This window comes from Stegostoma tigrinum, chromosome 35 (genome assembly GCF_030684315.1).
Source record: "Stegostoma tigrinum isolate sSteTig4 chromosome 35, sSteTig4.hap1, whole genome shotgun sequence".
Lineage (NCBI taxonomy): Eukaryota > Metazoa > Chordata > Chondrichthyes > Orectolobiformes > Stegostomatidae > Stegostoma > Stegostoma tigrinum.
Window position 1 is genome coordinate 2,577,711 of NC_081388.1, and position 71,116 is coordinate 2,648,826.

At 48.5% G+C, this 71,116-nt stretch overlaps 2 protein-coding genes across 2 annotated transcripts; both read left to right on the plus strand.

Annotated features, from left to right (window-relative positions):
- Positions 1-21,321: 21,321 nt before the first annotated feature.
- Positions 21,322-23,851, plus strand: LOC132206310 (zona pellucida sperm-binding protein 3-like). Its single transcript, XM_059639902.1, has 8 exons — positions 21,322-21,507; positions 22,283-22,398; positions 22,493-22,596; positions 22,688-22,865; positions 22,949-23,075; positions 23,155-23,243; positions 23,327-23,448; positions 23,730-23,851. The coding sequence occupies exons 1-8, from the start codon at positions 21,322-21,324 to the stop codon at positions 23,849-23,851; spliced, it is 1,044 nt and encodes a 347-aa protein (XP_059495885.1).
- Positions 23,852-30,043: 6,192 nt separating this feature from the next.
- LOC132206311 (zona pellucida sperm-binding protein 3-like) lies at positions 30,044-48,951 on the plus strand. Its single transcript, XM_059639903.1, has 11 exons — positions 30,044-30,093; positions 32,512-32,608; positions 45,899-46,090; positions 47,358-47,473; positions 47,563-47,666; positions 47,760-47,937; positions 48,021-48,147; positions 48,228-48,316; positions 48,404-48,525; positions 48,597-48,731; positions 48,818-48,951. The coding sequence occupies exons 1-11, from the start codon at positions 30,044-30,046 to the stop codon at positions 48,949-48,951; spliced, it is 1,344 nt and encodes a 447-aa protein (XP_059495886.1).
- Positions 48,952-71,116: the final 22,165 nt, after the last annotated feature.

Genomic DNA, 71,116 nt, shown 5'->3' on the forward strand with positions numbered 1-71,116 from the left:
CCGTTGATGGGGGCGTCCAGAACCAGAGGACACTGTTTAAAAATAATGGGTAGGCCAATTAGAACAGAGTTCAGGAAAAACCTCTTCACCCAGAGAGTGGTGGATATATGGAATGCTCTGCCCCAGAAGGCAGTGGAGGCCAAGTCTCTGGATAGTTTCAAGAAAGAGACAGATCGAGCACTTAAAGATAGCGGAACCGAGGGTTACGGGGATAAGGCAGGAACAGGTAACTGATTGTGGATGATCAGCCATGATCATAATGAATGGTGGTGCTGGCTTGAAGGGCTGAATGGCCTACTCCTGCACCTATTGTCTATTGTCTATTGTTGCCTGATCTTTAACAGGTGTCATCCTGTACCCCAGAGGCCTTGAAAAGTTCTGTCCTTTCTTTTTCCCATGCTCGAACAATCTTCCTCATGACCCAGGCCTCAGTGTGCAGTTCCTCAGTCGGATCAAACTGCACCAATGCCTTCCTGGTCTCCTCAGTGCCATGTAACACCAACATTCACTCCCTCAGATTCCCACCCACTGCCTCGAGATTGTTCCTATCCAAGGCTGTACCATATACCCGCTGAAACACTGCCCAAAGGCGTGCAGTAAATGCAGTGGGCTGTTCGCCTTTCCTTTGCTAACTGTTTGTCAGCGTCTCCACTGGGTCCCCTCTGTTAGTGCCTGTGATATTTAACTCCTGGTCTTTTAAAGCCTGAGTTGTGCCTCGACTAACTTTCTGCTCTTATGGTAAGACAGAGTGTAGATGTGGGTGCCGGCATATTATTCATGATATCCTTTCCTCAGTGTTATCCTGACCGTTCGGAACAGATCCCTAAGACTGCCCGAGGCGCTCACTTCCAAATATCGTTCACAATGTCCCTCAACTGCTGCACCCCCAATGGGGTATAATAAACAGCCCTCCTACCTCTGCCACCTGACCATCGTCCTCCAATCCCCTTCTAGTGGTTTCTGGGCTGGTCGGGGGGGCGGTGGGGTGGCCCATTACGACGGGAACCAATGGAATCTCTCAAACTGGGTCATAAGCTGGCAGTGGATGCTCTGGAGGAGGTTCCCCTTCATCATGACCATGTCCAGCAGCTCCGTCTGTTAAATCATCCCAACCCACATCCCCTTCACTGCCTCCCCCACTTCTCACAGACACAAGGACACACATTATGTCTCTGTGTGCAGCGAGCTGACCCTGCAGCCTTTCTCTCTGTCTCTGACACTTAGTGTGATCTGCAGCACTTCTCATTTCCTGAACATCTCTCTGGACCAAGTTCATTGCAGCTTTTAAATCATTATGTTTTCTTTCCATTTTTCCATTTCAGCTTTAACTGTTTGAGCCTTTTCCCTCTCACTTATTCTTCTTGTGAGCAGTTTCTCACACTGCACCTGGTCGTGGTTCGTCCGTACCAAGTCCCATGTTCTTCTGTCCCTGCAGCTTGGTTACTCTGTCACTGAGGCAGTCCCCCTCCTCACAATCTTTCCCTCTCTACCTTCTCTGCCTTAACTTCTTGTCAGCATTCCAATCATTCAGCGTTGTGTTAACATCAGAAATCTAGTCTTAGTGACTGGTACCCCCCCGTCTCCACATTTCTGCAGATTATGGCCAGCATCTCCCAGGCAGCAATGTCAGCAGCTTGTCCCCTTGACCCTTCCCTTTCTCTCCTGCCCTTGGCTGACAGTTTTAAGAGGAGGATTCCCACCTTCTCAAGGAAAGCTGGGAGATGGCTATTAAAATGTTGGCCTTTCCAGGACTCCACATAACCACACCGTAGCCAATAAAACTAAACAGGCAAGTAACAGAACAACAGTGCAGCTTTGAGCGGAGTGAATGGAGTGACGAGGAGCACATTCCATCCAAAATTTTAACCAAAAGGAAACTACATTTGAAGGATTCACAACATCTAAAGAGTGTGCCAAATCACTTGATTTTATCCCAATCAAATCCACAGAGAAAGCTGAGATTTAGCTGCAGAGTCATGCTCGTTCTACACTCTCCATGGAAAATAGTCTTAGGGCATGTACAGTGAGTGATTATATACAGAGTAATGTTCCCTTGTGCTGTGTCAAACCCTCCCTGAACAACGTGGGGTTAAATAAAATGTAAAGTGCCTTCCACAGTATCTTCACCAAACACTCCCAGGACAAGTACAACTCCGCTTCTTTAAATTAAGAGTACAGCTCCCGCTTCACTGTCCCTGTCAAATATTCCCAGGACAGGTACAATCCTAGATAATAAAATGTGAGGCTGGATGAACACAGCAGGCCCAGCAGCATCTCAGGAGCACAAAAGCTGACGTTTCGGGCCTAGACTCTTCATCAGATTCAGTTGTCCAGTCGAAGTCTCTTCCAGAGACGATCTCTCTGTATGGCTCACTGTCAGACTCACCAATCACCCTCCTGAATCAATGATCCATGTTTGATGATTGTCCTCAGGAGCACATTCACTGTGAGAACATGTGGAGCTGAATGTAGTCAGGTGACAGCATAGCAACTCACGGCCATTCCTAATGGTCCAAATGGAACAGGCCCTCCTGGTAAGAAGCCCATGAGCAGTTATTGGTGAAAATTGTAGAGACTGGGTCTGGTTCATTGGCTTAACGTTTCTGCTTCTGGTCTGATTGGTGTCAGGTGAGTGCAGGTTGTGTGTATAAAAGGAGCTGGGTGGGGGCTGGAAGGGATGCTTGTGTTGTTTGTGATCATGGGGGATTTTGTAGTGAGGGGTTTGTTTCCTGTGCTAGTGTTAGTTGGAGCTGTTTGTCACTTTGAAACTTGGCAGGAGTTTCTGAGCCAGAGGTAACCATGGAGAATAGTGAGAGCCACCCCTGTACCTGAGAGAGTCCCTCCTCATGGGGGTCCCATTGGTTCCAGTTTCAGAATGTCTGAGGGCGGGTGTGTGTTTCCACTGCAGACTGTGATGGTGCAGTGTGGAGAGCACAAGCTGCTGGTCAGGGCCCAGTTGGATTTATTTGGAACCAGGCACCTGATTAAAGCTGCTGACCCGACCCTCGGGGCAGCAGGTTGTCGGCCAACCTGGATCTACCCTGAGAACTACACTGTTCTCTTTGACTGTGGGCTGTATGAGTGTGGCAGCAGGCTGCAGATAGAGTCCTCCATAACTGCTGGAAGCTTGGGCTGTGCACTGTTTCTATCTAATGCTGTCTGAGATATCATTGATATTAGGAATGCTCTCTGGCTTTACCTACCCACGAGCTAGTCCTAGATAATGATTGAGGCTTTAGTTTTACGGCTGTCTACACCAAATGTTTTAGAGCCTTCTCTGATTCCTGTTATGTCTGCTTTGAGCTCATTCCCCTTGCTCAGATGTTTTTGAATGTGGCGTTCTCTTTCATTCTGGTCCTCAACCGTCCTTTCCAGCACCTGATAGTGGATCAACTTGTTGATTATTGGTTTGTTTCATAGTGTGGACTGTCCCTGTTTTGGGTATTCCTGCCCTACTTGTGAAATGGAAACTGTTTGCATTCACTATTCTAAACTACCACTGTTCACTTCAACTGCTGCATTTCTTACTGTCACTGGGAACCCGATGCCCGTGTCTCCATGATCTCTTTCATTCTTATCCTCATTCCTCTCTTGAATGGACACTTTCCTATCTCTCAACTTGAGCTCTCTAACCATTTGGTGTTTGACCCATTGTGTTTAGTGTTTCCAACTCCATTCCAATGAGTTGGAGTTCCTTGTTACATTCATCCTCTGTGAGTGACCCTTGACCTGTGACCTAAGTTATCCCAGCATTGCAGGGAGGAAACAATATCTTGGCTATGACACTGTCAGTGTCACAAAAGAATGTGTCCAATGTGATGAAGTTATTGTGAGCCCTTTGTTGACCCTTCTAACTTCAGATCAATTCCTCATTTGTTTGATATGGTGTCTTTCCGATAACTGGAGATTTCCTAATCTACACCACCCACCTCATGCACATCCCAAGATATCCTGGGTCTGTCATTGAGAACCAATGGAGCTGTTATTCCCATTGCGTGTTGTTATTTCAAGTGAGTCTTCATTTGATTTTGTCAAAATTATTCCCTGACCACAGCTGTTATGACATTGTCCTGAAATGATTGCCCTGTCTCTCCCCAGGAAGGGCAATGTGAGCAGTAACCCCATCAAGCCGATCTGGATCACATTCAGCTCCACCAGGTCTGCAGAAGGGCATCTGTCATTCTCCCTGCGTCGAATGAATGGTATGTGATGGCTGGCTGGGGAGGGATATCTTGGTGTCACTCACCGGGGGTTGCACCCCCTGTCTCCAACCCTTGTCCTCTTGTGCTTCAGGTGGCTGGGTTTGAGTTAACTTCCATTGTCTAGTCACTGGGAGACCTCATTCACATTGAGGCATCTGTTTCAATGGACAACCACGTGCCCCTGAAGCTGTGCATTGACCGCTGTGTAGCTACACTGAGCCCAGACAAGGACTCCAGCCCCAGATACAGCATCATTGACTACCATGGGTAAGGAGATCTCTGCTTTCTCCAGCTGCTCCCATCTCAATGGATTCACTTCATGGCCCTTTGTTCACTTGGGGTTGCCTCGTGGACAGCCAAGCTGAAGACTCCTTTTCAATCTTTGTAATGCCGAGAGACCAGCGGGAGCCGGATAAGCTCAGTTTTGACCTGGATGCCTTCCGCTTCTATGGAGCTGAGTGTTCCGTGGTAAGAGGAAGCTGCTGATTGGCTTCTCCCCACAGGGTGGGAGTGACTAAACACTGACTTGTGCTGAATGTGTCCCTCAGATTTTCATCACCTGTCACCTGAAAGTTGCTGCAGTGGATCAAGCAGATTCCAGGAACAAAGCTTGTACTTTCCAGAAGCTTCACAAGATCTGTGTGTTTTTCCACCCCCACTCCCTGTCCCTTGGTAATGTTGTTGGGGAACAGGTGATGCACCATGTTGTTAATGGGCTGTTTCTCCTGTTTAGCTGGACCCCACGGGAGGAATCAACAGTGACACCTGTGCCTGTTGCCATGTGGGGAACTGTGGTCACACAGGGGAGATCATCTTTCCCTCCAGAGGAAGGAGGGACCTGGGACCTGAAGCTGGTAGGTCACTGACCCTATCTGCTGGGGCTGTATTTTTTTTTCTGGACCCTGACCAGAATGCTTGATCCTACAGAGTGAAGTGGGAGGGTGAGGCCTCACTTGGCCCCCTGCTCATTCTGGATCCTGAGCTGACCAGCCTGGCAACTGAGCCCCTGACTGAGGGTGAGCAAAGGATGCAGGATATGTCTCCAGGCGGTGAGTTGCCTGACTGCTAGTTCTTCTCTTTGTCCCAGTTTCTCTCAGTAACCATTGGTTTCTCCTCGTTGTGTAGGTGTGCAGTCTGAGCTGGTCCTGATGGTGTCCCTGACAGTGACGGCTGTCTCCCTGATCTCTGCTTCCTTGATGGCCTTGTTCCTGTACAGGAAACACAAGCAAACTCCAGTCAACTAACAAAATGACCAGTCAAGCATTAATGCTTTGAATCGTCTGTTCAGACCTGGTTTTTGTTTTTGTCTTTCAGTCTTCATGGAATTTATTAGTGTCTATCATTATGGATGATTTTCAATTTCTGATTTTGGCTTTGTGTTGACTCCCACAGTTAAGTCTAATATATCCACTGGTGATCATGCTTTCTTTCACCTTTGTGTGAAGCTTCAAGTTTTATATCCAACTGCAAACAAATTTGTCAACCACCTGTTATTTGCACCAGTTCAGTATTTTGGGAAAGCTTGTGTTAACCGTTGTGACTGGTGTGCCCAAATATGAGAAGGGCACATGGCACTAGCCCCCATAATTACATGAATAAACACTTCCATAAGGAATGCCAATCTGTCAATGTTAACTCCTGAAATACTTGGTGAACCGTGAGTTTGCCATGAGGCTTCCTAATCCCAAGACTTGTTGAGCAGGGCCTGACCGGCTCCCTTGCTGCTTCTCCATTCCACCGTGACGTTGAAAATGGGATGTGGTTGAGAGGTCCCTGCCACATCTGTGTTGTGCTTGTCTGGAACTGTCTGCAATGCATCTTGTGGTAACGAAGGGTGTAGTTGACTTGGCCAACATGAGTTGGAATTCCATGACATGAATGATCCTAACTTTATTAGGAAATGCTGAGAGTCAGTTAGTTCTCATGAATGCCATCGTGTAATGTGTAATTGAGCATACAGATATCTGATGCTCTTCAAACCAACAGGTGCATCAGTGGAAAATGCCTTCTGGCCAAATGCATATTCCTCCCATTTTGAGGGCTGTGTATGGTCACTGGAGTGAAAGCTTGTCCTCACTGCGTGACTGAATGGTTTTTGCCATGTGTCCCTGTGTCCATGACATTGGGTGCTAGCTTTAGCACCTCAAATGGTCCTTAATTATCCAGTTAATCAAGGGTCAAAAAGCCATGCTGCTCAATATAACTGTGTTGACTGAGCCACCTTTTTAGTGCCAATATACTCCCTTTGGAAAAGGGAGTTGACATTTGGTGGGTTTTGTCCATATCAGATTCCCCTTTTGTTTTTTGCACAACTTGTTGGGTTGGATAATGCTTTGTCTTCAATCCCTTGAGTTAAATGTCTGCAATCATCTCAATAGTGTTATCAGTGCAGGACATCAGCTGTACAGCCTGATGCCTGAGACAGGGGCCGAGCTGAGTGTGGTCAGGGCATGTGGGAGGGAAGTGTTTGTCCCATGTTGCTGACGGTGGTTGTGCAGTTCGTGGTTCAGGGAGACAAATCTGACAAAGCAGTTCAAATTCCAGGGAAAGAGGTTCCCAATTCCATTGTCTTGATGAAACATTTCACTGCTGTGGAAAGGTAGTTAGGAGGGAAGGATCACGAGTTGAATTGGAGGCTCAGGCTTGATGGTGTTGGGGACATTGGAGAACAATATCTGAGATGAGAGAAAATGTAATGAATGCGGAAGCCAGGAAGGGAAGGTGTGCGGCCAGCTGTTTAGTGCCCACAAGATGAAGGGAGAGTGGGTGCAAGGCTTGGGCGAAATAAGCTGGGAGCAGGCCTGGGATGGAGCGGGTGATGGAAGTTCATGGGATATCAGGGATCTTTTTAATTAGAACCACACTAAAAATGATGTAAGCACGAAGACAGCGCTGTTAGCTCCAGAGTTATCCTCCCTCTAATTCTTCAAACTGATTGTAAAGCTACATTGTTAACTTCCCAGCAGTTTTCAGCAGCAGCGTGAGCCAGAGCACTGATGGGAAGGTAAGTTTTGTTTTTGCATGTTTTTCCCCCACTCTGGAGTATGAAAACTTACCTTGTGCAACAGCAGCCCTCTTGTTTTCAGCGGTGGGTGTGTGGAGAAACTGCGAGCCAGGAACAAACCGATATATTCGGGCTTATTATCTTGGATTCGCCAGCATCTGCAGTTCCCATTATCTGTGATTATATTCGGGCATTGGCTAAACCCAAAACACCACATGTAGTGTCTCCTACCCAACCTCCTCGAACCAAAAGTGTCTGTGTGGAGGGTGGGTAAGGTTAGGCTTTTTTAAAATTCTTCTGGAAATCTAGAGTAGAGGGAATGGAAGCTAGGGAAATTGCATACTCCTCTTGCAGGATGTGGGAGGTAAGGGTGTCTGCTCGTGTCCGCTCTGACCTCACCTGCGAGAGGTGCACTCAACTCCAGCTCCTCATAACCAGTGTTAGTGTTCTGGAGCCGGATGAACTCTGGATGATTTGGGAGTCTGAGGGGGTGATACAGAGGAGTTATAAGGAGGTGGTCACACCCGAGGTACAGGGAAAAGGTAGCTGGGTGCCTGTCAGGAAGGGGAAGGGGGATAGGCAGACAGTGCAGGCATCCCCTGTGGCTGTTCACTTCAATAATAAGTAAACAGTTTTGGATACTGTTTGGGGGTGGGGGCTATCCCCTAACAGGGGAAGCCTGCAGCGGACTGGTCTCTGGCACTGAGGCTGGCCTGTGGCACGGAAGGGAAGGGGGAGAATAGGAGAGCAGTTGTAGTGGGGGATGCGACCGTAAGAGGCACAGACAGATGTTCCATGGATGGGAATGAGATGAGTGGATGGTATAGAACATAGAACATAGAACATAGAACAGTACAGCACAGAACAGGCCCTTCAGCCCACAATGTTGTGCCGACCATTGATCCTCATGGATGCACCCTCAAATTTCTGTGACCATATGCATGTCCAGCAGTCTCTTAAATGACCCCAATGACCTTGCTTCCACAACTGCTGCTGGCAACGCATTCCATGCTCTCACAACTCTCTGCGTAAACTCTCTGCGTATGTTGCCTGCCAGGGCCAATGATGAAGGCACAATCTGAGACAAGATCCTGAAGGGGGAAGGTGAGCAACCAGCAGTCATGGTACACATCGGTACCAATGACGTAGGTAGAAAAAGGACTGATTGTGAAAAACGAGGACAGGGAGTTAGGTTGGAAGCTGAAGTCCAGGACAAACAGGGTAGTTATCTCTGGATTACTACCAGTGCCAAGTGATAGTCTTGTAAGAAAGAGGGAGAGAGTGCAGCTAAACACGTGACTACAGGGCTGGTGTAGGACGGAGGACTTCCATTATGTGGATAATTAGAGCATATTCTGGGGAAGGTGTGACCTGTACAGTCAGGAGGGGTTGCACCTTAACCAGAAGGGCACAAATATCCTGGGAGGGAAGTTTGCTCGAGCTGTATGGGATGGTTCAAACTAAATTGGCAGGGAGTAGGTAACTGGATTTGTAATTGAGGATGAGGTATTCAGCCTTCCAACAGACACAACCGGGCGTGAGGTTGTTGATAAAGACATGTGGCTGATGGAGCGTAATTGTGGCCACAGATGGTTTGAGGTGTGCATACTTCAATGCAAGAAGTATCAGAAATACGGCAGATGAACTTCAAGCAAGGGTCACGACTTGGAACGATGATATTGTGGCCACTACAGAAACTTGGGAATCTCGGAGAGGAATGGCTGTTGGAATTTCTGGGGTTTAGATGCTTTAAAAGAAAGAGGGAGGGTGGTGAAAGGGGAATGGCATTGCTAGTCAGGGCGAGTGTATAGCGGCTACTGCAAGGTAGTTTGAGAGTATATCGACAGAGTCAGTTTGGGTTGAGGTCAGAAACAAGAAAGGAGCAGTCAGTTAGGTTTTTTTTTTCAGACCCCCTAATAGTTGCAGAGAACTGGAGGGGCGGATTGGGACGCAGATACTGGAAAGGTGCAGAAGTCACAGGATCGTAGTCATGGGAAGCTTCAACTTTCCAAATATTGGTTGTAAACATTGTAGTTCTAATAGTTTAGACGGAGTGAGTTTTGTCCAGTGCGTTCAGGAAGGATTCCTGACAGAGTACGTGGATAGACCAACATGAGGAGAGATCACTTTTTGGATCTGCTGCTTGGCAATGAACTGGGCCAAGTGTTAGACCTGTTGGTCGGAGAGCATTTTGGCGGTAGCGAGCACAACTCTATTACTTCTCCAATAGTCATGGAAAAGGATCTGTCCATAGCAGGGTAAGGTTATAATCGGGGGAAGGGTAATTATAATTCTGTTTGGCAAGAACTGGGTCTCAAACTGGGATCAGATGCTTCAGAGTAGTAGGAACTGCAGATGCTGAAGACTCTGAGATAAGGTATAGAGCTGGATGAACACAGCTGGTCAAGCAGCATCATCGGATCAGGAATGCTGACGTTTTGAGCTTGGAGGTCGAGGCCCGGAACATCAGCGTTGCTGCTTGGCCTGCTGTGTTCATCCAGCTCTACACCTTGTCTGGGAACAGATGCTGTCAGGAAAGAGCACGACTGAAATGTGGAGATTGTTGAAGGAATGCATACTGCATGTGCTCGATATGTTTGTCGCTGGCAAAAAAAAACCTTACCCTGGCAAGGGAAGATGCGGTCAAGTGAGGGAGCCTCGGTTCTCGAGAGGTCGATCGACTGGTCAAGAGGAAGGAGGAGGCTTCCCTAAGGTTTAAGAAACCAGGAATGGAAAAGGCTCTAGCGGGATACAGTTTATCCAGAAAGGAGCTGAAGAAAGGGCTTAGGAGAGCTGCAAGGGTCATGAGAAAACCTCGGCAGACAAGTTCAAGGAAAACTCCAAGGTTTTCTACACACGATATGAGGAATAAGAGAATGACGAGAGAAAGGGTAGGGCCGATCAAGGATTGTAAAGGGAATTTGTGCATGGAGCCTAGAGATATAGGAGAGGCCCTTTTAATGAATACTTTGCTTCAATGCTCACAACTGAGGGACCCAGTTGCAGAGGAGGACAGTGCCTGAAGGGATTTATCCAAGGATTGCAGTATGAAGTGAGGGAAGAGATCACTGGGCCTTTGGTGATCTTCTCGTGCTCACTGCCCATAAGTATAGTGCTGGGACTTTGGAGAGAGGCAAACGTCATTCCCTTTTTTCAAAAAAGGGAATAGGGATAACCCTGGAAATTACAGACTAGTTAGTCTTACATCAGTGGTGGGCAAATTATTGGAAAGGGCTTTATGATCACTTGGAAAGGTGCAGTTTGATTTGTGGTAGTCAGCATGGATTTGAGGGGTAGATCATGCCTCACAAACCTTTATTGACCTCTTTGAAGCGGTGACCAAACACATGGATGAAGATGGAGCAGTGGATGTTGTATGCATGGATTTAAGTAAGGCGTTTTGATAAGGTTCCCCATGGTAGGGTCTGCAGAAGTAAGGAGGCATGGGATAGGGGGAAATGTGGCAGATTGGGCTGACCCTGGGGAGACATTCTGAATGCCAAGTGTGGTAGTGAAAGGAAAATATTCAACATGGTGCTCAATTACAGGTGGTGTACCACAAGGTTCTGTTGTGGGTCTTCTTCTATTTGTAATTTTTTGCAAATGATTTTGACAATGAAGTAGAAGGGTGGATTAGAAAGTTCATGGATGATACGAAGGTGGGTTGCGTGGTGATCAGTGTGGAGGGATATTTGAGTTTGCAAAGGGACATTGATAGGATGCAGAGGTGGGCTGAGAATTGGCAGATGGAGTTTAACCCTGAAAAGTGAGGTGATTCATTTTGGAAGGGCAAACTTGAAAGCAGAATACAGGGTTAACAGAAAGATTCTTGGTTGTGTGGAGGAGCAGAAGGATCTTGGGGTTCATGTTCACAATTCCCTGAAAGCTGCCACCCTGGTGGATAGAGTTGTTAAGGAGGTGTATGGTATTAGCTTTCATTAACAGAGGGTTTGAATTCAATCGCCATGAAGTTACGCTCCAGCTGTACAAAAGCCTGGTTTGGCCACATCTGGAATGTTGTTCCGGTCACCTCATTACAGGAAAGATGTGGAAGCATTGGAAAAGGTACAGAGGAGATTTAGCAGGATGTTGCCTGGAATGGAGGGAAGGACTTGTGTGGAAAAGTTGGGAGCTAGGGCTTCTCTCCTCTCTCATTCTAAAGAGAAGTGACTTGATAGAGGTGTACAAAATGATCAGAGGTAGAGAGAATAGGTAGCCAAAGACACCCTCCTCAGTTGGAGGTAGCTATTAGGAGGGGGCAGTTTTAAAGTGAGTGGAGGTAGAAAGAGGGGAGACGTTAGAGGAAGGCTCTTTACTCAGTGGTCGGAGCGTGGAATGCATTGCCAGAGAGGGCAGTGGAGTGGGCCTCATTAGGGTCACTTGAGCAGCTATTAGTTAGGTATATGGATGACAGTATGTACTGTATGGCCTGTACTGTGCTGTTCTATGATAATGCTCCATCTACAGTGTGCCATTCAAACATTCCCAGGCAATGCCAAGTTACAAGGTTAGGTACAGGGTAAAGTTCTCTGTGCACTGCAGATGACTGTTCCAAGAGCAGTTACTACATGTTAGATATGGTGTAATGCCCTTTTTAAATTCAATGCTCCCTAGATCTCCTCATTACCACTCCGAAACCTGGTACAGTTAAAGGGTGAGCAGCAGGGGAGCAGGAAAGCTGGTGTTTCAGTTCTCGACCCCCTCTTCAGAAAACATGAAATGGTGCTTGGTCTGCTGTGTTCATCCAGCTGTACACCTTGTTATCTCAGATTCTCCAGCATTGGGAGTTTGCACTTTCTCTGAATCACAGTTACAGAGGGTGCACTGTTGTGGAGGATAATTTTCTTTGTTGTGATTTGGACCAATTGAGTGAGTGGGTAAATAAACAGTAAAGGCAGTTCAAAAAGAACAAAGAAAATTACAGCACAGGAACAGGCCCTTCAGCCTTCGAAGCCTCTGCCGATCCAGGTCCTCTATCCAAACCTCTTCCCCATTTTGCAAGAATCTGTATCCCTCTGCTCCCTGCCCATTCATCAATCTGCTTAGATACATCTTAAATGACGTTAACGTGCCTGCTGCTACCACCTCCGCTGGCAACGTGTTCCAGGCACCCACCACCCTCTGCGTAAAGAACTTCCAAGGTATATCTCCCTTTAAACTTTTCCCCTTTCACCTTGAAATCGTGACCCTGAGTAACTGAGTCCCCACTCTGGAGGTGTGGGTAAGGGGGAAAGAAAGCTTCTTGCTGTCCATGCCTCATGATTTTGTGGACCTCCAATGAGGCTCCCCCAACTCAATCTCCATATTTCTAATGAAAATAATCCGACTCAAGCTTTCTGCATAGCTAGTGCCCTCCATACCAGTCAACATCCTGGTGAACCTCCTCTGCTCCCTTTCCAAAGCATCCACATTCTTTTGGTAATGTGGTGACCAGAAGTGTATGCACTTGCGCTGTACGATGTGGATCAAGATGAGGTTATCCCCTCTGGAAGCAAAAACAGGAAGGCAGGTTTCTATCTGAATAGAAATAGAATGGAGAACAAGGGCGGGTGTGATGAATCCTGGGTCTTTTGACATCAGTTGCTGAAAGTCTGCACGAAGATGCAGCAGATAGTGAAGACAATAAATGGTATGTTGTCCCTCAGTGTTAAAGGACAGAATTAGAGCTGCCTTGCTGCAAATATACAGGGCCTGAGAGCGGCCACACCTGGGATACTGTGCACTGGCAGTGTCTCCTTTCCTGAGGAAGGGTGTATTGGCTACGGAGGGAATGCAGCAAAAAGATTTACCAGACAGATTCCTAGCTTTGTAGCGTTGAGGAAAGAAGAGAACGAACCAGTTAAAACTACATTAATTGGTGCTGAGGTGCTAGAGTTGGAGTGGGGTTGACAAAGTCAGAGGTCACGAGGCACCAGGTTAAGGTCTAACAGGGTTTCCAGCGCCACAAAAGCTTGTGATTAGGGTTCTCCAGTGTACTTCCCCTGACAAAGGAGCAGTGCTCTGAACGCTTAAGATTTCAGTCCTGTTGGATTGTAACCTGGTGTCATGTGACTTCTCAAGTGAATATAGATAGTTTTGAAGAATAAAGGGGAAATCTCATAGAATATTGTAACAGGGCCGAGCAGAGTAAATGCAGGAAGGATATTTCCAATGACCATGGAGTCCAGAAACTGGCAATCTGTCTCAAACTGATTCCTATCAGACTGATTTCTCATCAGCCACTAAAATAATAAGAGTAAGTGACTTGGTTCCACCATTCACTGTGACTGTGGCTGATCTGATGACACTGACATCCACTTTGCTGGATTGTCGCTATGACCTTTCATTTCACCTCATAATCACTGCACTAACCTCTGGATCCAACGCATCATCCTCCGACACTTTCGCCATCTGCCATCCGACCCCACCGCCAAAGACATTTTTCCCTCCCCACCCATATCTGCTTCCCGGAGGGGCCACTCTCTTTGTGACTCCCTTGTTCGCTCCACACTCCCCTCCAACCCCACCAGACCTGCCACTTTTCCCTGCAACTGCAGGAAGTGCTATACCTGCCCCCAAACCTCCTCCCTCATCCCCACCCCAGGCCCCAAGAAGACTTTCCAGATTAAGCAGATGTTCACCTGCATATCTGCCAATGTGGTACACTGCATCCGCTGTAGCCATTGGGGCCGCCTCTATATTGGGGACCACTTTGCAGAGCACCTATGCTCGGTTCACATTAAACAACTGCACCTTCCAGTCACGAACAATTTCAATTACCCCTCCCATTCCTCAGATGACCTGTCCATCCTGGGCCTCCTGCAGCCCTGCAATGACGCCGCCCGAAGGTTGCAGGAACAGCAACTCATATTCCACTTGGGCACCTGCAGCCCAATGGTATCAACGTGGATTTCACAAGCTTCAAAATCTCCCCTCCCTCCACTGCATCTCAAAACCAGCCCAGCTTGTCCCAGCCTCCCTAACCTGTTCTTCCTCTCACCTATCCCCTCTTTCCACATCCAGCTGCACCCCCATCTCCTACCTTCGAACCTCATCCTGCCCCCTTGACCTGTCCATCCCTGAACTGACATAATTCGTCCCTAGCTCCCCACCTACACTCACCTCTACTGGTTCCACCCCCAGCTCTTTGACCTGTCTATCTCGTCTCCACCTATCTTCTCCTTTATACATCTTCTATCCGCCTCCCCTCCTACCTATTTATTTCAGAATCCCCTTTCCCCTCCCCCATTTCTGAAAAAGGGTCGAGGCCAGAAACGTCATCTTCGGCTGCTCTGATGCTGCTTGACCTGCTGTGTTCATCCAGCTCTACACCTTGGTATCTCAGAGACAAAGCAGGAAAGGGGATGAAGTGGATGATCAGCCACAATCATAGCGAATGGCAGAGCAGGTTCAAAGGTCCCAACAGGCTTATCCCTTCCAGTATTTGCTCAGCTTCTGTGTTTCTTTGTTACTGAGAGCATGTTCTCTGGTAATATGCTATTCCACAAGGGGAAACAATCTACCTGCATCGATCTTGAGAATCCCCCTTTATAATCTCTTATTTTTCACAAGATCTTCACTCATTCTTGAAATTCTAATGAGTAGAAGCCTGTTGAATTCAAGTCCTCATGAGAAAATACTTCCATCTTTATCAGCCTGATGAACCTTCTGTGGACAGCTTCCGATGCCAATATATTATCTCAGATAAGGTGACCAAAACTGTTCACAGTATTCTACATGTGGCCTCGTAATCATTTAGCAAGAGTTGCACATTTTTATTTCTTCTCAAATCAAGAATCACCTTCCCTTTGCCTTTCCTGTTAGTTGATGAATTTGTCGATAAGCTTTTTGAGATTCATGCAGGTGGACTCCCCAATCCCTCTGTGCTGTTGCTTTCTGCAGTCTTTCTCCACTTAAATAATGTTCAGATTATCTATTCGTTCTGCCAAAGTGTAACACCAGATTTTTGACCAATCACCAAAACTATCTATATTGCTCTACAAACTCCAAGTGTTATCCCTACTGATTGCCCTCTCACTTCTAGCCAGGTTTGCAACTGATGCTCTCTCACTTCCCTAAACAAAGTCAATAAAACAATTCAAATAATTGAGTCCTTCACTGGCCCATGTGACATGACATGAGAAACAGATTGCCATCCTCAAAGTTTCACCTTTAGTTCACCCCTTGTCTTCTATCAGTTCTCCAATCCTCTATCCATGCTGATATGCTATCCCCAACAGTATGGACTCTTATTAAGGTGCCTGACCTGTAGCCTGTCAAGAACATTTTAAAAATCCAAATATTCTATATCTACTGATTTCATTTTATCCAATCTGTCTGTGTCCTCTTCTCAAAATATGATAAATTTGAGCAGGAACAATGCCCCCTTCATGCAGCAAGGCTGATGCTGTTTGACCATGTAATGTATTCATGAAAGTTCTCCAATCGAAGGTAACATTATCATTGTCCCGAAGGACCACTTGGCTGCTGTCTCATTAGATAGAGGTGATTGGTGGGGAACTTAACGTGGAGGTCACCATGCTTCAGGTAAGAGGCCAGGATGAGAACGTGGAAACTTCACGGTAAAGTCATACAGCATGGGAATTGAATTTTCTCCATTTGTAATAGACTCTTTTGAAATGGAATTTTGACAAGTCTTCCCCTTTCTCACACCACCCATGACCTTGGCATGAAATGGTCGTTTTAAGATGTCCAAGGTCTTTCTTGATGCTTTCCCACAGGATGGACCCTTTGTAAAGACATTTCAGTTAATTTCCATGTCGCGGGATATGAAACACTGCCCCAATATAATACTTTCCTTTATCTCTGCCATGAGTACACAAAGCCTAATTGGTTAAGCTCAAACTTCTGAGGTGACAGAGGTTCATTTTGTCCGACCCACTTTATTAATTGTTTATCTGACACTGTCTGGGACCTGGTGATCATGCAGTTGTAGCACATCAGTCCCAAGCTTGGTCAACATCCAGTGGGTGTATATGGCACACCCCTCGACTTTGTGGGCCTCCTCAGAAGTATTGGCCATAGGCTCAATAATTCCTGTAAAAGATTTAGAAATTCAACCGAGACCAGCGTCACTTGTGACCCATCATGACCTCTCTGGCTGGTCTAAGTTACCTTCCCCAGTAATGAGCTGCATTTTCTTCTGAAGGGATTGTGTCTGACTTTCTAATTCTGCTGTGTCCAAGGTGTTGACAGTTGCCACTCCTGATGCATATCCTGCCCCCTGGCCAACTCCAACAGTCCTCTTTTCTTTCTATTCTAGTTGATCATAAGCTCACTCCCGCTCGATCGTTCATCAAGGAGGTGGGCACATAGTTGTTTTGTAGCGGATGGGCACTGTTGTGGAGCAGTCATTTCAGTCAAATTAACGACCACCTGCACATGCCGATAAACTGGTACCAAAGTGACAGATTCTCCCGCCTCCTCGTGTACCAGACCCACACCTTCCATCCTGTACTGACACTCACTGCATCTCGGTTCTGGTGTGTTTTTAATCTCTGAGAGACATGGGGTCATCGGCTTCCTACAGGTCATGAAAATGATGAAGGGCCTTGTCCTCATCTCTCAATGCCCTTTATCATCTATCTCGCTCCTGTATCCATTCTGCCCATTACAATTGATAGTGATCCAACCAATTTATTTGAATTGCTTTGAGTAACCACTCCAGCCGATATACCTTTGTCATTTCCCCAGTCGATATTCAGAGGTGAATCATAATTTTACCTCAATTGCCGTTAACCAATGGTTGCTTAATAAATGGTCCGATAAAATGATGTTGAAATTTTTCTTCTGGGATTAGAGCCATTGTCACCTCGAGAACCCTGTTGTATGAAAATAGCACCCCTGTTCCTTCAAGTATACCCAGTGTCATTCCCATCCATGCCAGCCTATCTGCTCCTGTATAATACAAATTTTAGTCCCCTCTGCTTCCTGACTTAGTTCGTATTATCTTGTGCTGCCGACCAAAGTCATTCTTGATCACTGAATATCCTTCCAGCCTTGACACTCCTTGAGGCAAATTCACTCGTCACCATGACTCTAATACCTGCTCAAACATCGTCCCAAACATGATCATTCCGATAGGAATGTGTCACTCCCCTCATCTGAGGTTAAAGCTGCAACGTACAAGTATAATTTCTGTTCTTAGTGACAATTGTTTTCTTCTTTCTAATGAGAAGCCCATGTTTTCTTTACTCTGTACCAGATCATCCCTCCCTGGCTCTGTTTTGGATTCTAATTGTATGTATTGTATTGCCCGCTGACCTTCTCCACCCTTTTTCATTTCCTTTTGTTGTTTTCCTCGGCCCTCCCCATCTCCCTGGGAATCTGTAACTGATCTTGTTCCTGCTCTCCCTGACCTTGGGAACTCAAAACATCGTTAACATCGAGCACCACGTGCCAAGTATGGCCATCCTGTTACCCCCACCTACTGGCTTCAGCACTAACCTGGCAACTGCTAATGCCTTGCATATGGATGTGATAGCTCTATCTGCTTGCTCACAGGGACGAGTGAGCTTTGGGCTGAAGAATGCACTGGGCTGGTATACTCTTATCATGACTCTTTATCCAAGCCTCAATTCTATCACGCTGGCTTTTGTGTCAAACTAGGCCTTACTTTGCTGCTTCTTCTTCCCTTGCTGGTGGGCTGCTACATCATTTGCTTCTTTTACCATTTCTACCAACTGTTGTACCTATTTGTCTGAAAAGTATTGTCTACCTCGAGTTCAATCGAGTCCAAACCGACCAACTTCTCCATTCCTCTCATGTCCCTTCCTGTCATTAGCTTGTAAGGAGTGAAGGATGTAGATGAAGCCACACTGTTCCTCAGTATCATTAACACATGAGGCAGAACAACCTGCCAGGGTGTCTTGTGCTGCTGCTGCTGCTGCTGCTGCTGCTGCACTATTTTGGCGATGATGGTTTTCAGTGTCCGATTCAGTCTTGACCACAATTCCACTCGACTGTGGTCTACAGGGCGTGCGGAATCTCTGTTTGATCCAAAAGTAAAGAGTTGTTACATTTTGCATGACTTGGGCGTAAAATTTGTCCCTGGTCTGATTCTATATTTTGGGGTATACCCAAATGAGTAAATAGACATTGCAACAAAATATTCACTGCATTCAACGCTGTGTTTTTTGTTGTCGGGAAAATTTCAACCCATTTAGTGAAGGTATCCACAATGACCAGGGCATATTTGTATCCTCCTGGAGTTTGGGTTTCGGGGTCCTGTATAGTCTATTTGTAGATTACTCCTTGGCCCTTCTATTGGTCCACTATGTCAGTGAGCCCCTTTCATAATGTTATGCTGTGTGCAGATCAGACAATTCGTAACATAGTGTTCACCATCACCTTTCATTCCAGGACACCCGGACACTTCCTACACCTCATCCAGTGTACTGTCTACCCTTTGTGTCCCCATAAATAGGAGAGGTTCTTAATGAATACTTTTCTTTGGTGTTCACAACTGAGAGGGAACTATTTGTAGGAGAGGACAGTGTGAAACAGGCTGGAAGGCTAGAGGAGGTGGATGTTCGTGAGGAAGATGACTTCTATGGGAAGTGAGGGAAGAGATCACAGACCCCTTGGTGATAATCTTTTTGTCCTCACTGTCCATGGGTTTAGTGCTGGCAGATTGGAGAGAGGCAAATGCCATTTCCATTTCAAAAAAGGGAATAGAGATAACCCCAGAATTTACAGGCCAGTTAGTCTGACTTCAGTGGTGGGCAACCTATTGGAAAGGGCTCTGAGAGATAGGATTTATGATCGCTTCTATAGACACAGATAGATTTATGATATTCAGCATGCCTCACAAACCTTACTCAAATCTTTGAAGAGGTGACCAAACGTGTAGAGAAGGCAGAGCAGTGGATGTGGTATACATGGATTTAAGTAAGGCATTTGATAAGGTTGCCCGTGGTAGGCACATGCAAAAAGTAAGGAGGCATGGGATGCGGGAAATTTGGAAGATTGGATTCAGAATTGGCTGAACCTGAGAAGATAAAAGATGGTAGTTGTCGTAAAATATTCAAAATGGTGCTCAGTTACAAGTGGCGTACCACAAGGGTCTGTTCTGGATCCGCTTCTGTTTGTGATTTTTGTAAATGATTTGGATGTCGGAGTGCAAGTGTGGATTAGTAAGTTTGTGGATGATATGAAGATCGGTCAAGTTGTGGATAGTGCGGTGGGCTGTTCTAGGTTACAAAGGGACATTGATAGGATGCAGAGCTGGGCTGAGAAGTGGCAGATGGAGATTTTCCCTGAAAAGTGTGGGGTAATTCGTTTTGGAAGGAGAAATTTGAAAGCAGAATACAGGGTAAACAGGAAGATTCTTGGCAGTGTGGAGGAGCTGAGAGATCTTGGGATTCATGTCCACAGTTCCCTGAAAGCTGCCACCCAGTTGGATAGAGTTGTTGAGAGGGCCTATGTTGTGTTAGCTTTCATTCATGGAGGGACTGAGTTCAAGAGCTGTGAAGTTATGCTCCAGCTACACAAAAGCCTGGTTTGCCCACATCTGGAGTATTGTGTCCAGTTCTGGTCACCTCATTACAGGGAAGAATGGGGGTGTTGGAAAAGGTGCAGAGGAGAATTACCAGGATGTTGCCTGGAATGGAGGGAAGGTCTTACAACGAAAGGATGAGAGAGGTAGGTTTTTTTTCTTTTGAACGACAAAGGATGAGAAGTGACTTGATAGAAGTGTACAAAATTATCAGAGGTTCAGATGGAGTGGACAGACAGAGTAGCGACTATGATGGGCATAGTTTTAAAGTGCGCGGAGGTAGATACAAAGGAGACGTCAGAGGTAGGTCCTTTCCTCAGGGAGTGGTAGAGACGTGGAGTGCATTGCCGGAGAGGGTAGTGGAGCCGGTCTCATTAGGGGCATTTAAGAGGCGGGTACAACTCAGGGCTTGATACAAGGTAAAGTTCCTTCCACAGTGCGCTATTTTAGCAGGCTGGAAGTAAATCTCCCTCTAACTTTTTAAACTGGAAGGAAAGCTACAGTACACGGTCCTGAGAAACAGTTCTTGGTCAGGGACTGCACATGATTAGTTAAAGATTGCAGCTCCTTCTACACCTATAAACTGAAAGTGAAAGTTTGTCTGCTCCTTTCATCTGAAAGTGCAGCTGCCACCACACTGTTCTGATCAAACATTCCCAGGACGTGTACCGCCCAGAGTTAGATGCAGGAAAATGTTCCCCCTACTGTTTCAAACAGAAAACAATGCTTCAAAACATTCTCTGTTATAGATAGTCAGGAACATTGCGGGATAAGATCCAGAGTAAAGCTGTCTCTACACTGTCCTCACTGACACTCCAAGGAAGAGGACAGCACAGGGTTAGATACAGATTAAAACTACCTCTACACCGTCAGCATCCAAATCGACCAAGGCAGGTAATAGCATGAGGTGCGATAGCCACTCTCTCTTTAAATTCAAAGTAAAGCTCCTCCATGCAGTCTCAAATAAACAGACACAGGGAGGCGCACAGCATGAGGAAAATATAAGGAATGTTCCTTTTGTTCTAGCCAAACCCAGTTTCCAAACACCATCCAGAGACAATCTTTCTGTATTTCTCACTGTCAGACACCTGAGATCAGAGAAATGTTGAAATGATCCATGTTTAATGATTTTACTCAGGGGGCCACACCATGAGGACTTGTGGAGCTGAATGCAGTCAGGTGACAGCACAGCAACTCCCAGGCATTCCTATTGGTCCAAATGGAACAGGCCCTCCTGGTCAGAAATCCATGAGTTTAGTCAGTGCTGGAAATTGTAGTGACTGGGGCTGGTTCATTGGTTCAATGTTGCTGCTTCTGGTCTGATTGGTGTCAGGTGAGTGCAGGTTGTGTGTATAAAAGGAGCTGGGTGGGGGCTGGAAGGGATGCTTGAGTTGTTTGGGATCATGGGGGATTTTGTAGTGAGGGGTTTTTTTCCAGTGCTGGTGTTAGTTGGAGCTGTTTGTTGCTCTGAAACTTGGCAACAGTTTCTGAGCCAGAGGTATCCATGGAGAATAGTGAGAGCCACTCCTGTACCTGAGAGAGTCCCTCCTCATGGGGATCCCACTGGTTCCAGTTTCAGAATGTCTGAGGGTGGGAGTGTGTCTCCACTGCAGACCGTGATGGTGCAGTGTGGAGAGCACAAGCTGTTGGTCAGGGCCCAGTTGGATTTATTTGGAACAAGGCACCTGATTAAAGCTGCTGACCTGACCCTGGGGACAGCAGGTTGTCGGCCGACCAGGATTTACCCTGAGAACCACACTGTTCTCTTTGACTATGGGCTGCATGAGTGTGGCAGCAGGCTGCAGGTAATGAGTCCTCCCATACTTGAAAGTTTGGGCTGGTTGCTGATGCTCACTGTAACCACTGCTTGGATATAATTGGTCTTGAGTGGTCTCCTACTTTAACAACCTGTAAGCTATCCTTATATTCTGACTGGAATTGGGTTTTTGCTGCTGTCCATTTTTGGTGTTCTGCCATCTTCTGTTTCCTCTTTGCTTCTAGCTCATTCCCCTCAGTAAGACACATGTGAATGTTGAGTTCTTTCAATACAGTTCCCAATAGTTCTTTCTTGAGTCTAAGATGGGTTGAAATAATGATCATGGAATTGAGTGCTGCACTGTTGACTGTCCCTGATGTTGGAATGAATGCACTGATTGGAATATGGACACAGAACAACTTCCATTTTTCCAGACGGCCAATGCGTGCCTTCACTTCCTTTTTTCTGTCCTAACTTGGTAGGACCCAAATGCCTGTCTCTTCATGATCTCTCTTTTAACTGCACCCCATTCATCCTGAATGCCCATGTTCCTGTCTCTCATCATGATTTCACTCCAGAATAAATCAGTGCTTTGACCAGAGTGTTCAGCCTCTGTTAGAGCATTCCAATGATTTGGAGTTCCTTGTTACATTGATCCTGTATGACTGACGACTGACTCCTGACCTGTGACTAGCACTCCAGCAGTGCTAGGAGGAAACTACATCTTGGCACTTGGGTCCCAAAAGAGATGATGTCATTGTGAGCCCTGTGTTGACCCTCCTCATTTCAGATCATTGCTCATTCCTTAACCTGGTGTCTTTCAGATGATGGGAGATTTTCTGATCTACACCACCCACTTGTCACACATCCCAAACTATCCTGGGTCTGTCATTGTGAGAACTAACGGAGCTGTCATTCCCATTGTGTGTCGGTATTTCAGGTGAGAATCTTTACTCGCTTGATCAATATTATTCCCAAGCACAGTTGTTACCTGACCTTGTCCTAAAATGGTTACCTTGTCGCCCTTCCCCCAGGAAGGGCAATGTGAGCAGTAACTCCATCAAGCCCACCTGGATCCCATTCAGCTCCACCAGGTCTGCAGAAGGGCACCTGTCCTTCTCCCTGCGTCTAATGAATGGTATGTGATGGCTGGCTGGGGAGGGATCTCCTGGTGTCACTCACTGGGGGTTGTACCCACTTTCTCCAACCCTTGTCCTCTTGTACTTCAGGTGACTGGCTTACAGAGCGCACTTCCACTGTCTACTCCCTGGGAGACCTCATTCACATTGAGGCATCTGTTTCAATGGACAACCACATGCCCATGAAGCTGTACATTGACCGCTGTGTAGCTACACTGAGCCCAGGCAAGGACTCCAGCCCCAGATACAGCATCATTGACTACAATGGGTAAGGAGCTCTCGGCTTTCTCCAGCTGCTTCCATCTCGATGACTTCACTCCATTCACTTCATGTACCTTTGTTCACCTGCAGTTGCCTCGTGGACAGCAAAGCTGAGGACTCCCTTTCAACCTTTGTGTTGCCGGGAGACCGGCGGGAGCCGGACAAGCTCAGGTTTGACCTGGATGCCTTCCGCTTCTATGGAGATGAGCGTTCCTTGGTAAGAGCAAGCTGCTGATTAGTCACTCAACTCAATGGGCAGAAGCCAAACACTGACTTGTGCTGAATGTGTCCCTCAGATTTTCATCACCTGTCACCTGAGAGTTGCTGCAGTGGGTCAGGGAGATTCCAGGAACAAAGCTTGTACTTTCCAGAAGCTGCACAAGATGTGAGTGTCACCCACTCCCTGTCCCTTCATGATGTTGCAGAGATGTGATGCACCATGTGGTTGATGGGCTGTTTCTCGTTTAGCTGGACCCCACTGGGGGAATCGACCAGTGACATTTGTGCCTGTTGCCATGTGGGGAACTGTGGTAGCACAAGGGAGATCGCGTTTCCCTCCAGAGGCAGGAGAGACCTTGGACTTGAAGCTGGTAGGTCACTGACCCACTGGGGGCTATATCCCATTTTCCCTGACCCTGACCGTACTGTTTGTTCCTGCAGAGAGTGAAGCTGGATTGAGGTGGGAGGGTGAGGCCTCAGTTGGCCCCCTGCTCATTCTGGATCCTGAGCTGACCAGCCTGGCAACTGAGCCCCTGACTGAGGTTGAGCAAAGGATGCAGGAGATGTCTCCAGGCGGTGAGTTGCCTGACTGCTAGTTTCCCTCTTTGTCCCAGTTTCCCTCAGTAACCATTGGTTTCTCCTTGTTGTGTAGGTCTGCAGTCTGAGCTGGTTGTGATGTTGTCCCTGACAGTGACGGCTGTCTCCCTGATCTCTGCTTCGTTGATGGCCTTGTTCATTTACAGGAAACACAAGCAAACTCCTTTCACCTCATGAAATGACCAATAAAGCAGTGATTCTTTGAATTGTCTGTTCAGACCTTGTTTTTTATTTTTCCATCCTCACGGAATTTTTTAGTATTCACAGAGGATTTCTAGTTCTGATTTTGGCATTGACTCCCACAGTTAGGTTTCTCTTGTATCCCCTGGAGATTGAGCTTTCTTTTAACCTCTTGTGTTAAGCTTTGGAGGAATTATTTTCAAGGCTTACATCAAACTGTAACTGCAAACAATAACTTGTAAACCACCTGGTATTTGGTCCCTTTTCAGTATTTAGGGAAAGCTTGTGTTAACTATGACTATGCCCAAATTTGAGGAGGGCACATGGCACTTGGCCCTTGAGTACATCAATAAACAATTGTCTGAGGGAAACATCTGTGTTTAACCCTGAAATAGGCTGAACTGTCAGGTTGCCCTGAGGGGCCCATCTTTCTTCCAAGATTTCCTGAGCAGAGCACAACCTGCTCGCACTTGCTTATTCTCAATCGAACCCTGATGTCACCTGGCAGGGCTGGTGGGTATGAAGGCTTTGTGACTATGCCACACTTCTCCCCTGGTGGTCATCTGAAACTGCCTGCTGTGCCTCTTGTGGTAAAGGAGGGTGTAGCTGACTGTGAACACAAGTTGGCATTCAGAGAAACGAATTCTCAACTTCGGTAGGAAATGCTGAGGAGGTCAGTTCTCATGAACGCAATGTGATGTGTAGCTGAGAATACAGGTATCTGATCTGCCCTGACTGGTGTCTGAAGACTCAGTGGAAAAAGCTTTCTGGCCAAATGCGTCTAACTCCCCTTTTGCTCAGGGCTCGATGTTAAATGGAATGACTGCTCATAGTCAGTGGGAGACTGAGCAAGTTGTCCTGTGTCACTGTAGCCATGACATGGAGTGCTATGTTTTGTACCTGAAATATTCAGCAACTAAGTAGATAAATTGTGGCCAAAACACCATTCTGTTAATATAACTGACCTAACCGCCCTCACCTGGTAGCCTCTCTTTTGGAAGAGGAAGTTTGACACTTGGTGGGTTTAATCCATGTTGCATTCTGACTCTTGGCAGCATGATCTGAGGGGTTGGGAAAGTGCATTTTACGGAAGGCACTGAAACAAGGTCTACAGGCCTCAATACTGTTGTTGTCTTTGTATTTCAGTTGTGCAGCCTGATGTCTGACCGGAGTATGCCAGCTGTGGTCAGGGCATGTGTTAAGCAAGTGTCTGTCTGATGTGGGTGAGGGCTGTTAGTGATTTGAGGGTTACAAATCTGTTTCCTTTAGGGAAGCGGTTCAAATTCCACGAAAGCCTGAGTACCAGATTCCATGGGTTTGAGCTGAGAGCTTTGATTCCTGTGGCAAGGTCCTCAGTAAGAGGGGAGGGTCTGGGGGCAAGGTGGCTCCACAGATCTGTTGTTGGGGGACATTGGAGAGCGATTTCCTGAGATGAGGGGAACATCAATGAACATGGAGATCAGGAAGGGGAAGTTGTGGCCAGCGGTTTTAATGAAGGGAGGATGGATGCAAGATGTGGGCCCAAAAAAGTTGCGGGTGCGGGGGGTGTGTAGGGAGATGATAAAATGGGGAGGACCTCTTTAACTGGCACCACACTGAGTCTTCTGCGTAGAGGGACTGCACTGTTAGCTCCAGAGTTATCCTTTGTCTAAGCTTTTTTTAAATGTGAAGGTACCTTTCTGTCCAGACTTGAGCTCCATCTACAGTACTGAATTCCAACATCCCCAGGAAATGCACCTAACTAGGTTAGGTACAGAGTGCAGTTCCACGTTCCCTGTTCAGACAAGGGTTCAAGAGCAGGTACTGCATGTGTTCATCTGGTATAATGCTGTTTCAAACTGCTCCCTTGACTGTCTCCCTATTAACTATATTGCTAGTTTGGGAAGCAGTTTAGCAAGGTGAACTATTAAGGAGGATAATAACACTCTTCCTTGTGATTTGGACAACTAGAATAAGTGGGTAAATAGTAAAGCGAGTACAACGTGGATAGAGATGAGGTTATCCACTTTGGAAGCAAAAACAGGAAGGCAGGTTTCTATCTGAATAGAAATAGAATGGAGAACAAGGGTGGGCGTGATGAATCCTGTGTCTTTTGACACCAGTTGCTGCAAGTCTGCATCAAGATTCAGCAGGTGAAGACAATCAATGGTATGTGGTCCCTCAGTGTTTAATGACAGAATTAGAGCTGCCTTGTTGCAAATATACAGGGCCTGCGTGGTCATCTGTGGAGTACTGTGCACAGGTATTGTCTCCTTTCCTGAGGAAAGGTGTACTGGCAATGGCGGGGAAGGCAGCCAAAAGATTTACCACAAGATTCCTAGCTCTGCAGAGTTGAGGAAAGAGAATGAACCAGCTAGAACTAGATTAATTGGTGCTGAGGTGCTCGTGTTGGAGTGGGGCTGACAAAGTCAGGTCACTAGGCACCAGGTTACGGTCCATCAAGCTTTTTTCAATGAACCACTTTGTGGTGCTGCGTTCTCCAGTGTACTTGCCCTGACAAAGGAGCAGCGCTCCAACAGCTGAAGCTTTGTGTCCTGTTGGACTGTAACCTGGTGTCATGTATCATGTGACTTCTCAAGTGATACAGATAGATGTGAAGAATAAAGGGGAAATCTCATAGAACCCTGCAATATTGTAATAGGACCAGGCAGAGTAAATGCAGCAAGGATATTCCCAATGACCTTGTAGCTGAATCTTTTAGGATCTTCAGATGCAAATCAGCAGCTCCAGGGGATAATTCAGCCATTAGTTTGTATAATACGACCTTCGTGATGGTGATGGGACTTAAGTCCTGTCCCACGTTCCTTAGTATTTGTGGAATGTGCAATGTACCTGCCACTAGAAACACTGATGCCAAATATCTGTATAACTATTCTGCCATCTCCTGGCTCCCCGTAACAGACCTGGAAGGTTCGTTATCAGTGGTGTATCTTCACTTGATTTTAAAAAAATTACGTGCAAAGAGAATTTTATTTTCTCTTTGAACTGCTTGCTAAATTCCTCCTTTGCAGGTTATTTTTCTGTTGTCTTTTTAATGTGCTTTTAGTCCTCCTTTACTCATTTGAATTTATCACTGATTTTTAATCTCCAAAATGCTTTTGCCCACAACTTGATACCTCACCCTTCCTCAACTTCCTTGGTTGATCAACTTTGGTTTCTCGACTACTGGTGAGGGGGAGATGCCATCCTTGAAAATCGAGGACGGCTGAGGTGTACGGGAGTGGAATGCCTCAACCTGAGAGCGGATATGGAAGATGGGGTGGCCATGGGTACCAGCATGGGCCCAAGCTATGCCTGTCTCTTTGTAGGTTATGTAGTACAATCCCTGTTCCGTAGCTAAACTGGCCCAAATCCCCACTTCTTCCTCTGTTACATGGACTGTGTTTCGGTACCGTCGCGTGCTCCCATGAGGAGCTCAAACAGTTCATCCACTTCACCACCAACACCTTCCACCCCAACCTTAAGTTCATCTGGACCATCTCTAATCCCTCTCTCTCCTTCCTGTACCTCTCTGCTTCCATCTCTGCAATCCACCAAGAAACCAATATCAATTTCAAGCGCATCGACTCCCACAGCTACCTAGAATAAACGTCCGTCCTCCCTCCAGCAAAAATGCTACTCCCTATTCCCAATTCATGGACCTGCAGCACAGGTATGGAGACCTGGTTCCCAGGATGAGGCATTCCACTCCCAGACATCTCAGACGTCCACATTTTTTAAGGACCACAACTTTGCCGACCCCCACCCCCGCTCAGTGGTGGAGAACACCCTCTACCGTGTCTCCCACACTTCCCTCACACCCCCTCCCCACAACAAGAACCAAAACAGAACCTCCCTCATCCTCACATACCACCCCACCAACCTTCAGATCCAACACATCATCCCCTGACACTTCTGCCATCTGCAATCCGACCCCACCACCAAAGACGCTTTTCCATCACCGCCCCGTCTACTTTCTAGAGGGACCACTCTCTCTGTGACACCCTTGTCGGCTCCGCGCTCCCTTGCCCCACCACCCTCAGCACTTCCTGCGGCTGCAGGGGAAAGTGCTACACCAGCCCCTTCACCTCCCCGCTCACCCCCATCCCAGGCCCCAAGAAGACTTTCCACATTGAGCAGATGTTGACTGCCCATCTGCAAATGTGGTATATTGCATCCGCTGTTCCTGATGTGGCCCCCTCTGTATGGGGAAACAAAGCAGCGGCTTGGGGAGCACTTTGCAGAACACCTACGCTCGGTTCGCACGAAACAACTGCGCCTCCAAGTCGCAAATCACTTCAACTCTCCCTCCCATTACCTCAGACAACATGTCCACCTTGGGCCTCCTGCAGTGCCAAAATGATGCCACCTGAAGGTTGCAGGAACAGCAACTCATATACCGCTTGGGAACAGTGCAGCCCAATGGTATCAAAGTTGACTTTACAAGCTTCAAAATCTCCCATTTCCCCCTACTGCATCCCAAAACCAGCCCAGCTTGTCTCGTCTCCCTCACCTATCCTTCCGCCCACCAAAACTCTCTTCCCACCTCAAGCTGCACCCCTATCTCCTCCCTACCAGCCTCATCCCACCCACTTGACCTGTCTATCCTGACCTATCCCTGCCCTAACTCACCACCTACGCTCTCCTTTCCTGGCTCCATTCCTGTCTCTTTGACCTGTCTGTCTCCCTCTACCTATCTTCTCCTCTGTCCATCTTCTCTTCATCCCTTCTCTCCCTATATATTTCAGAAACCCCTTCCCTTCCACCTTTTCTGAAGAAGGTTCTAAGCCTGAAAAGTCAGCCTTCCTCCTCCTCTGATGTTGCTTGGCCTGCTGTGTTCATCCAGTTCTACACCTTGTGATCACAGAATTTTTCCTCTTTACTGGGATGTAGTATTACTGCGGGCCATGAATTACATTCTGAAATCTCTGCCTCTGCTTTCTTACTGTCATTCCTGCTATTCTGTCAGACAAGTTCCACTTTCCTCAATCTGTCCCCATTTCACTGTAATTCCCTTTATTTCTGTTAAACGGTACAGAGAGAAAATGGGGACAGGGATGAATTGGATGATCAGCCACAATCATAGTGAATGGCAGAGCAAGTTCAAAGGTCCAAAAGGACTACCACTTTTCCTACTTGCTATGTTTCTGTGTTTCTTTGCTGCTGAGTGTGTTCTCTGCTATTAGGCTATGACATAAGGGTGAACAACCTTCCTGCAGCTATCTTGATAATTTTCCTAATAGTCTCTTATTTTTCATTAAGTTCTTCATTCTCTAAATTCAAATGAGTGGAAGCCTATTGAACTCAACTCTTCATGAGAAAATGCTTTCATATTTATCAGCCTGGTGAACTTTCTCTGGACAACTTCCAAAGCCAACATATCATTCCTCAGATAATGAGACCAAAACTGTTCAGTATTTTACGTGTGACTTCGTACTCTTTCAGCAAGAGTTGCAAATTTTTATCTGTTCAAACGAAGAATAACATTTCCTTTGCCTTTCCAGTTACTTGATGGCTGAAAGCTTTCTGTGATTCATGAAGGAGGTTTCCCAAATCCCTTGGTGTAGTAACTTTCTGCAGTCTTTCTCCACTCAAACAATATTCAGATTGTCTATTCCTTCTCCGAAAATATAACCGCAGGCTTTTGATCGCTCACCTAACGTATCTATATTGCTCGACGATTCCCATGCATGATCCCAACCGATTACCTTCCCACTTATTTCTGCGTCATCTCCAAACTGGGCTAAAATACTTTCACTTTCCAAAACCAGGTCAATAATGTCTAATTTAAATAATTGTGAACCCAGCACTGACCCATGTGACACGACACGAGAAACAGATTTCCATCCTGAAAGTTTCCCTTTAGTTCACCCCTTGTCTTCTATCAGTTCTCCGATCCTCTATCCATGCTGATGTGCTATCCCCAACAGTATAGACTCTTATTAAGTTGCCTGACATGTAGCTTGTCACAACCTTCTAAAAATCCCAATATATGCTATATCGACTGATTTCACTTCATCCAGTCTGACTGTATCCTCTTCTCAAAATACGATAAATTTGAGCAGGAACAATGCCCCCTTCACGCAGCCAGGCTGACCCTGTTTGCCCATATAATGTATTCCTGAAAGTTCTCCAATTGAAGGTGACATTGTCATTGTCCCAAAGAACTGCATGGCTGCTGTCTCATTAGATAGAGGTGATTGGTGAGGCATGGTGACCTCCAGGTTAAGAGGCCAGGATGAGAACGTGGAAACTTCATGGTAACCTCAGACAGTGCGCGAATTGAATTGACTCCCTTTGGCAGAGACTCGTAATATTTTTCTCATCGTAGAAATTATGCTAACCGATCTATAGTTAGCTGTGTTTGACTCCCTTCACTATTGCATGAATTCAAACAGGTTACTTTGTCCTGGATGGTGTCGATCCTCATAAGGCTTCATCGATCTAGGTAACTGAGGAGGAGTTTATCACTGCCCTGACTTGTACCTTTTTGATAGTGGGCAGGGTTTGAAGAGTCAGGAAGTGAGTAACTTGCCACGGTATTCCTGACCTTTGAGCTGCTCTTGTAATCAGAATATTTAAGGGGCTTGCCCAGTTCAGTTTCTGGTCACTGGTGAATCATAATCTCTCTACTTTTGAGATAAAATGTTTATTTTTTATTCTTTCTGCTAAAGAGGATAATATCACACTTTCTCACATTGTCGTCTATTCGCCTGATCTTTGCTCCCACTGCATGCATGTGAGCCTCTGTCGCCTCCTCATGAATTATTCACAACCTAATGACTTACCTTTGTGTCATCTACAAATTTGCTGACCGTACCTATCATCCCTCCATCTCAGTTACTTATATAAATTGTGAGCAGTTTACCCCAGATACTAATCTTAGGATCATTTTCTGCCCCTTTCTATGAATTGCTACTGGAACCGTCAGTGACTCCCCCATGGATTTTTCACATTGACATTATTATACCATTACAATAAGGTACAGAAATGAGAGTGCATATAAATGTTGATATATGAAAATATGAATAACATATTTTGGACAATGATGTTACAGAACAAACAAAATCTTAGGAGGAGCAACAACAAGCAAATAATTTAGTCACACTGCCGTTTTGCAGCACTTCTTGTGTAACATTATAGCCTCAATGTCCACTCTTGGCTTGATTTCCTCTCTCCACCTTCTAAGCTGGCATTTATTAAATATGGCAATTATTAACGCACCCAGGATCACCACAATAGCAATGTGTAATAGAATTCTGATCCATGGATGTATTTGGACATTGGATCCCCAATCCAGAAGCTGTCTTACAATCTGGGTTACAGATTTCCTTATCCACATGAGTTCTCATTATTTTAAGATGTTTCATCCACTGATGAATTATCTCTCTCGCCTCCCCTCACTATACGTGTCCAATCTGCTGTCAGGTGTGGAATGGGTTGTAATTCTGGGGGAACAAACCTCTGTCGGTCCTGCTCTGTATCTGTATGATGGAGCGTGAGGTTTTCCCTTATCACTGCACCAGTTAGTGGCTGGGGCAGCACCTGCTCACCAGTCTTCAAATCAGAGATCACATTATTAATAGCCACATTGTGCGCTTCCAAAGGGAATTGTCTCCGTCCCTGGGTATGATTCATTGTTGGTGTGGCTGTGCAGTCTGTTTACCCCACAAGGGCACATTGTAACAAGGACGGGTTATTCACCAGGAGAATAGACAATGAACAATATTCATAGGTGCTGCAAGCGCACTCTGGAGATCTTTGTCTCATTATCTCGTCAGGGCAGGCCCAGTGATCCTCTCGTCGGTGACATTTTGAGAAGTCTCACACTTTCTCAACACCATCCATTACCTTGGCTTGAAATGGTCGTTTATTTTAAAGATATCCAAGTACTTTGATGCTTTCCGAAATAATGGACTCTTTTTAAAGGACATTTCAGTTTATTTTCAAGTCGGGGCATATGAATCACTGCCCTAACATAATACGTCCCTTTATCTCTGTCACAAGTACACAACACCCTATTGGTAAGGGCCAAACTTCTGAGGTAACGCCGAGTTTCACTTTCCCCATCCCATTTTATTAATTGTTCATCTGTCTGGGATATTGTGACCATGTAGTTGTCGCACATCAGCCCCAAGCTTAGTCAATGTCCAGCTGGTGTATATGGCACACCCCTCGGGCTTGTGGGCCTCCTCAAAAGTATTCGCCATCGGCCGATGGGTGTAAAAGTTTTAGACATTCAACCGAGTCCAGGGTCACTTGTGACTGATCCTGACCTCTCTCGTTGGTCTGAATCTGGATGAAGTTACTTTCCCCGGTAATGAGCTGCATTTTCTGCTGAAGGGATTGTATCCGACTTTGTAATTCTGCTGTGTCCAAGGTGTTGACAGTTGCCTCTCCTGATGCATATCCTGCCCCTGGCCAACTCCAACAGTCTTTTTTTCCTTTCTATTCTCGTTGATCATAAGCTCACTCCTGCTCAATTGTTCATTCAGGAGGTGGGCACCATTCGGGAGTATTTGTTTCAGTCAAATTAAAGACTGCCTGCGCATGTCGATATCCAGGTACCAATGTGACAGATTCTCATGTCTCCCCTCGTATCGGGCCCACACCTTCCATCCTGTGCTGTAACTCACTGCATCTCGGTTCTGGTGTGGTTTAATCTCTGGGAGACACAGGGTCATTGGCTTCCTTCGGGCCCTGAAAATTATGAAGGGCCCCAGCCGTGAGCAGAAGCACCTGTCCACGTCTCTCAATGCCCTTTACCATCTGGATGTGAGTTTGCTCGTTGAGCTGGAAGGTTCATTTTCAGACGTTTCGTCACTTTTTTTTGTTTTGAAGAAATATACTTTATTCAGAGAATGTACAAAAAATAAAACATTTATACACCTAGCCAGTCATGCAAGCCGCTCCGGGTTACCCGGGGGTACATACACCAACGAAAGGAAAAAAAAACAAAACAGAGAAAAAAAAACAAAGCAAAGAAACCGCCCCAGCAGTCGTCACCCCGCACAGACCCAGTTGGCCCCCTGACCAGTTGGGGAAGGCGCCAGCTGGGCCCAGTTACCAGATAGGGTTCTTTTCCCTTTTCTGGACGAGGGGTTTCATACGGTGGTCTTTCCCCACCGCGCCTTGGCGGCGGCTGCCCCAAGCTTTAGCGCGTCCCTCAGCACGTAGTCCTGGACCTTGGAGTGCGCCAGTCTGCAACACTCGGTCGGGGTCAGTTCTTTCAGCTGGCAGACCAGCAAGTTGCGGGCAGACCAAAGAGCGTCTTTCACCGCATTGATAGTCCTCCAGGCGCAGTTGATGTTGGTCTCGGTGTGCGTCCCCGGAAACAGCCCGTAGAGCACAGAGTCCCGCGTCACGGAGCTGCTCGGGACGAACCTCGACAAATACCACTGCATCCCCCTCCAGACCTCCTGCGCATAGGCACACTCCAGAAGGAGGTGATCGACAGTCTCGTCCCCCCCGCAGCCACCTCGAGAGCGGCGTGCGGTGGTGCAGAGCTTGCGGGCATGCATAAAGGAGCTCACTAGCAGAGCCCCTATCACCGCCAACAAAGCAATGTCCTTGTGCTTGTTTGAAAGTTCTGGCGATGAGGCATTCTGCCAAATGACTTTGGCAGTCTGCGTGGGGAACCACACGACGGGATCCACCCTCTCCTTTTCTCGAAGGGTCCCGAGGATACTACGTGCTGACCACTGCCTGACGGCCTTGTGGTCAAAGGTGTTTCCTTTCAAAAATTTCTCCACGAAGGACAGGTGGTACGGAACGGTCCAACTACTCGGAGCGTTCCGCGGCAACGAGGCCAGGCCCATCCTTCGCAACACCGGGGACAGGTAGAACCTCAGTAAGTAGTGACACTTGGTGTTTGCGGACTGAGGATCTACACACAGCTTGATGCAGCCGCACACAAAGGTAGCCGTCAGGGCGAGGGTGGCGTTCAGTACGCCCTTTCCCCCATTTCCCAGGTCTTTGTACATGGTGTCCCTGCGGTTCCGGTCCATCCTCGACCCCCAAATGAAGTGGAAGATTGCCCGGGTGACCGCAGCGGCGCAGGTCCGGGGAATAGGCCAGGCCTGCACCACATACAACAGTACCGAAAGCCCCTCGCACCTGACAACCAGATTCTTACCCGCGATGGAGAGGGACCGGAGCGTCCACCTGCCCAGCTTCTGCTTCAATTTGGCGATATGCTCCTCCGAAGTCTTAGTGCATGCCCCAACTCCCCAAACCAAACACCCAGCACCTTCAGGTAGTCTGTGCTGACGGCGAAGGGGATGAAGGAGCGGTCGTACCAGTTCCCGAAGAACATGGCCTCGCTCTCACCCCTATTGAGTTTGGCACCCGAGGCCAGTTCAAACTGGCTGCAGCTGTCCAACAGTCTACTCACCGACCGACGATCGGTGCAGAAGACGGCGACATCGTCCAAGTACAGGGAGGTCATGACCTGAAGGCCTCCGCTGCCTGGGATAGTCACGCCCTTCAGGCTCACGTCCTTCCTGATGGAGGCGGCGAAGGGCTCCACACAGCACACGAACAAGGCAGGAGAGAGTGGGCAGCCCTGCCTGACTCCAGATCTAACAGGAAAACTGTCTGATTCCCACTCTTGATCGAGACTGCGCTAACGATGTTGGCGTAGAGCAGCCGGATCCAATTGCGGATGCCCTCCCCGAACCCCAATTTGGAGAGGACGTCCCTCATGTAAGCATGAGAGACCCTGTCGAAGGCCTTCTCCTGGTCCAGGCTGACGAGGCAGGTGTCCACCCGCCTGTCCTGTACGTAGGCGATCGTATCCCTGATGAGCGTGAGGCTCTCAGCAATCTTCCTGCCCCGCACAGCACAGGTTTGGTCACGGTGAATCACTGACTCCAGGACAGACCTGACCTGGTTGGCAATGACCTTGGCCAGGATTTTGTAGTCCACGTTCAAAAGTGAAATGGGACGCCAATTCTTAATTTCTTCCCTCTCCCCCTTCCTCTTGTAAATGAGGGTGATGATGCCCTTCCTCATGGACTTGCACATTTCCCCTGCCCGAAGCGCACTATTGTACACCTCCAGCAGGTCCTGGCCGACCAGGACCCACAGAGCGGAATACAGCTCGACCGGTGAGCCGTCGCTTCCGGGAGTCCTATTCCTCTGCAAGGACTTGAGGGCTCTGGCCAGCTCGTCCGGGGGTATCGGCCGGACCAGCCACTCCCTCGTGCCGTCATCTAAGACCTCCGTGATAGACGACAGGAACGACTCGGAGGCCGTGCTGTCCGTGGGCTTCGTGTCGTACAGTCCGGTATAGAAGGATCTGCTGATCCTCAAAATGTCAGGCCGCGACGACGTCACCGGGCCGTCGTCCTCCTTCAGCCGGCTAAGCACAGAGCTCTCTTTGTGTACCTTCTGAAAGAAGAAACGCGAGCACGTCTCGTCCTGCTCCACGGAGCGGACACTGGACCGGAAGATTATCCTGGAGGCCTCCGCGGTGAAGAGCGAGGCTTGCTGGCCCCTCACCTCGCGGGGGTCCTCCGTGACATCGACCCCCATCAACTGCAGAAGGAGCAGGTTCTGCACCCTTTTCTGGAGTCGCGACAGCTTTGCCCGCCTCTCTCTTGCCTTCCAAACACGCTTGAGGACAAAGAACCTCTTGATGTTCTCCTTCACCGTCTCCCACCAGTCGCCTGGAGACTCAAAGAGGGGTTTCACGGTTCTCCAACCGGCTTAAGCTCTTAACTCCCTCTTAAGCTCCTCAACGTTCTCTGGGGTCAACAGAGTCGTGTTGAGCTTCCACGTCCCCTTGCCGACCGGCTGGTCGTCCTGTAAGTGACAGTCGGCCAGCAGGAGGCAGTGGTCAGAGAAGAACACCGGCTCGACGCCGGTGGACCTCAGCGAGAACGTCCGTGACACAAACAGCAAGTCTATCCTTGAGCGGATAGACCCGTCTGGCCGCGACCAGGTGTACCTCTGCTGCGCTCCGTCTGCAGGGGTGCTGAAGACGTCGAGCAGCTTGGCGTCCTTCGCCATGCCCATCAGGAATCTGGGCGTGACGTCCAGTTGACTCCCCCCACCCGCTGTCCCCACGCCGGATCTTCCATCTGCATCGATGATGCAGTTGAAGTCTCCGCCTAGGATGACCGGCCTGGACGTAGCCAGCGGGGGTGGAAGCCGCTGCAGGACGGCCAACCGCTCACGCCGTACCACTGGGGCGTAAACGTTGACCAGCCTCAGGGGAGCATTTCTGTAGGTGATGTCAGCCACTAGGAGGCGCCCCCCCACCACCTCCTGAACTTGAGAGATGGTGAAGTCGCGCCCCGCAGCAGAATAGCCACGCTCGAGGAGCGACAGTCGTTACCCCCCGACCAGATCGAAGGCCCACAGGTCCAGGCTCCGGACCATTTCCCGTGCCTGCCGAGGTGCGGTATCCCGCACTCCTGCAGAAACAGGAGGTCCGCCTTGATGGTGGTGAGGTAGGCCAACGTGTACACACATTTCGCGGTTGACTTGACGCTGCGCACATGAATGCTCGCAACTCTTACCCCCATTGAAGGCAGTGACCACAGTACCCTCCCCAAGTCCAAGGTCCAGCCCCTCCATCTGTCCCTTCATGCCCATTGCCCGGGCTAACTGCTGGACGCTCTCTGGGCTCAGGAAACCGTCCGTGCTGCCTTCCGGTTGGCATCCCCCCGCCATGGGTGCGGAGGCAGGAGGGTCCAGCTCCGGATCAGGCTGGGGACGCGCTGTTTTATCCTTCCCGCCTGGAAGTTCCTGGGGGCCCTCCAGTGCTCAGCGGCACTTGACTTGGTGTCGGAGGGAGCCTCAGGACTCCTCATGTCACCTGGAAGCGGGGTGCTGCTTTCCTTCACCCTCGAGACCTTTAACTTCTGCTTCAGGTGGGCCCTCTCCGAATCCTCCTCGTCAGAGGAGCTCTTATAGCCCCCCTGCAGCTGCCTCTTCCCGCCTGATGGTTGCGGTTCGTGGGCCCGTTGACGCACCTTCCTCCTCGCTTTCCGGACTGTTGTCCACTCCCCTGGGTCGCCTGCCGCCGCCTCCATTGGCTCCGGGTTGTCGGGGGGGATCGGAACCTGCAGGGGTGCTTTGCTGGCCTCGGGCCCATCCTGCAGGGCTCGGCCCTCCTGTATGGCCTGGCCCTCCTGCACATTAGTGGGGTCCTTGCTGGGCCCTGGTGCCTTCCTCTCCTCCGGGGGGCTGGCCCCGCATTTCCCCTGCCGGCGACCTGGGCGTAGGTGGTAACCCGCCGCGGGCATGCCTTATAGAAGTGGACCGCTTCCCCGCAAATATTGCAGCTTCTCTCTCGTGGGCAATCCTTTGCAAGGTGTCCCTCCTCCCTGCAGTTCCTGCAGATGGTGGCTTTGCAGTCGGCCGCCATGTGACCTGACCTACCACAGGCATGGCAGACTTTAGGTTGCCCTGCATAGGTCAGGTAGCCCCTGCTCCCGCTGATCGCGAAGCTGGACAGTGGGTGTGTGACATTCCCGTCTGCACCCTAACTCAGCGTCACCTTGACCTGCCTCTTACTCGTCCAGATGCCAAAGGGGTCCACGATGTCAGTTCGGTCACCTTCCACCTTCACGTACCTTCCGAGGAAGGTCAGGACATCAACTGCTGGCACATGCGGGTTGTACATGTGTACAGTCACCATACGGCTCCTCTGCGCTGGCATCACAAACAGTGGGACAGCGGTCAATACAGAGAGGGGGCCCTCACCTCCTTTCTCCTTGAAAACCTCCAGGAAGCGCTCGCAAAGCTTTGAACTCCTGAAGGTCACGTCATAAAAACCTCCTCCGGGGAAATCCTGCAGGCAGTAAATGTCCGCAGCAGCGAACCCACAACAGCCCAACAGGACCCTCTTCACGAAGAAGGTGCGGTCCACAGGTGCACCTTCATCCACCTTCTTTACGGAAACACGGATGGTGTTCCGGACCCCCTGACCTGGGGCACGAGCACTTGCCGCAGCCATCGTTGCAGGTTGGCTGCTCCCCTGAACCAACGTTAGGCTGAAGCCAGCATTAAGACCACTGGTTGCAAGGGTGGACAGCCAACCCGACGTCCTCCTTTCACCTCCAAGACAGCACTCTCCTCCTCTCGGCCCACAAGAGAGTGGGTCGTTACTTTGTTCCAGATGTAAGCTGGTTCTCTGAGCTTGCCAGTTTGTTCCCAAACGTTTCGTCATCATTCTAGGTAACATCATCAGCGAGCCTCCGACGAAGCTCTGGTGTTACGGCCCGCTTTCTATTTATCTGTTAGGTTTCCTTAGGTTGGTGATGTCATTTCCTGCATTGCAGATGTCATTTTCTGTTCTTGTTCTCAGGGGATGGTAGATTGGCTCCAGCTCAATGTGTTTGTTGATGGAGTTCCGGTTGGAATGCCACGCTTCTAGGAATTCTCGTGCGTGTCTCTGTTTGGCTTGTCCTAGGATGGATGTGTTGTCCCAATCAAAGCGGTGTCCTTCCTCATCTGTATGTAAGGATACGAGTGATAGTGGGTCATGTGGTTTTGTGGCCAGTTGATGTTCATGTATCCTGGTGTAGAGCTTTCTGCCAGTTTGTCCAATGTAGTGTTTGTCACAGTTCTTGCAAGGTGTTTTGGAGATGACTTTCGTTTTGTTTGTTGTCTGTATAGGGTCTTTTAAGTTCATTAGCACTAACTTCACAGCTAATGAACTTAAAAGACCCTATACAGACAACAAACAAAATGAAAGTCATCTACAAAATACCTTGCAAGAACTGTGACAAACACTATATTGGACAAACTGGCAGAAAGGTCCACACCAGGATACATGAACATCAACTAGCCACAAAACCACATGACCCACTATCACTCGTATCCTTACATACAGATGAGGAAGGACACCGCTTTGATTGGGATAACACATCCATCCGAGGACAAGCCAAACATAGACACGCACGTGAATTCCGAGAAGCATGGCATTGCAACCGGAACTCCATCAACAAACACATTGAGCTGGAGCCAATCTACCATCCCCTGAGGACAAGTACAGGAAATGACATCACCGACCCAAGGAAACCTAACCAGATAAATAGAAAGTGGGACATAACACCAGCATTTCATCGGAGGCTCACTGTTGATGTTACCTAGAATGGTTCTGAAACATCTGGGGACAAACCTTCAAGCTCAGTGAACCAGCTTCCATCTGGAACAAAATAAAGACCCACTCTCTTGTGGACCGAGAGGAGGAGAGTGCTGTCTTGGAGGTGAAAGGAGGACGTCGGGTTGGCTGTGCACCCTTGCAACCAGTGGTCTTAATGCTGGCTTTGGCCTAACGCTGGTTCAGGGGAGCAGCCAACCAGCAACGATGGCTGTGGCAAGTGCTCGTGCCCCAGGTCAGGGGGTCCGGAACACCATCCGTGTTTCCGTAAAGAAGGTGGATGAAGGTGCACCTGTGGACCGCTCCTTCTTCGTGAAGAGGGTCCTGTTGGGCTGTTGTGGGTTCGCTGCTGCGGACATTTACTGCCTGCAGGATTTCCCCGGAGGAGGTTTTTATGATGTGACCTTCAGGAGTGCCAAGCTTTGCGAGCACTTCCTGGAGGTTTTCAAGGAGAAAGGAGGGGAGGGCCCCCTCTCTGTATCGACCGCTGTCCCGCTGTTTGTGATGCCAGCGCAGAGGAGCCGTATGGTGACTGTACACATGTACAACCCGCATGTGCCAGCGGTTGATGTCCTGACCTTCCTTGGAAGGTACGTGAAGGTGGAAGGGGACCTAACTGACATCATGGACCCCTTTGGCATCTGGACCAGTAAGAGGCAGGTCAAGGTGATGCTGAGGACAGGCGCGAACGGGAATGTCGTACACCCACCGTCCAGCTTCGCAATCGGCGGGAGCAAGGGCTACCTGACCTATGCAGGGCAACCTCAAGTCTGCCATGCCTGTGGTAGGTCAGGCCACGTGGCGGCCGACTGCAAAGCCACCATCTGCAGGAACTGCAGGGAGGAGGGACACCTTGCAAAGGATTGCCCACAAGAGAAAAGCCGCAACCTTTGCGGGGAAGCGGGCCACCTCTATAGGGCATGCCCGCAGCGGGGGACCACCTACGCCCAGGTCACTGACAGGGGCATTGCGGGGCCAGCCCCACCGGAGGAGAGGAAGGCACTAGGGCCCAGCAAGGACCCCACCAATGTGCAGGAGGGCCCGGCTGTGCAGGAGGGCCCAGCCCCGTAGGATGGGCCCGAGGCCAGCAAAGCGCCCCTGCAGGCTCCGCTCCCCACCGACAACCCGCAGTCGATGGAGGCGGCGACAGGCGACCCAGGGGAGTGGACGACGGTCCGGAAAGCGAGGAGGAAGGTGCGTCGACGGGCCCACGAACCACAAACATCAGGCAGGAAGAAGCAGCTACAGGGGGGCGAAAGAGCTCCGCTGACGAGGGGGATTCGGAGAGGGCCCGCATGAAGCAGAAGTTAAAGATCTCGATTGAGAACGAAAGCAGCATCCCGCTTCCAGGTGACGGGAGGCGTCCTGAGGCTCCCTCCGACACCAAGTCAAGTGCCGCTGGGGCACTGGAGGGCCCCCCGGAACTTCCAGGCGAGAAGGAGGACACAGCGCGTCCCCAGCCAGACCCAGAGGGGAGCCTCCTGCATCCGCACCCCTGACGGGGGGATGCCACCCGAAAGGCAGCACGGACGGTTTCCTGAGCCCAGAAAGCGTCCAGCAGTTAGCCCGGGCAATGGGCATGAAGGGACAGACGGAGGGGCTGGACCTTGGACTTGGGGAGGGTACTGCGGTCACTGCCCACAATGGGGGTACGAGTTGCGAGCATTAATGTGCGCAGTGTCAAGTCCACCGCAAGATGTGTGTCCACATTGAAGACTTCAATTGCATCATCGATGCAGATGGAAGTTCCGGCACGGGGACAGCGGGTGGGGGGAGTCAACTGGACGTCACGTCCAGATTCCTGATGGACACGGTGGAGGACGCCAAGCTGCTCGACGTCTTCAGCACCCCTGCAGACGTAGCGCAGCGGAGGTACACCTGGTCGCGGCCAGACGGGTCTACCCGTTCAAGGATAGACTTCCTGTTTGTGTCAAGGGCGATCTCGGTCAGGTCCACCAGCGTCGAGCCGGTGTTCTTATCTGACCACTGCCTCCTGCTGGCCGACTGTCACTCACAGGACGACCAGCTGGCCAGCAAGGGGACGTGGAAGCTCAACACGACTCTGTTGACCCCAGAGAACGCCGAGGAGCTTAAGAGGGAGTACGCCGGTTGGAGAACCGTGAAACCCCTCTTTGAGTCTCCAGGCGACTGGTGGGAGACGGTGAAGGAGAACATCAAGACGTCCTTTGTCCTCCAGGGTGTTCGGAAGGCGAGAGAGAGGCGGGGAAAGCTGTCGCGACTCCAGAAAAGGGTGCACAACCTGCTCCTTCTGCAGTTGATGGGGGTCGATGTCACGGAGGACCTCCGCGAGGTAAGGGGCCAGCAAGCCTCGCTCTTCACCGCAGAGGCCTCCAGGATAATCTTCCGGTCCAGGGTCCGTTCCGTGGACCAGTACGAGACGTGCTCGCGTTTCTTCTTTCAGAAGGTGCACAAAGAGAGCTCTGTGCTTAGCCGGCTGAAGGAGGACGACAGCTCGGCGACGTCGTCTCGGCCCGACATTTTGACGATCAGCAGGTCCTTCTATGCTGGACTGTACGACACGAAGCCCGCGGACAGCACGGCCTCCGAGTCGTTCCTGTCGTCTATCACGGAGGTCTTAGACGACGGCACGAGGGAGTGGCTGGACCGGCCGATATCCCTGGACGAGCTGACCAGAGCCCTCAAGTCCTTTGAGAGGAATAGGACTCCCGGAAGCGACAGCTTACCGGTCGAGCTGTATTCCGCTCTGTGGGACCTGGTCGGCCAGGACCTGCTGGAGGTGTACAATAGTGCGCTTCGGGCAGGGGAAATGTGCAAGTCCATGAGGAAGGGCATCATCACCCTCATTTACAAGAGGAAGGGGGAGAGGGAAGAAATTAAGAATTGGCGTCCCATTTCACTATTGAACATGGACGACAAAATCTTGGCCAAGGTCATAGCCAACCGGGTCAGGTCTGTCCTGGAGTCGGTGATTCACCCTGACCAAACCTGTGCTGTGCTGGGCAGGAAGATCGCTGAGAGTCTCGTGCTCATCAGGGATACGATCGCCTACGTACAGGACAGGCGGGTGGACACCTGCCTCGTCAGCCTGGACCAGGAGAAGGCCTTCGACAGGGACTCTCATGCTTACATGAGAGACGTCCTCTCCAAATTGGGGTTCGGGGAGGGCATCCGTAATTGGATCCGGCTGCTCTACGCCATTATCGTTCGTGCAGTCTCGATCAACGGGTGGGAATCAGACAGTTTTCCTGTTAGATCTGGAGTCAGGCAGGGCTGCCCGCGCTCTCCTGCCTTGTTCGTGTGGTGTGTGGAGCCCTTCGCTGCCTCCATCAGGAAGGACGTGAGCCTGAGGGGCGTGACTATCCCAGGCAGCGGAGGCCTTCAGGTCAAGACCTCCCTGTACTTGGACGATGTCGCCGTCTTCTGCACCCATCGTCGGTCGGTGAGTAGACTATTGGACATTTGCAGCCAGTTTGAACTGGCCTCGGGTGCCAAAGTCAATAGGGGTAAGAGCGAGGTCATGTTCTTCGGGAACTGGGACGACCGCTCCTTCATCCCCTTCACCGTCAGGACAGACTACCTGAAGGTGCTCAGTGTTTGGTTTGGTGGAGCTGGGGCGTGCACTAAGACTTGGGAGGAGCGTATCACCAAATTGAAGGAGAAGCTGGGCAGGTGGACGCTCCGGTCCCTCTCCATCGCGGGTAAGAACCTGGTTGTCAGGTGCGAGGGGCTTTCGGTCCTGTTGTATGTTGTGCAGGCCTGGCCTATTCCCCGTACCTGCGCCGCTGCGGTCACCCGGGCCATCTTCCACTTCATTTGGGGGTCGAGGATGGACCGGGTCCGCAGGGACACCGTGTACAAAGACCTGGGAAATGGGGGAAAGGGCGTACCGAACGCCACCCTCGCCCTGACGGCTACCTTTGTGTGCGGCTGCGTCAAGCTGTGTGTAGATCCTCAGTACGCAAACACCAAGTGTCACTACTTACTGAGGTTCTACCTGTCCCCGGTGTTGCGAAGGATGGGCCTGGCCTCGTTGCCGCGGAACGCTCCGAGTAGTTGGACCGTTCCGTACCACCTGTCCTTCGTGGAGAAATTTTTGAAAGGAAACACCTTTGACCACAAGGCCGTCAGGCAGTGGTCAGCACGTAGTATCCTCGGGACCCTTCGGGAAAAGGAGAGGGTGGATCCCGTCGTGTGGTTCCCCACGCAGACTGCCAAAGTCGTTTGGCAGAATGCCTCATCGCCAGAACTTTCAAACAAGCACAAGGACATTGCTTGGCTGGCGGTGAGAGGGGCTCTGCTAGTGAGCTCCTTTATGCATGCCCGGAATCTCTGCGCCACCGCACGCTGCCCTCGAGGTGGCTGCGGAGCGGGGAGGAGACTGTCGATCACCTCCTTCTGGAGTGTGCCTATGCGCAGGAGGTCTGGAGGGGGATGCAGTGGTATTTGTCGAGGTTCGTCCCGAGCAGCTCCGTGACGCGGGACTCTGTGCTCTACGGGCTGTTTCCGGGGACGCACACCGAGACCAACATCAACTGCGCCTGGAGGACCATCAATGCGGTGAAAGACGCTCTTTGGTCTGCCCGCAACTTGCTGGTCTGCCAGCTGAAAGAACTCACCCCGACCGAGTGTTGCAGACTGGCGCACTCCAAGGTCCAGGACTACGTGCTGAGGGACACGCTGAAGCTTGGGACAGCCGCCGCCAAGGCGCGGTGGGGAAAGACCACCGTATGAAACCCCTCGTCCAGAATCGAAAAAAAGAACCCTATCTGGTAACTGGGCCCAGCTGGCGCCTTCCCCAACTGGTCAGGGGGCCAACGGGGACTGTGCGGGGAGACGACTGCCGGGGTGTTTTCTTTGCTTTGTTTTTTTTGCCTTCTTTATTTTTTGCCTTTAGTTGGTCTATATACCCCGTGGGTAACCCGGAGCGGCTTGCATGACTGGCTAGGTGTATAAATATGTTTTATTTTTGTACCTGTTATGAATAAAGTATATTTCTTCAAATAAAAAAAAATCATCCCAACCCACATCCCCATCACTGCCTCCCCAACTTCTCACAGACACAAAGACACACATTATGTCTCTGTGTGCAGCGAGCTGACCCTGCAGCCTTTCTCTCTGTCTCTGACATTTTGTGAGATCTGCAGCACTCCTCCTCATTTCCTGAACATCTCTCTGGATCAAGTTCATTGCAGCTTTTAAATCATTGCGTTTTCCTTCCATGTTTCCATTTCAGCTTTAACTGTTTGGAATTTTCCCTCTCACTTATTCTCCTTGTGAGCAGTTTCTCACATTGCACCTGGTCCTGGTTCATCTGTACCAAGTCCCATATTCTTCTGTCCCTGCAGATTGGTTACTCTGTCACTGAGGCAGGCTCCCTCCTCACAGAGTCTCTTGTCCTCTTTCTCTAGTCTTTCCCTCTCTACCTTCTCTGCCTTAACTTGCTGTCAGCCTTCCATCCATTCAGCATTGTGTTAACATCAGCCATCTAGTCTCAGTGTCTGGTACCCCCCGTCTGCACCTTTCTTCCTGCAGCTTCTGGTCAGCATCTCCCAGGCAGCGATGTCAGCAGCTTGTCCCCTTCTCCTGTCTTTCCATTCCTATTCCCCCTCCCTCTCCCTGTCCCCTCTGCAGCCTCTGGCTAACGGTGTGAAGATGTGGACTGAACGTTGCCTTCTCAAGGACAGTTGGAAGACGGATATTAAAAAGTTGGCCTTTCCAGGACGACACATCCATTACCAATAAAACTAAGCGGGCAAGTAACAAAACAAGGGAGGACCCTTGAGGGGAGTGAATGGAACGACAATGGGTAATTTCCATCTAAAATTGAAGCCAAGGTGAAAATACATTTGAAGGAAAAGTGAAGACAGGATTCACCACTGCTGGTGGATGCCAACGCATTTGATTTCATCCCAATTGAATCCACAGTGGCAGGGATTGCTGAGGTTTAGCTGCAGAGTAAAGCGCATTCTGCTCTCTCCACATAGAACACTCCCAGGACAGGTACATTGTGGAATTATATACAGAGTAATGTTCCCTTACGATGTATCAAACTCTCCCTGGACAGCTGCAGATAAAGCGTAAAGCTGTATCTACACTGCCCGCATTGACACTCCAAGGAAAGGGACAGCGCACGGTTTGATACCGAATACAGGTGACCTTCAAACGGTACCAGGACAGGTAATAGTATGGAGCAAGATAGTGAATAAACTTACTCTTTCTTTTAAACTGAAAGAAAGGTTCCCTTTACACTGCCTCAATTAAACATTCCTGGGATGCAGTGGGTTGGGAGTTGACCGGGGGAGCGGTGGTCGCTGGGTTAGGATAGAGCATGGAACATGAGACAAACCTGAAGAACACTTCTTTTGTCCTGTCCAATCCCCATCCAGGGACACTTCTCTGTATGGCTCACTGTCAGACACTCGAGGTCAGGAAAGGTTAAACCCACCAACACCCGCCTGAACCAATGATCCATGTTTGATGATTGTCCTCAGGAGCCCCGTCACCATGAGAAATTGTGGAGCTGAATGCAGTCAGGTGACAGCACAGCAACTCCCAGCCATTCCTAATGGTCCAAATGGAACACGCCCTCCTGGTGATCAATGCCAGAGTTTAGTCATTGGTGGAAATTGCAGAGACTGGGGCTGGTTCATTGGTTCAATGTTGCTGCCTCTGGCCTGATTGGTGTCAGGTGGGTGCAGGTTGTGTGTACAAATGGAGCTGGGTGGGGGCTGGAAGGGATGCTTGTGTTGTTTGGGATCATGGGGGATTTTGTAGTGAGGGGTTTGTTCCTTCTGTTGGTGTTAGTTGGAGCTGTTTGTTGCTCTGAAACTTGGCAACAGTTTCTGAGCCAGAGGTATCCATGGAGAATAGTGAGAGCCACTCCTGTACCTGAGAGAGTCCCTCCTCATGGGGGTCCCATTGGTTCCAGTTTCAGAATGTCTGAGGGTGGGAGTGTGTCTCCACTGCAGACTGTGATGGTGCAGTGTGGAGAGCACAAGCTGCTGGTCAGGGCCCAGTTGGATTTATTTGGAACCAGGCACCCAATTAAAGCTGCTGACCTGACACTGGGGACAGTGGGTTGTCGGCCAACCAGGATCTACCCTGAGAACCACACCGTCCTCTTCGATTACGGGCTGCATGAGTGTGGCAGCAGACTGCAGGTAATGAGTCCGCTGTACTTGCCTGCCTGACTTGTTCTTCCCCCCTCCTACCTTCCCACTTCAAGCTGCACCTTCTTCACTTCCTACCTACTAACCTTATCCCACCCCCTTGATCTGTCCATCCTCCCCAGACTGACTTATCCCCTTCCTACCTCCCCACCCATACTCTGCTCTTCTCCTCTATCCATCTTTAGTCTGTCTCCCTGCTTCTCCCCACTTATTTCAGAATTGCCTCCCAATCCCCTCTTCTGATGAAGAGTCTTGGCCTTTTCAGCCAAGTCAGCTTTTGGGGCCCTAAGATCCTGCTTGGCCTGCTGTGTCCATCCAGCCCCACACTTTGTTATACCTGCTGGTAGCTTGGTCTGGGTGTTGTTCAACTTGTGTAACCCTGGCTGCGGTGACATGAATGGTCTCTAGCTGTATTAATCCACAATCTGGCCTTAGGCTGTGCTTGGCCTCTGCTTGAATTTCTGTCTGTTCTAGATGTTTTGAAATGTTCTGTTTCTTTGTGTACTTCCAGCTTGTTCTCAGTCAGATTTGTTTGGATGTGGTATTTTCAATTCAGTTCTCAACCATGCTCTACTGACAGCAAGATGCTGTATTGATTTGAGCTCCAAACTGTTGACTGATTAGAATTTGTGTAATATTTCTAAAGTAGTAACTTCTGTTTCTGTATTCCAGACAGCCATAGTCCCATAAGACATGGGAGTGGAAGTGAGGCCATTAGGCCCATCAAGTCTACTCTGCCATTTAAATCATGGCTGGTGGGCACTTCAACTCCACTTCCCTGCTCTCTCTCCCTGTAGCCCCTGATTCCTTCTGAGATCTGCCATGTCCTGGCCTCGACTGCACTCCATGGCAATGAATTCCACAAGCCCACCACTTTCTGGCTGAAGAAATGTTGTCTTGTTTCATTTTCGACTTTACCCCCTCTAATTTTCAGGCTGTGCCCACAGGTCCTAGTCTCGCCGCCTAACAGGAACACCTTCCGAGTGTTAACCCCTTCTAGGCCACTTTTCATTGACTTATTGCCCCTGAACACTCATGCTTATGCCTCAGATCTTTCTACCCCTGTCCCACAAATCTTGGTTCTTTACAAGTCTGTTTAGTCTCTCTCATAGAGAATTCGAGTTATTTGGAGTTGCTTGTAGCTTTGCTTGTCTGGGTCCTTAAAGAATGCATCCAATGGGATGAAGCCATTGTGAGCCCTGTCCTGCCCCTTCTCAGTTCAGATCAGTTCCTAATTCCTTAGCCTGGTATCTTTCAGATGACTGGAGATTTCCTGATCTACACCACCCACCTGACCCACATCCCAAACTATCCTGGGTCTGTCATTGTGCGAACCAATGGGGCTGTCATTCCCATTGTGTGTCGTTATTTCAGGTGAGAGTCTTCATTTGATTGATCAACATTTATTTTCAGCCACAGTGGTTGTCTTTGTGTTGTAAAATGGCTGCCCTGTCTCTACCCAGGAAGGGCAATGTGAGCAGTAACCCCATCAAGCCCACTTGGATCCCATTCAGCTCCACCAGGTCTAGAGAAGGGCATCTGTCGTTCTCCCTGCGTCTAATGAATGGTATGTGATGGCTGGCTGGGGAGGGATCTCCTGGTGTCACTCACTGGGGGTTGCACCCACTGTCTCTCCAACCCTTGTCCTCTTGTACTTCAGGTGACTGGCTTACAGAGCGCACTTCCACTGTCTACTCCCTGGGAGAACTCATTCACATTGAGGCGTCTGTTTCAATGGACAACCACGTGCCCCTGAAGCTGTACATTGACCGCTGTGTGGCTACACTGAGCCCAGGCAAGGACTCCAGCCCCAGATACAGCATCATTGACTACAATGGGTAAGGAGCTCTCTGCTTTCTCCAGCTGCTTCCATCTCAATGGCTTCACTCCATTCACTTCATGGCCCTTTGTTCACCTGCAGTTGCCTCGTGGACAGCCAAGCTGAGGACTCCTTTTCGACCTTTGTGTTGCTGAGAGACCAGCGGGAGCCGGACAAGCTCAGGTTTGACCTGGATGCCTTCCGCTTCTATGGAGATGAGCGTTCCTTGGTAAGAGCAAGCTGCTGACTGGCTTCTCCCCACAGGGTGGGAGTGGCTAAACACTGACATGTGCTGAATGTGTCCCTCAGATTTTCATCACCTGTCACCTGAGAGTTGCTGCAGTGGATCAGGGAGATTCCAGGAACAAAGCTTGCACTTTCCAGAAGCTGCACAAGATGTGAGTGTCCCCCACTCCATGCCCCTTAGTGATGTTGTTGGAGAGGTGATGCACCGTGTGGTTGAATGGGCTGTTTCTCCTATTTAGCTGGACCCCACTGGAAGAGTCGACCAGTGACGTTTGTGCCTGTTGCCATGTCGGGAACTGTGGTAGCACAGGGGAGATCGTGTTCCCGTCCAGAGGAAGGAGAGATGTTGGAGCTGAAGCTGGTAGGTAACGGCCCCACTCTGGGGACTATACCCTCCTTCCCTGATCCTGACCGTACTGTTGCTTCCTGCAGGGAGTGAAGCTGGATTGAAGTGGGAGGGTGAGGCCTCAGTTGGCCCCCTGCTCGTTCTGGATCCTGAGCTGACCAGCCTGGCAACTGAGCCCCTGACTGAGGTTGAGCAAAGGATGCAGGATATGTCTCCAGGCGGTGAGCTGTCTGACTGCTAGTTTCTTTGTGCTAGTTTCTTTGTCCCAGTTTCCCTCAGTAACCATTGGTTTCTCCTTGTTGTGTAGGTCTGCAGTCTGAGCTGGTTGTGATGGTGTCACTGACAGTGACGGCTGTCTCCCTGATCTCTGCTTCGTTGATGGCCTTGTTCCTGTACAGGAAACACAAGCAAACTCCTGTCACCTCATTAAATGACCAATAAAGCAGTGATTTGTTGAGTTTCCTGTCCAGGCCTAGTTTTTATTTTTCTACCTTCGTGGAATTTTCTAGTATTTCCAAGGAGGATTTCTCGTCCTCATTTGGCATTGACTCCCACAGTTAGGCCTCTCTTGTAACCGCCTGGAGATTGAGCTCTCTGTCACCTCTTCTAAGCTTCAGAATTTTTGATCTTCAACCTCCAACTTGCAAACCATGCGTTATTTGGACCTTTCAGTATTTGGAGAAAGCTTGTGTTAACTGTGACTCTGCCCAAATTTGAGAAGGGCACATGGCACTTGCCCCCTGAGTACATCAATAAACAATTGTGAGACAGACATCTGTGTTTAACCCTGAAATATGCTGAACTGTCATGTTGCCACGTGGGTCTACCTTTCCTCATCCCAAGATTTCTTGAGCAGAGCCCAACCTGCTCTCTTGCTTTTTGTCAATTCAAACCTGACGTTGTCCTCAGGCAGTGCTGGTGGGTGTGAAGGCAGGGTGACTATGCCACATTTCTTCCCTGGTGTTCATCTGAAACTGTCTGCTGTGCCTCTTATGGTGAGGGAGGGTGTAGCTGACTCTGAACACGAGTGGGAATTCATTTCACTGAATTCCAAACCTTGGTAGGAAATGCTGAGGAGGTCAGTTCTCAGAACACAACGTGATGTGTAGGTGAGAATGCAGTTATCTGATGTTCTTCAGACACCAGTCAGGGCCTCGGTGGAAAAAGCCTTCTCGCTAAATGCATCTGACTCCCCTTTTCTCAGGGCTGTATGTTAAATGAAATGACAGCTCATGCTCAGCAGGAGACTGAGCAGCCTTGTCCTGTCACTGTAGCTATGACATGGAGTGCTATGTTTTGTACCTCAAATATTCATTAACAAGATTAAATCAGTGGCCACAACACCATTTCAGTGTAACATAACTGACCTTCCCACCCTCCCTTGACTTCCTCTCTTGGAATAGGAAGTTTGACACTTGGTGGGTTTTGTCCCTATGGCTTTCTCACTCTTGGCAGCATGATGTGAGGGGTTGGGAAATGATTCTTAGTGCAGGGACTGGAACAAGTTCTGCAGGCCTCAATAGTGTTCTCTATTTCAGTTGCGCAGCCTGATGTCTGACTGGAGTATACATGTTGTGGTCAGGGCATGTGGTGAGCAAGTGTTTGTCTGATGTGGCTGAGGGTAGTTGTGGAGTTAGTGATCTCAGGCTTACAAATCTGACTTTCAAGTAGTTCACAATCCGAGAAAGCTGGGTACCAAATTCCATGGGTTTGAGATGAAAGCTTTCATTCCTGTGGAAAGGTCACCAGTAGGAGGAGAGAGTCTGGGGTCAAGGTGGGTTTTCAGATTTGGTGTTGGGAACCTTGGAGAGCAATGCCTGAGTGGAGGGGAAACCTCAATTAACAATCCTTCTTCTGTAGAAGGACAGCACTGTTAGCTCCAGAGTTATCCTCCCTCATTCCTCTAAATGTAAAGGTACTTTTCTCTCCACAAACTAGCACTCCAGCTACAGTACTAAATTCCAACATCCCCAAGAAATGCACATGACCATGTTAGGTACAGAGTGCAGTTCCATGTGCCCTGTTCAGACAAGGGTTCAAGAGCAGGTACTGCATGTTAGATATGGTGTGATGCTGTTTCAAGCTGCTCCCTTGACTGCCTCCCTATTAACTTCTTCCCAAACCAGCTACAGTTACACCAGGTGAAATATTGAGGAGGATAATAACATTGTTTGTGATTTGGAGAAGTTGAATGGGTGTGTAAACAAATGGTAAAGCTAGTTCAATGTGGATCAAGATAAGCTCATCCACTCGCAGCAAAAACAGGACCATGGGTTTCTATCTGAATAGAATGGAGAACAAGGGTGGGTGTGATGAATCCTGTGTCTTTTGGCACCAGTTGCAGAAAGTCTGTATGGAGATGCAGCAGGTGGTGAGGACAGTAAATGGTATGTTGTCCCTCCGTGTTTAAGGACGGAATTAGAGCTGCCTTGCTGCAAATATACAGGGCCTGAATGGCCACCCCTGGAGTACCGTGCGTGGGTCTTGTTCTCCTTTCTTGAGGAAGGGGGTACTGGCTATGGGGGTAATGCAGCAAAAGATTTACCAGACGGATTCTGAGCTTTGCAGTGTTGAGGAGAGAAGCGAACAAACTAGTTAGAACTAGATTAACTGGTGCTGAGGTGCTAGTGTTGGAGTGGGGTTGACAAAGTCAGAGGTCACGAGGTGCCAGGTTACAGTCTGACAGGCTTTTCTAATGACACTTTGTGGTGCTGCATTCTCCAGTGTCCTTCCCCTGATAAAAGGAGCAGCGCTCCAACAGCTGAAGCTTTCAGTCCTGTTGGACTGTCACCTGGTGTCATGTATCGTGTGACTTCTCAAGTCAAAATAGATAGATTTGAAGAATAAAGGGGCAATCTCATAGAACCCTGCAATATTGTAATAGGACCAGGCACAGAAAATGCAGGAAGGATATTTCCCAATGACCATGGAGTCCAGAAACTGGAATCACCGACTTAGGGACCAGATTGCAGAAATCATGGACTGCCAGACGGTAAGAAACAGTAACAAGAGTAAGTTGTTAGGGCCCTCAATCTTGCTCCACCATTAAGTAGGACTCTGGCTGATCTGGTGTTCGTGACATCCACTTTCCAAGATCTTCCTCAACCCCTTCTTTCCCACTCCTGGCCAACAATCTATATAGTTCAACCTTGGACTATAGACAAGGACTCTGCCCACACAGCTCACTATGGCAAGGAGATCGAAGGACATCGTACCCTCTGAGGGAACAAGTTCTCTCCATCTTAGTCTTATGACTTTTACCTTTTGTGAGTTGTTGTTGTCCAGAACCTTCTGGACACTTGAATACAACACACAATGTTTCACCTGCCTTTCAACCCCGCTTCAGACTCCCTCAAACTTAAAATCGGCTCTCTCAAAGCTATGCTGCCTGTTGGCTTGCGATGAAGATTCTGAAAATGTTCTTCCAGTAATGGTCAAATGATTGCAATGCACTTCCAGCAATGTGCTGTGTTAATTAGCCCCTGACTACTTGCATTTAGACGTACACAATGCAGAACTGAGTACAGAACCACAGCAGGCTGTTTGCCAATGTTGTGACAAACATGACGCCAGATTAAACTAATTCCTTCTGCCTGCATTTGGTCTATGACAATCATTGATTCATTGTAGATTAGTGTTTGTCTAACAGCTGCTTAAATGCACCTTTTTCTACCACTGCAGCTCATTGACTCCTCCCACTCTGAGCATATAAACTTGCACATCACATCTCATTTGAAATTTACCTCACCGATATTACATGCATGACTCTCCACCCTCTCATTTCCTCAGCCGAGTTGAGACAGTTCTCCTCAAATAATCTTAGAAACAAAGCTAGCTATGCCTTTCAAGTTCCCCTCTTAAAACAGTTTTACCAGCCTCTCCTAATGCTCTCAACAGGGGTGTCACATTGTCAATTTTCCCATCTTTTGCTGACTTGCTAGAAGGTAAGGATTTTTGAAAAATGTCAACTCTCACATCCATTGTCCCTGTAGCTCAATCGTTTAGGATCCTCGGATGCAAATGAGCAGCTCCAGGGGATATTTCAGTCACTAATTTGTATAATGATACATAGTGATGTTGAAGGGGCTGAAATCCTCTCCCGCGTTCCTTAGTATTTGTGGAATGTGCAATGTACCTTCCACTAGAAACACTGATGCAAAATATCTGTAACTATTTTGCCATCTCCTGGCTCCTCATAATGAACCTTCCAGGTCTGTTATCAGTGGCGTATCTTCATTTTATGTTTTAACAATCACATGCAAAGAGAATGGTCTTTCCATTTGTTTGCTAAATTACACTTGGTAGTTTATTTTTCTTTGTTTCAACTATGCTTTTAGTTGTTCTTTGCTCAAGTTTGAATTTACCACTGTTTTTAATCCCCTGAAATGGTTTTTTTTTAATGCAAAACTTGACACCAACTTTCCTGGGTTATTCAGGTTTGGTTTTTTGACACCTTGGATGGGGGGTGGTGTTGGGAGTGGGCGTCCTTTAAAATTGGACATCGAGAAGTACGGGAGTGGACTGTCTCATGCTCGGAGCAGATACGGAAGAGGGGGTGGCCATGGGTACCCGCATGGGCCCAAGCTATACCTGTCTCTCTGCAGGTTACAGGTAACAATCCCTCTTCCGTAGCTACGCTGGTCCTAAACCCCACTTCTTCCTGTTACGTTGACTGTTTTGGTGCTGCCTCATGTTCCCATGACTAGCTCAAACAGTTCATCCACTTCAACACCTTCCACCCCAACCTTAACTTCATCTGGGCCATCTCCAATACCTCTCTGTTTCCATCTCTGGCAACCAGCGAGAAACCAATATCCATTTCAAGCCCATCGAGTCCCACAGCTACCTAGAATACGCCTCGTCCCACCCAAACTCCTGCAAAAAAAGCCATCCCTATTCCCAATTCTTTTACCTGTGGCACATCTGCTTCCAGGATGAGGCATTCCACTATATAATCTCAGATGTCCATGTTTTAAGGACCACAACTTCCCCAACCACCCCCTGCTCAGTCAAGAACACCCTTGACTATGTCTCCCACATTTCCCCCTCACACCCACCCCTCAATAAGAACTAAAACAGAATCTCCCTGGTCCTCACACACCACCCCACCAACCTCCAAATCCAACCCATCATCTTCTGACACTTTTCGGCCATCTGCAATCTGACCCTACCACCCAAGACACTTTTCTGTCACCACCCTTGTCTACTTTCCAGAGGGACCACCCTCTCTGACACCCTTGTCCACTCCACACTCCCTCCAGCCCCACCACCCTCTGCATTTCCTGCGGTTATAGGAAGTGCAACACCTGCCCCTTTCCCTCCCCACACACCCTGATCCCAGGCCCCAATAAGACTTTCCACATCAAGCAGATGTTCACTGCCCATCTGCAAATGTGCTATGTTGCATCCGCTGTTCCTGATGTGGCCTCTACATCCGGGAAACCAAGTGGAGGCTTGGGGACCGCTTTGCAGAACATCTACACTTGGTTCACGCTAAACAACTGCACCTCCCCATTGTGAACCATTTCAACTCCCACTCCCATTCCTCAGATTGCATGTCCACTCAGGGCCTCCTGCAGTGCCACAATGATGCCACCTGAAGGGTGCAGGAACAGCACCTCATTCCACTTGGGAACAGTGCAGCCCAATGGTAGCAAGGTTGATTTCACAAGCTTCAAAACCTCCCCCCGCCCCACGACTGCATCCCAAAACCAGCCCAGCTCATCCCATCTCCCTAACCTATCCTTCCACCCACCAAAACTCTCTTTGCCACCTCACGCTGCACCCCCATCTCCTACCTACCAGCTTCGTCCCACTCCCATGACCTGTCTGTCCGGACTTATCCCTGCCCTCACTCCCCACCTGCACTCACCTTTACTGGCTCCATCCCCACCTCTTTTTTTGACCTGTCTGTCTCCACTCTACCTATCTTCTCCTCTATCCAACTTCCTCCCCCGTCCAATACATTTCAGAAACCCCTTCCCGTCCGCCTTCTTCTGAAGGGTCTAGGCCCAAAACATCAGACTTCCTCCTGTGATGTTGCTTGGCCTGCTGTGTTCATCCAGCTCTACACCTTGTTATCTTAGAATTTTTTCCTCTTTACTGGGATGTATTATTCCTGCGGGTCATGAATTACATCCTGAAATCTCTGCCTCTGCTTCCTTACTGTCATTCCTGATGTTGTGTCAGACAAGTTCCAATTTCCTCAATCACTCCCCATTTCACTGTAATTCCCTTAAGTTGAACGGTACAGAGAGAAAATGGGTACAGGGATGAATTGGATGATCAGCCACAATCATAGTGAATGGCAGAGCACGTTCAAAGGTCCAAAACGACTGTCCCTTCCCCTATTTGCTAAGGTTCTGTGTTTCTTTGTTGCTGAGCGTATGTTCTCTGCGATTAGGCTGTTACATAAGGGTGAACAACCTTCCTGCAGCTATCTTGATGATAATCTCCCTAATAGTTATTTTTCAATAAGATCTTCATTCATTCTCTAAATTCTAATAAGTGAAAGCCTATTGAACTCTTCATGAGAAAATACTTCCATATTTATCAGCCTGGTGAACTTTCTCTGGACAGCTTCCAATGCCAATATATCATTTTACAGATAAAGAAACCAAAACTGTTCAGTGTTCTGTGTGTGGCCTCATACTCTTTCAGCAAGAGTTGCAAATTTTTATTTCTGTTCAAACAAAGAATAACATGCCCTTTGCCTTTCCAGTTACTTGATGTATGAAAGCTTTCTGTGATTCATGCAGCAAGCTTCTCCAATCCCTTGGTGTAGGAGCTTTCTGCAGTCGTTCTCCACTCAAATAATATCCAGATTGTCTATTCCTTCTCCCAAAATATAACCCCAGACTTTTGATCACTCACCAAACCTATCCCTATTGCTCGACAATACCCATGTGTTATCCTGACCCTTTACCCTCCCACTTGGTCTTGCATCATCTCCAAACTGGGCTAGAATACTTTCACTTCCCAAAACCAAGTCAATAATGTCTAATTGAAACAATTGTGAACCCAGCACTGACCCATGTGGCACGACACAAACAGATTTCCACCCTGAAGGTTTCACCTTGAGTTAACCCCTTGTCTTCTCTCAGTTCTCCAATCCTCTGTCCATGCTGATATTGCTATCCCTAACAGTATGGACTCTTAAGGTGACTGATGTGTCGCTGGTCAAAAAACCTTCTTAAAAATCCAAATGTACAATATCTACTGATATCACTTCATACAATCTGTCTGTCCTCTTCTCAAGATGTGATAAATTTGAGCAGGAGCAATGCCCCCTTCATGCAGCCAGGCTGACCCAGTTTGACCATATAATGTATTCCTGAAAGTTCTCCAACTGAAGGTGACATTGTCATTGTCCCAAAGAACTGCACGGCTGCTGTCTCATTAGGTAGAGGTGATTGGTGGGGAACTTAACCTGGAGGTCACCATGCCTCAGGTAAGAGGCCGGGATGAGAACGTGGAAACTTCATGGTAACCTCGGACAGTGTGGGAATTGAATTGACTCCCTTTGGCAGAGTGTCTAATATTTTTCTCGTCAGAGAAATTATGCTAACCAATCTATAGTTAGCTGTGTTTGACTCCCTTCACTGTTGCATGAATTCAAACAGGTTACTTTGCCCTGGATGGTGTCGATCCTCAGAAGGCTGCATCGATCTCGGTAACTGGGGAGGAGTTTATCACAAGCCTGACTTGTACCTTTTTGATTGTGGGCAGGGTTTGAAGAGTCAGGAAGTGAGTAACTTGCCGCAGTGTTCCTGACCTTTGATGTCGTACCATTGCCACACACCAGAACCACAAATTTTTCTGATGTAAAACTGCTCTATCCTGAACATAAATGTCCTTGTCTGCTTTATATGTGTCTGATTCTATTCCATCGGTTTGTTTTTTCAATTTCCTGTCTTTCTTTTGTTTCTCTGTTAAATCCATTACCTCGACCGGTTTCTCTTCCCGGTCCCCGATTTCTTCAGTTGGTGGTCACCGTTCCTGCCCATTTACAGCACCTTGTTTCGCTAAATCATCACCTTCTGGTTGCCCCTGGGAATGAGCTTTTACCTTCCTGATCCCACATTCTGTCCCTTGTGCTTCCTCAAGGATATATTGTAACAGTGCAGCTGATCAAAGGGGCTTCCCATCTGCTGAGACTGACCCTGCCATCTTCCATGGGAGCAAATATTCCGTGAGGATGTTACAAACTGACAGGCTGTCAGAGTACATCACTGATCCGGGTGGAAGGAGTTCCTGGTGACCAACCACATATGTTACGGCCACGAACTCTGCTGCCTGTGCACTCATGGTCTGAGGTAATTGAAGAGCCGCACTGTATCTTTCCTGTCTGTTCCCATCCTCGACGTATGTCCTAACCCCAGCTCTCCTCTTCTCGTCCTGTACTGATGAAGAGCCATCCACAAAATTTTCACATGGGAATCTTCCTTTCCTGTACCTGCCTGCTTTCAGATCCTCTCTTACACCCTTCTTTTTGTTTTGATGGGTAATGGTCCCAAAGGTGCATTTCTATCAACATTTGACACCTGTTTCTCTCCCTGGTACACTGTTATCTGCTGACACAGTAATGGCTTTTACTCCATTCACAGTGATATCCCTTCCATGTAACAACATGTCCTCCTTGCGATTCTATTCTGACTGACTGAACTAAACAGTGAGGTTTTGAAATCCCTTTACCACTTCGTTTGGATGCTGGTGGAATGTGAATGAAGAATGATGAAATCCCTGTGTCAGGGCGGTCCATATATATTTCTGGCCTTGGAGAATAAACACATACTTGTATTGGTACTGGGGTCAGAGATGAGGGGAACTGCAGATGCTAGAGACTCCAAGATAACAAAGTGTGGAGCTGGATGAACGTTGCAGGCCAAGCAGCATCTCAGGAGCACAAAAGCTGACGTTTCAGGCCTAGACCCTTATCAGAGAGCTGGTATGGTTACCCCTTTTCCAGTGGCATGGACCAAAACCTGTTGCTTATGTCCAAAAGCGTGAACCAGTCCTTGACACCTGCTTCTGGGTAATCGCGATCGTGGGGGTGGTTAATGGGGCGTTGTTTCATGTTCAGTAAGCTTCCATTCGGTTTCCTCAATAGCCAAGTCGGTGAGGTATTAGCGGAAGCTCCCGGTCTAACTATCCCTTGTGTCAGACTCAGTATCACCTTCCCTACCTCTTCCTGTGCCTGTTTCGGAATACCATACCTCTCCTGTGGATTGGGGTCTGGGCCCTGTGTACACGCACTCCCAGCCATCTTCCCACAGTCATGTTTATGTCGGGCTCATACTGCAGATTGCGGGACAATGAGCAGTGACACTTCGTGATCGTCATTCACCTCTTCTGGCTTTATCCACACTTTGTTATCTCTGTACAATCCCGTGCTGAAATTCCCCATCAGCAATGAGTGTGCTGTTTACGCTGCTCGTACCGACAGGTATTTACCAAATCATGCAGTAAACAGTATCGAAACAGTGATACTGGGAACTGCAGGATCGAAACAGTGTCCTGCTTTTACCATGGAATCGCTCCCCAAAACATGTTCTTGTTCACTGGGCTAATTAAGAAGAAATACTGAATGATCTAATGCTACATCTCCCACACTGAGCACCAACATGTCCCTCTTGTAAATGTCCCGTAAATCTATTTAAAATGGTTGAAGTTTGAATTTGCCAACGTGGGTCATTGAACTGCATGGTATTGACGGTGGTTCGGGATCACTCAGTGTCCCAAAGGAATGTAATACAGCAGCCTCCGACCCCTCTGTTCACTCTGGGTCTCCCTGTTTTGGCCCACCGCACATCACATCCATAACAGAGAGGCCTGTGACTCTCCTTGCAGTTCAGAATCCATCCCCATAGACGGTAGTGTCTCCGTGACATCACATTGAGGGTTAGGCCCACTAGGTCCGTCTACAGGTAGGCACCAACACCCTGAACCCACATTTTCACGTCTCATATTCAGGCATTTTCCAACAAAATGCCCCTCCTGGCCACAATTGTAGCACCTAGACACCCCGCCGTCAGTTCTCCCAGTCCACAAGACATTCCCTCCACCTTTCCCTCTTCCCACACTGAATAGTCTGAAGGGTGAGTCCTCCCAGTAGATCTTCCCCCTTCAGTTCTCCAGATTGTTGGGATTGATAAGAAGGGTGAAGGGAGTAACAAATTAAAAATATTACATCTGAATGCACGAAGCATAAGAAATAAGGTGGATGAGCTTGAGGCTCAGTTGGAAATTGGCAGGTGCGATGTTGTGGGGATAACTGAGACGTGGCTTCAAGTGGACAGGGCCTGGGAAATGAATATTCAAGGCGATACGTGCTCTCGAAAGGACATACTGACGGACAGAGGGGGTGGGGTTGCCCTGTTGGTGAGGACTAATATTCAGTCCCTTGCGAGGGGGGACATAGAATCAGGAGATGTAGAGTCAGTTGGATAGAGCTGAGGAATTCTAAGGGTAGAAAGACCCTAATGGGAGTTATCCACAGGCCCCCAAACAGTAGCCTGGATGTAGGGTGTAAGTTGAATCAGGAGTTGTAATTAGCCTGTCTCAAAGGTATCACTACAGTTGTAATGGGGGATTTCAACATGCAGGTAGACTGGGAAAATCAGGATGGTACTGGACCCCAAGGAAGGGAGTTTGTGGAGTGCCTCAGAGATGGATTCTTGGAACAGCTACCAGGGAAGAGGCAATTCTGGATCTGGTGTTGTGCAATGAACCGGATTTGATCAGGGACCTGAAAGTAAAGGAGCCATTAGGAGGTAGTGAGCATAATATGATAAGTTTTAATCTGCAGTTTGAGAGGGAGAAGGGAGAATCAGAAGTGTCAGTATTGCAGTTGAATCAAGGGAACTATGGAGCTATGAGGGAGGAGCTGGCCAAAGTTCAATGGCTCACTACCCTAGCAGGGATGGCAGTGGAACAACAATGGCAGGTATTTCTGGATATAATGCAGAAGGTGCAGGATCAGTTCATTCCAAAGAGGAAGAAAGATCCGAAGGGGAGGCAGGGCCGGCCGTGGCTGACGAGGGAAGTTAAGGACTGTATAAGGATAGAAAAGAAGTATAACATAGCAAAGCTGAACGGGAAGCCGGAGGACTGGGAAAGTTTTAAAGAGCAACAGAGGATAACTAAAAAGGCAATGCACAGAGAAAAAAATGAGGTACGAAGGCACACTGGCCAAAAAAGTACAAAGGAGGATAATAAAAGCTTTTTTAGGGATGTGAAAAGCAAAAAAACTGGTTAAGACTAAAATTGGGCCCTTGAAGACAGAAACGGGTGAATTTATGATGGGGAACAAGGAAATGGCAGAAGAGTTGAATAGGTACTTTGGATCTGTCTTCACCAGGGAAGACACAAGCAATCTCCCAGATGTTATAGTGGCTGAAGGACCAAGGGTAATGGATGAACTGAAAGGAATTTATATTAAGCAGGAAATGGTGTTGGATAGATTGTTAGGTCTGAAGGCTGATAAGTCCCCGGGAGCTGATGGTCTGCATCCGAGGGTACTTAAGGAGGTGGCTCTACAAATCGTGGACGCATTGGTCATTATTTTCCAATGTTCTATAGATTCAGGATCAGTTCCTACGGATTGGAGGGTGGCTAATGTTGTCCCACTTTTCAAGAAAGGAGGGAGGGAAAAAACAGGGAATTATAGACCGGTTAGCCTGACGTCAGTGGTGGGAAAGATGCTGGAGTCAATTATAAAAGATGAAATTACAAATCATTTGGATAGCAGTAACAGGATAGGTCAGAGCCAGCATCGATTTACAAAGGGGAAATCGCGCTTGACTAATGTTCTGGAATTTTTTGAGGATGTAACTATGAAGATGGACAAGGGAGAGCCAGTGGATGTCGTATACTTGGGCTTTCAGAAAGGCTTTGATAAAGTCCCACGTAGGAGATTAGTGAGCAAAATTAGGGCACATGGTATTGGCAGAATAATACTGGCTTGGATTGAAAATTGGCTGGCTGACAGGAAGCAAAGAGTAATGATGAACGGGTCCCTTTTGGAATGGCAGGCAGTGACCAGTGGCGTTCCACGAGCTTCGGTGCTGTGACCACAGCTGTTTACAATATACATTAATGATATAGGTGAAGGTATTAACAGTAATATTAGCAAATTTGCTGATGACACAAAGCTGGGTGGCAGGGTGAAATGTGAGGAAGATGTCATGAGAATACAGGGTGACTTGGACAGGCTAGGTGAGTGGACGGATGCATGGCAGATGCAGTTTAATGTAGATAAATGTGTGGTTATCCACTTTGGTGGCAAGAACAGGAAGGCAGATTACTATCTAAATGGAGTCAAGTTAGGTAAAGGGGAAGCACAACGAGATCTAGGTGTTCTTGTACATGAGTCAATGAAAGCAAGCATGCAGGTACAGCAGGCAGTGAAGAAAGCTAATGGCATGCTGGCCTTTGTAACAAGAGGAATTGAGTGTAGTAGCAAAGAGGTCCTTCTGCAGCTGTACAGGGCTCTGGTGAGACCTCGAGTATTGTGTGCAGTTTTGGTCTCCAAATTTGAGGAAGGACATTCTGGCTATTGAGGGAGTGCAGCGTAGGTTCACGAGGTCAATTCCCGGAATGGCGGGACTATCATATGATGAAAGATTGGAGCAACTTGGCTTGTATACACTTGAGTTTAGAAGGATGTGAGGGGATCTGATTGAGACGTACAAGATTATTAAGGGATTGGACACTCTGGAGGCAGGAAGCATGTTTCCGTTGATGGGGGCGTCCAGAACCAGAGGACACTGTTTAAAAATAATGGGTAGGCCAATTAGAACAGAGTTCAGGAAAAACCTCTTCACCCAGAGAGTGGTGGATATATGGAATGCTCTGCCCCAGAAGGCAGTGGAGGCCAAGTCTCTGGATAGTTTCAAGAAAGAGACAGATCGAGCACTTAAAGATAGCGGAACCGAGGGTTACGGGGATAAGGCAGGAACAGGTAACTGATTGTGGATGATCAGCCATGATCATAATGAATGGTGGTGCTGGCTTGAAGGGCTGAATGGCCTACTCCTGCACCTATTGTCTATTGTCTATTGTTGCCTGATCTTTAACAGGTGTCATCCTGTACCCCAGAGGCCTTGAAAAGTTCTGTCCTTTCTTTTTCCCATGCTCGAACAATCTTCCTCATGACCCAGGCCTCAGTGTGCAGTTCCTCAGTCGGATCAAACTGCACCAATGCCTTCCTGGTCTCCTCAGTGCCATGTAACACCAACATTCACTCCCTCAGATTCCCACCCACTGCCTCGAGATTGTTCCTATCCAAGGCTGTACCATATACCCGCTGAAACACTGCCCAAAGGCGTGCAGTAAATGCAGTGGGCTGTTCGCCTTTCCTTTGCTAACTGTTTGTCAGCGTCTCCACTGGGTCCCCTCTGTTAGTGCCTGTGATATTTAACTCCTGGTCTTTTAAAGCCTGAGTTGTGCCTCGACTAACTTTCTGCTCTTATGGTAAGACAGAGTGTAGATGTGGGTGCCGGCATATTATTCATGATATCCTTTCCTCAGTGTTATCCTGACCGTTCGGAACAGATCCCTAAGACTGCCCGAGGCGCTCACTTCCAAATATCGTTCACAATGTCCCTCAACTGCTGCACCCCCAATGGGGTATAATAAACAGCCCTCCTACCTCTGCCACCTGACCATCGTCCTCCAATCCCCTTCTAGTGGTTTCTGGGCTGGTCGGGGGGGCGGTGGGGTGGCCCATTACGACGGGAACCAATGGAATCTCTCAAACTGGGTCATAAGCTGGCAGTGGATGCTCTGGAGGAGGTTCCCCTTCATCATGACCATGTCCAGCAGCTCCGTCTGTTAAATCATCCCAACCCACATCCCCTTCACTGCCTCCCCCACTTCTCACAGACACAAGGACACACATTATGTCTCTGTGTGCAGCGAGCTGACCCTGCAGCCTTTCTCTCTGTCTCTGACACTTAGTGTGATCTGCAGCACTTCTCATTTCCTGAACATCTCTCTGGACCAAGTTCATTGCAGCTTTTAAATCATTATGTTTTCTTTCCATTTTTCCATTTCAGCTTTAACTGTTTGAGCCTTTTCCCTCTCACTTATTCTTCTTGTGAGCAGTTTCTCACACTGCACCTGGTCGTGGTTCGTCCGTACCAAGTCCCATGTTCTTCTGTCCCTGCAGCTTGGTTACTCTGTCACTGAGGCAGTCCCCCTCCTCACAATCTTTCCCTCTCTACCTTCTCTGCCTTAACTTCTTGTCAGCATTCCAATCATTCAGCGTTGTGTTAACATCAGAAATCTAGTCTTAGTGACTGGTACCCCCCCGTCTCCACATTTCTGCAGATTATGGCCAGCATCTCCCAGGCAGCAATGTCAGCAGCTTGTCCCCTTGACCCTTCCCTTTCTCTCCTGCCCTTGGCTGACAGTTTTAAGAGGAGGATTCCCACCTTCTCAAGGAAAGCTGGGAGATGGCTATTAAAATGTTGGCCTCTCCAGGACTCCACATAACCACACCGTAGCCAATAAAACTAAACAGGCAAGTAACAGAACAACAGTGCAGCTTTGAGGGGAGTGAATGGAGTGACGAGGAGCACATTCCATCCAAAATTTTAACCAAAAGGAAACTACATTTGAAGGATTCACAACATCTAAAGACTGTGCCAAATCACTTGATTTTATCCCAATCAAATCCACAGAGAAAGCTGAGATTTAGCTGCAGAGTCATGCTCGTTCTACACTCTCCACGGAAAATAGTCTTAGGGCATGTACAGTGAGTGATTATATACAGAGTAATGTTCCCTTGTGCTGTGTCAAACCCTCCCTGAACAACGTGGGGTTAAATAAAATGTAAAGTGCCTTCCACAGTATCTTCACCAAACACTCCCAGGACAAGTACAACTCCGCTTCTTTAAATTAAGAGTACAGCTCCCGCTTCACTGTCCCTGTCAAATATTCCCAGGACAGGTACAATCCTAGATAATAAAATGTGAGGCTGGATGAACACAGCAGGCCCAGCAGCATCTCAGGAGCACAAAAGCTGACGTTTCGGGCCTAGACTCTTCATCAGATTCAGTTGTCCAGTCGAAGTCTCTTCCAGAGACGATCTCTCTGTATGGCTCACTGTCAGACTCACCAATCACCCTCCTGAATCAATGATCCATGTTTGATGATTGTCCTCAGGAGCACATTCACTGTGAGAACATGTGGAGCTGAATGTAGTCAGGTGACAGCATAGCAACTCACGGCCATTCCTGATGGTCCAAATGGAACAGGCCCTCCTGGTAAGAAGCCCATGAGCAGTTATTGGTGAAAATTGTAGAGACTGGGTCTGGTTCATTGGCTTAACGTTTCTGCTTCTGGTCTGATTGGTGTCAGGTGAGTGCAGGTTGTGTGTATAAAAGGAGCTGGGTGGGGGCTGGAAGGGATGCTTGTGTTGTTTGTGATCATGGGGGATTTTGTAGTGAGGGGTTTGTTTCCTGTGCTAGTGTTAGTTGGAGCTGTTTGTCACTTTGAAACTTGGCAGGAGTTTCTGAGCCAGAGGTAACCATGGAGAATAGTGAGAGCCACCCCTGTACCTGAGAGAGTCCCTCCTCATGGGGGTCCCATTGGTTCCAGTTTCAGAATGTCTGAGGGCGGGTGTGTGTTTCCACTGCAGACTGTGATGGTGCAGTGTGGAGAGCACAAGCTGCTGGTCAGGGCCCAGTTGGATTTATTTGGAACCAGGCACCTGATTAAAGCTGCTGACCCGACCCTCGGGGCAGCAGGTTGTCGGCCAACCTGGATCTACCCTGAGAACTACACTGTTCTCTTTGACTGTGGGCTGAGTGTGGCAGCAGGCTGCAGATAGAGTCCTCCATAACTGCTGGAAGCTTGGGCTGTGCACTGTTTCTATCTAATGCTGTCTGAGATATCATTGATATTAGGAATGCTCTCTGGCTTTACCTACCCACGAGCTAGTCCTAGATTATGATTGAGGCTTTAGTTTTACGGCTGTCTACACCAAATGTTTTAGAGCCTTCTCTGATTCCTGTTATGTCTGCTTTGAGCTCATTCCCCTTGCTCAGATGTTTTTGAATGTGGCGTTCTCTTTCATTCTGGTCCTCAACCGTCCTTTCCAGCACCTGATAGTGGATCAACTTGTTGATTATTGGTTTGCTTCATAGTGTGGGCTGTCCCTGTTTTGGGTATTCCTGCCCTACTTGTGAAATGGAAACTGTTTGCGTTCACTATTCTAAACTACCACTGTTCACTTTCACTGCTGCATTTCTTACTGTCACTGGGAACCCGATGCCCGTGTCTCCATGATCTCTTTCATTCTTATCCTCATTCCTCTCTTGAATGGACACTTTCCTATCTCTCAACTTGAGCTCTCTAACCATTTGGTGTTTGACCCATTGTGTTTAGTGTTTCCAACTCCATTCCAATGAGTTGGAGTTCCTTGTTACATTCATCCTCTGTGAGTGACCCTTGACCTGTGACCTAAGTTATCCCAGCATTGCAGGGAGGAAACAATATCTTGGCTATGACACTGTCAGTGTCACAAAAGAATGTGTCCAATGTGATGAAGTTATTGTGAGCCCTTTGTTGACCCTTCTAACTTCAGATCAATTCCTCATTTGTTTGATATGGTGTCTTTCCGATAACTGGAGATTTCCTAATCTACACCACCCACCTCATGCACATCCCAAGATATCCTGGGTCTGTCATTGAGAACCAATGGAGCTGTTATTCCCATTGCGTGTTGTTATTTCAAGTGAGTCTTCATTTGATTTTGTCAAAATTATTCCCTGACCACAGCTGTTATGACATTGTCCTGAAATGATTGCCCTGTCTCTCCCCAGGAAGGGCAATGTGAGCAGTAACCCCATCAAGCCGATCTGGATCACATTCAGCTCCACCAGGTCTGCAGAAGGGCATCTGTCATTCTCCCTGCGTCGAATGAATGGTATGTGATGGCTGGCTGGGGAGGGATATCTTGGTGTCACTCACCGGGGGTTGCACCCCCTGTCTCCAACCCTTGTCCTCTTGTGCTTCAGGTGGCTGGGTTTGAGTTAACTTCCATTGTCTAGTCACTGGGAGACCTCATTCACATTGAGGCATCTGTTTCAATGGACAACCACGTGCCCCTGAAGCTGTGCATTGACCGCTGTGTAGCTACACTGAGCCCAGACAAGGACTCCAGCCCCAGATACAGCATCATTGACTACCATGGGTAAGGAGATCTCTGCTTTCTCCAGCTGCTCCCATCTCAATGGATTCACTTCATGGCCCTTTGTTCACTTGGGGTTGCCTCGTGGACAGCCAAGCTGAAGACTCCTTTTCAATCTTTGTAATGCCGAGAGACCAGCGGGAGCCGGATAAGCTCAGTTTTGACCTGGATGCCTTCCGCTTCTATGGAGCTGAGTGTTCCGTGGTAAGAGGAAGCTGCTGATTGGCTTCTCCCCACAGGGTGGGAGTGACTAAACACTGACTTGTGCTGAATGTGTCCCTCAGATTTTCATCACCTGTCACCTGAAAGTTGCTGCAGTGGATCAAGCAGATTCCAGGAACAAAGCTTGTACTTTCCAGAAGCTTCACAAGATCTGTGTGTTTTTCCACCCCCACTCCCTGTCCCTTGGTAATGTTGTTGGGGAACAGGTGATGCACCATGTTGTTAATGGGCTGTTTCTCCTGTTTAGCTGGACCCCACGGGAGGAATCAACAGTGACACCTGTGCCTGTTGCCATGTGGGGAACTGTGGTCACACAGGGGAGATCATCTTTCCCTCCAGAGGAAGGAGGGACCTGGGACCTGAAGCTGGTAGGTCACTGACCCTATCTGCTGGGGCTGTATTTTTTTTTCTGGACCCTGACCAGAATGCTTGATCCTACAGAGTGAAGTGGGAGGGTGAGGCCTCACTTGGCCCCCTGCTCATTCTGGATCCTGAGCTGACCAGCCTGGCAACTGAGCCCCTGACTGAGGGTGAGCAAAGGATGCAGGATATGTCTCCAGGCGGTGAGTTGCCTGACTGCTAGTTCTTCTCTTTGTCCCAGTTTCTCTCAGTAACCATTGGTTTCTCCTCGTTGTGTAGGTGTGCAGTCTGAGCTGGTCCTGATGGTGTCCCTGACAGTGACGGCTGTCTCCCTGATCTCTGCTTCCTTGATGGCCTTGTTCCTGTACAGGAAACACAAGCAAACTCCAGTCAACTAACAAAATGACCAGTCAAGCATTAATGCTTTGAATCGTCTGTTCAGACCTGGTTTTTGTTTTTGTCTTTCAGTCTTCATGGAATTTATTAGTGTCTATCATTATGGATGATTTTCAATTTCTGATTTTGGCTTTGTGTTGACTCCCACAGTTAAGTCTAATATATCCACTGGTGATCATGCTTTCTTTCACCTTTGTGTGAAGCTTCAAGTTTTATATCCAACTGCAAACAAATTTGTCAACCACCTGTTATTTGCACCAGTTCAGTATTTTGGGAAAGCTTGTGTTAACCGTTGTGACTGGTGTGCCCAAATATGAGAAGGGCACATGGCACTAGCTCCCATAATTACATGAATAAACACTTCCATAAGGAATGCCAATCTGTCAATGTTAACTCCTGAAATACTTGGTGAACCGTGAGTTTGCCATGAGGCTTCCTAATCCCAAGACTTGTTGAGCAGGGCCTGACCGGCTCCCTTGCTGCTTCTCCATTCCACCGTGACGTTGAAAATGGGATGTGGTTGAGAGGTCCCTGCCACATCTGTGTTGTGCTTGTCTGGAACTGTCTGCAATGCATCTTGTGGTAACGAAGGGTGTAGTTGACTTGGCCAACATGAGTTGGAATTCCATGACATGAATGATCCTAACTTTATTAGGAAATGCTGAGAGTCAGTTAGTTCTCATGAATGCCATCGTGTAATGTGTAATTGAGCATACAGATATCTGATGCTCTTCAAACCAACAGGTGCATCAGTGGAAAATGCCTTCTGGCCAAATGCATATTCCTCCCATTTTGAGGGCTGTGTATGGTCACTGGAGTGAAAGCTTGTCCTCACTGCGTGACTGAATGGTTTTTGCCATGTGTCCCTGTGTCCATGACATTGGGTGCTAGCTTTAGCACCTCAAATGGTCCTTAATTATCCAGTTAATCAAGGGCCAAAAAGCCATGCTGCTCAATATAACTGTGTTGACTGAGCCACCTTTTTAGTGCCAATATACTCCCTTTGGAAAAGGGAGTTGACATTTGGTGGGTTTTGTCCATATCAGATTCCCCTTTTGTTTTTTGCACAACTTGTTGGGTTGGATAATGCTTTGTCTTCAATCCCTTGAGTTAAATGTCTGCAATCATCTCAATAGTGTTATCAGTGCAGGACATCAGCTGTACAGCCTGATGCCTGAGACAGGGGCCGAGCTGAGTGTGGTCAGGGCATGTGGGAGGGAAGTGTTTGTCCCATGTTGCTGACGGTGGTTGTGCAGTTCGTGGTTCAGGGAGACAAATCTGACAAAGCAGTTCAAATTCCAGGGAAAGAGGTTCCCAATTCCATTGTCTTGATGAAACATTTCACTGCTGTGGAAAGGTAGTTAGGAGGGAAGGATCACGAGTTGAATTGGAGGCTCAGGCTTGATGGTGTTGGGGACATTGGAGAACAATATCTGAGATGAGAAAATGTAATGAATGTGGAAGCCAGGAAGGGAAGGTGTGCGGCCAGCTGTTTAGTGCCCACAAGATGAAGGGAGAGTGGGTGCAAGGCTTGGGCGAAATAAGCTGGGAGCAGGCCTGGGATGGAGCGGGTGATGGAAGTTCATGGGATATCAGGTATCATTTTAATTAGAACCACACTAAAAATGATGTAAGCACAAAGACAGCACTGTTAGCTCCAGAGTTATCCTCCCTCTAATTCTTCAAACTGATTGTAAAGCTACATTGTTAACTTCCCAGCAGTTTTCAGCAGCAGCGTGAGCCAGAGCACTGATGGGAAGGTAAGTTTTGTTTTTGCATGTTTTTCCCCCACTCTGGAGTATGAAAACTTACCTTGTGCAGCAGCAGCCCTCTTGTTTTCAGCGGTGGGTGTGTGGAGAAACTGCGAGCCAGGAACAAACCGATATATTCGGGCTTATTATCTTGGATTCGCCAGCATCTGCAGTTCCCATTATCTGTGATTATATTCGGGCATTGGCTAAACCCAAAACACCACATGTAGTGTCTCCTACCCAACCTCCTCGAACCAAAAGTGTCTGTGTGGAGGGTGGGTAAGGTTAGGCTTTTTTAAAATTCTTCTGGAAATCTAGAGTAGAGGGAATGGAAGCTAGGGAAATTGCATACTCCTCTTGCAGGATGTGGGAGGTAAGGGTGTCTGCTCGTGTCCGCTCTGACCTCACCTGCGAGAGGTGCACTCAACTCCAGCTCCTCATAACCAGTGTTAGTGTTCTGGAGCCGGATGAACTCTGGATGATTTGGGAGTCTGAGGGGGTGATACAGAGGAGTTATAAGGAGGTGGTCACACCCGAGGTACAGGGAAAAGGTAGCTGGGTGCCTGTCAGGAAGGGGAAGGGGGATAGGCAGACAGTGCAGGCATCCCCTGTGGCTGTTCACTTCAATAATAAGTAAACAGTTTTGGATACTGTTTGGGGGTGGGGGCTATCCCCTAACAGGGGAAGCCTGCAGCGGACTGGTCTCTGGCACTGAGGCTGGCCTGTGGCACGGAAGGGAAGGGGGAGAATAGGAGAGCAGTTGTAGTGGGGGATGCGACCGTAAGAGGCACAGACAGATGTTCCATGGATGGGAATGAGATGAGTGGATGGTATAGAACATAGAACATAGAACATAGAACAGTACAGCACAGAACAGGCCCTTCAGCCCACAATGTTGTGCCGACCATTGATCCTCATGGATGCACCCTCAAATTTCTGTGACCATATGCATGTCCAGCAGTCTCTTAAATGACCCCAATGACCTTGCTTCCACAACTGCTGCTGGCAACGCATTCCATGCTCTCACAACTCTCTGCGTAAACTCTCTGCGTATGTTGCCTGCCAGGGCCAATGATGAAGGCACAATCTGAGACAAGATCCTGAAGGGGGAAGGTGAGCAACCAGCAGTCATGGTACACATCGGTACCAATGACGTAGGTAGAAAAAGGACTGATTGTGAAAAACGAGGACAGGGAGTTAGGTTGGAAGCTGAAGTCCAGGACAAACAGGGTAGTTATCTCTGGATTACTACCAGTGCCAAGTGATAGTCTTGTAAGAAAGAGGGAGAGAGTGCAGCTAAACACGTGACTACAGGGCTGGTGTAGGACGGAGGACTTCCATTATGTGGATAATTAGAGCATATTCTGGGGAAGGTGTGACCTGTACAGTCAGGAGGGGTTGCACCTTAACCAGAAGGGCACAAATATCCTGGGAGGGAAGTTTGCTCGAGCTGTATGGGATGGTTTAAACTAAATTGGCAGGGAGTAGGTAATTGGATTTGTAATTGAGGATGAGGTATTCAGCCTTCCAACAGACACAACCGGGCGTGAGGTTGTTGATAAAGACATGTGGCTGATGGAGCGTAATTGTGGCCACAGATGGTTTGAGGTGTGCATACTTCAATGCAAGAAGTATCAGAAATACGGCAGATGAACTTCAAGCAAGGGTCACGACTTGGAACGATGATATTGTGGCCACTACAGAAACTTGGGAATCTCGGAGAGGAATGGCTGTTGGAATTTCTGGGGTTTAGATGCTTTAAAAGAAAGAGGGAGGGTGGTGAAAGGGGAATGGCATTGCTAGTCAGGGCGAGTGTATAGCGGCTACTGCAAGGTAGTTTGAGAGTATATCGACAGAGTCAGTTTGGGTTGAGGTCAGAAACAAGAAAGGAGCAGTCAGTTAGGTTTTTTTTTTCAGACCCCCTAATAGTTGCAGAGAACTGGAGGGGCGGATTGGGACGCAGATACTGGAAAGGTGCAGAAGTCACAGGATCGTAGTCATGGGAAGCTTCAACTTTCCAAATATTGGTTGTAAACATTGTAGTTCTAATAGTTTAGACGGAGTGAGTTTTGTCCAGTGCGTTCAGGAAGGATTCCTGACAGAGTACGTGGATAGACCAACATGAGGAGAGATCACTTTTTGGATCTGCTGCTTGGCAATGAACTGGGCCAAGTGTTAGACCTGTTGGTCGGAGAGCATTTTGGCGGTAGCGAGCACAACTCTATTACTTCTCCAATAGTCATGGAAAAGGATCTGTCCATAGCAGGGTAAGGTTATAATCGGGGGAAGGGTAATTATAATTCTGTTTGGCAAGAACTGGGTCTCAAACTGGGATCAGATGCTTCAGAGTAGTAGGAACTGCAGATGCTGAAGACTCTGAGATAAGGTATAGAGCTGGATGAACACAGCTGGTCAAGCAGCATCATCGGATCAGGAATGCTGACGTTTTGAGCTTGGAGGTCGAGGCCCGGAACATCAGCGTTGCTGCTTGGCCTGCTGTGTTCATCCAGCTCTACACCTTGTCTGGGAACAGATGCTGTCAGGAAAGAGCACGACTGAAATGTGGAGATTGTTGAAGGAATGCATACTGCATGTGCTCGATATGTTTGTCGCTGGCAAAAAAAACCTTACCCTGGCAAGGGAAGATGCGGTCAAGTGAGGGAGCCTCGGTTCTCGAGAG

What these genes read in the sequence shown, in the direction of transcription:
- LOC132206310 (XM_059639902.1), top strand. Translation starts at nt 21,322, where the DNA reads ATGGTGCAGTGTGGAGAGCACAAGCTGTTGGTCAGGGCCCAGTTGGAT. An exon ending in ATTGTGTGTCGGTATTTCAG is followed by an intron (nt 22,399 to 22,492) that starts GTGAGAATCTTT and finishes CCCTTCCCCCAG; the next exon opens with GAAGGGCAATGTGAGCAGTA. An exon ending in AGCATCATTGACTACAATGG is followed by an intron (nt 22,866 to 22,948) that starts GTAAGGAGCTCT and finishes GTTCACCTGCAG; the next exon opens with TTGCCTCGTGGACAGCAAAG.
- LOC132206311 (XM_059639903.1), top strand. Translation starts at nt 30,044, where the DNA reads ATGGTGACCTCCAGGTTAAGAGGCCAGGATGAGAACGTGGAAACTTCA. An exon ending in GAGAACGTGGAAACTTCATG is followed by an intron (nt 30,094 to 32,511) that starts GTAACCTCAGAC and finishes TGGGAGACACAG; the next exon opens with GGTCATTGGCTTCCTTCGGG. An exon ending in ATTGTGTGTCGTTATTTCAG is followed by an intron (nt 47,474 to 47,562) that starts GTGAGAGTCTTC and finishes GTCTCTACCCAG; the next exon opens with GAAGGGCAATGTGAGCAGTA.